The sequence below is a fragment of the Cydia splendana genome, chromosome 9 (assembly GCF_910591565.1).
Source record: "Cydia splendana chromosome 9, ilCydSple1.2, whole genome shotgun sequence".
In the NCBI taxonomy this organism is placed as follows: domain Eukaryota; kingdom Metazoa; phylum Arthropoda; class Insecta; order Lepidoptera; family Tortricidae; genus Cydia; species Cydia splendana.
The window spans coordinates 2,136,809-2,197,756 of NC_085968.1; the positions used below are offsets into that span (position 1 = coordinate 2,136,809).

A 60,948-nucleotide genomic window follows, 5' to 3' on the forward strand; every position below is an offset into this window, starting at 1 on the left:
TGTTGCACCGCCTACAAGTTATCTGCTTTGCCCGAAGGTTGACTGGTAGAGAATGCATTGTAGCATTAAGTCCGCCTTTTGTACGTTTGTATTTTCCTTTGTGCAATAAAGATTAAATAAATAAATAAAATTAAAAAGTTCTTTACTTCGAAATATGTGACGTTCCACGGAAAAGGTACCTGATGAGGGTTTCTAGTTTCAAAGATTTTAAATGTTTTGTAAAAAGGTGAAAAATGCTCAAAATTTTTTATTGTGTGATCTGAAACATTGATGCTGAACGTTTGTTTACCTGTTTTTATTTTTGTTATAAGTTAGTTATAAGCCTAGTAATGTAGTAGTAGTAGTAGTAGTAATCACTTTATTGTACACAACACAGGTTTACAAAAATAAATTACAGTAATGGAAGTACAAAGGCGAACTTATCCCTATAAGGGATCTCTTCCAGCTAACCTTCGATTAGATGAGAGGAAAACTCCAGTAGTGTAATGTCGTCTCAAAGTTTAGTAGAAAAGGTACCTACCTTATGGAGGAGTGATTGAAATTCCCAAAAGATCTAGTCAATACGGTAAAAGAAGTTTGGCAGAGAACTGTCCTTATTTGCATTCTGAAAAACTAATTTGATCATTTTAGTTATGGTCGGGGGGCCTAGCCAATATTAAAACCCTACATCGACCGACATTACAAACACAAGTAGCCTGCTATTTTATCAAACTCACTCTCGTCAAGTCCTTCTTAAGTAGAACAATATTCAATTGGTCCAGTTACTTGCAATAAATCTGCCATTGGTTTGCTGAAAAATGTATTACCCGACGCATTGCTATAGGTAATATCTGAGGTCATCGAACCTCAAAGCCACTTGTCTTCAATGGCAACGTAAATATATTATTGATAAGAAATAGACGATTTATATATACCATCTTAACTCCAAAAAATAAATATACTAACGGACCAAAAAGCTGGCATTTCTAATTGATCTGTTGGGAAAAATGTACTAACCAACCAATCAGCTGGTGTGTCTGGATGGCCTGTTGGGAAAAGCATACTAACGGACCAACCAGCTGGCATTTCTAATTGGTCTGTTGGGAAAAATGTACTAACTGACCACCTGGTTGGTGTGTCTGGTTGGCCTGTCGGGAAAAATATACTAACCAACCAACCAGCTGGCATTTCTAATTGGTCTGTTGGGAAAAATTTACTAACTGACCACCTGGTTGGCAATTTAATTGGCTGATTAGGAAAAAAATACTAACAGAACACCTTGTTTGCGGCTTGGATGAATAGTTAGGAAAAAAAAAGTTTCAACCCTACAGCCAGGGTGCAGGTCAGGATTGCCTATTATTAACCAGCAAACCAGATAACCGGTTGGGAAAAAAAAGTACTAACCGTCCAACTGGGTGGAATGTCCGGTTGACAGGTTGGTAATAGACGAATTATACATAGTGCTGCAGACATTTTGGACTAGTCATTGAGTTTTCACTTCTGTCAGCACTCCCGGAGTGCCCGTTTTTTAGGGTTCCGTACCCAAAGGGTAAAACGGGACCCTATTACTAAGACTTCGCTGTCCGTCCGTCCGTCCGTCCGTTCGTCCGTCCGTCCGTCCGTCCGTCCGTCTGTCACCAGGCTGTATCTCACGAACCGTGATAGCTAGATAGTTGAAATTTTCACAGATGATGTATTTCTGTTGCCGCTATAACAACAAATACTAAAAACAGAATAAAATAAAGATTTAAATGGGGCTCCCATACAACAAACGTGATTTTTGACCAAAGTTAAGCAACGTCGGGAGTGGTCAGTACTTGGATGGGTGACCGTTTTTTTTTTGCTTTTTTTTTGTTTTTTTTTTGCATTATGGTACGGAACCCTTCGTGCGCGAGTCCGACTCGCACTTGCCCGGTTTTTTTTTTAATAGTTTCCTCGGATCCACGTTCTGCCGATACGAGAAGTAATTTAACCGTTTACCGCATACAATGCCATTATGGCGGATATGATAGTAAACTCAATTGAAAGCTATTAAAGCTCAAATCTAAACAGATATTTTTTATTACATGCAGTTAGGGGTTAAGGGGTAATGCGATAAAGTAAAAGTAGGCATGACACAAAATAAGAACTGGCCAAATGCGAGTCGAACTTGCGTCCTAAGGGTTCCGTACTTCACACATTTTTAACAATGTTTTTTTTATTAACCCCTCTGGTGTCACAGATGTGTTGTGATGTATGGGCGACGGTAATTGCTTACCATCAGAAGATTTCTCTGCTCGTTTGCCATGAAAAAGTATTGGGGTTCCGATTTTCATCCTTCGGGTACCTACAGAACCTTAAAAAGTGCACCCGAACGTGACTTGTAAATTTAAATTCTAGACTTCACTGAAAACCAATTGATGTGGAAAATTTAATAATACCGACTTAGCGTTCACGTCGTTTTTAAAGTCGTCGATGTGCTTTTGATTCTATTTAGTAGTTTTATACCAGTGGTGCGTATAAATCTACAATATATACTGCTGGGTAACAATATAAAGGATAAAAAGCTAAAATCATTAAACCTAGTTTTCTTTTGTTTAAAAATTTAACGAACCTTAACAAAAGTAACTTCGTTTCATTTAGTAATGATTCAAATTTCATTGGAGGTAATTAGTTGTAGTATTACGACGGTGAGACGCTAGTGGTTACCTACCTATAAGCGAAAGTTTTTTCTCCCATCACCTAATCAGAAATTTTTCTTCCCTGCTAGGAGGGATCAAAGTGGCACTTTTTTGTTCAACGACATTTCATTGCCAGTATAAAATATTAATATAATTAACTATGAACATCGTATGTACAGCCTGGCAAAAAAGAGTAGAAATTAAAAAGTGGCAACACTGTAGTGTCACCACTAAGATTTTTTTTATTTTCCTCGTAGTTGATGTAAAAAGCAGTATGTGTCACACGGTATCAAAATTATTTCGTCTTGGGCGTTAACACTTGAATCCCTCATTACGCTCAGGATTCTACTTTAGAATCCGTCACTACGTTCGGGATTCTATTGTAAAATCCATCGCTTCATTCAGGATTCAATGTACGCCCTTGACGGAAATATATAATTTTGATCCCTTGTAACACAAACTACTATTTTCATCCCGCTCCCAGACGTGTGAAAATCAGGTGTGAACTAGCGAACTTCATTTACTTAGCTCACGTGATATAGATGTCGCCGGTGAATGGTCGATCTCGACGTCTGATAACTCTCGAGGGCCTCATATCTGTCTGAAGCATTGAAGGTGGATTCAAATTTAACTATTTGTGCACGGTTTGCACGGTTATGATGGTCGTTCTTGTCTACGTGACAGCGTGATAAACATACCTGTGCTATTTCGGGGCACGAACACTAATTGATGTTTTATTAAAGTTTATCGACATATATTTTAAACATAATTTGCTTTTGAACTGCACGGCCGACCATCATATTGGTCGTTCTTGTCTACGCGACAGCATGATAAACATACCTGTGCTATCTCGGGGCACGAACGCTAATTGATGTTTTATTAAAGTTTATCGACATATATTTTAAACATAATTTGCTTTTGAACTGCACCGCCGACCATCATATTGGTCGTTCTTGTCTACGCGACAGCATGATAAATATACCTGTGCTATCTCGGGGCACGAACGCTAATTGATGTTTTATTAAAGTTTATCGACATATATTTTAAACATAATTTGCTTTTGAACTGCACGGCCGACCATCATATTGGTCGTTCTTGTCTACGCGACAGCATGATAAACATACCTGTGCTAACTCGGGGCACGAACAGTCGAACACTAATTGATGTTTTTATTTAAATTTATCGACATATATTTTAAACATAATTTACTTATTGGAAATCCTGTATTACTGTAAACAGGTTCAATATCATGTCTAATATCGAGCCTCTTTAGGTAAAATTTTTTAATGCTTACCACCATGCACTTTAGTGTACGTGCCCCGAGTCAGCACAAGTATAGTGATAAAACGGTGTCCGTCATTTTCTATCCCGCGGTGTTAAAAAGTGACAGTTATTTTATCACCTGCTGGTTTTGATGCGTATCTTCACTTTCACTTCGTTTCGCATGCACCAATAAGCGTGAGTGATCATCAAGGCCGTATCGAAATAAGATCAAAACCGTATCGAGTTGGTCAATCTGAATCGGGTTCCATGCCTGTATTAAATTCGTCTCCGTCTGGTCTGTATGAAAAACAATCTTTCTTTCAAGTTTCAGGCACTTTGCTTTGTTTTTTAGGGTTCTGTATTTATAAGTAGTTTGTAGAACTCCTTATAAAACTTACTGCTGTATTCGAACTTCAAGATATTCACAAGAGACGACACTTACTAGATCCATTCTAGATACGTTATAGTTTAGATATCAACTAGTTCTCTTTTGCAGCGCAATTCGGGCAACCAATGTCACTTTTACGTTAGATAGAGTAAGATATCTATTAGATGTGAATTGGATCTCTAAGTCATATCCTGTGGAAATCGTTCAACAGTATCTCCAGAATCGCGCAAATGTCAAATTTGACAGGTTAGATCTTAAACATATCGTTATCGTATATTGGTGATGCCTAAAAGATGTCTAATAGATGTCTATTTCAAAATCCGAATCGGGCCCTTAGGTACGAGTACTGTGCAGAAATCGCGTCTGGTTGACGTAACTGGTGACCGAAGAGCTGGCGGCTACCTCGCACAACGTATCAGCATTGCGATACAGCGAGGAAATGCCGCCAGCATCATTGGTACAATGCCTCAATGGCCTATTATAGATTTACGCTAGTTATTAATTTTGTTTAGTAGTACCATTGTATATATATTTATGTAAATATTTTTTTTAATTAAATAAAATCCGACAAAAGCTTTGACTTCATTAGTCACAGATGCGAGTTTTTCATTAACTATGAAAACTGTAATTATTCACAAAAAAGTGACATAATTTGTTCATTAATAACTATCATTTCTTCAGAGATCTTGACAAGTTAGCTTAGGGCTTAATCTATCTTGAAATTGATGTTACTTTACAAGAGAAATCAACTTGAAGCTAGCCTTATTACTTAGCCTAGAGTGTCCTTTTACTAGAAGTAATTAATTGTTATTACTAGACACTTCTAATTCTTTTTAGGAAATAAGATTAGACAATTATTGACGATTATTAATCATCTTAAGCAAATTACTTCCCTTTCAAGTGCTTCGAAGCGAAATAAAAGGGGAGGTTAGTGTAAATCGGGTGTAGGAGTACAAGCGAGACATTTTTCTAAGAGGGTTTTGTTTTAATATAATTTTAATTTTTGACAAGCAGAAACGTCTGCGAACGATACTATTAAGCTTAGAATAAATTCAAAAACCGGGCAAGTGCGAGTCGGACTCGCGCACGAAGGGTTCCGTACCATAATGAAAAAAAAAAACGGAAAAAAATGCAAAAAAAAACGGTCACCCATCCAAGTACTGTCCACGCCCGACGTTGCTTAACTTTGGTCAAAAATCACGTTTGTTGTATGGGAGCCCCATTTAAATCTTTATTTTATTCTGTTTTTAGTATTTGTTGTTATAGCGGCAACAGAAATACATCATCTGTGAAAATTTCAACTGTCTAGCTATCACGGTTCGTGAGATACAGCCTGGTGACAGACAGACGGACGGACGGACGGACAGCAAAGTCTTAGTAATAGGGTCCCGTTTTACCTTTTGGGTACGGAACCCTAAAGTAAAGAACCGGAAATCATAGAACTAAACAAATGTCTATTTTAAAACTTAAGCTTAGAATAAATTTAAAAGTGGAAAAATTACTGTCCTGGGTGAGACTTGAACACACGGCCTCTGGATCGATACTCCAGCGCCATCTGAGCCCCCAAGACCTCATCCATAGCCAGCAAATCTTTCCACCATATTATGGGTCAAGGGGTCCAGAGGCCGTTAGTTCAAGTCTTACCCAAGACAGTAATTTTTCCACTTTTAAATTTATTCTAAGCTTAAGTTTTAAAATAGACATTTGTTTAGTTCTTTGATTTAGAACAATCCTTACCCGCTATGTTTATTGTTAGTTCAATACATATATATTTATTTAAATTATTAATTTATGTCTTTCTTTAATTTGCAGGTACATTGACAAGATGTGACATCGTCATGGAGGAGTTGGATTGTCCGGAATGCGTCGCCTTCAATGGCTCGTTCTACAACGGCACGGCTAATGCCACGTTTATCAACAAATTTTACTTCTACCAGGTACGTTCACAAAAAAATCTGCATTTAAATTTTTAACAAGCACAAACGTCTGCGAACGATGCTATTACCAAAGACATATCTAACTTCGTATAAGACGAATAAAGTCTAAGGAAAAAACGTGCCTCGGAATTGAAGCAAAAGTCATTCTCGAATAGATGGCGCACACACCTTTAGCCTATCCTCGGCTAGATGGCGTGACGACACCGTTTCATATTTAACAATTTTAACACATAGATATTAGTGAATGAACATGGATCAAAATGATATAAAAATAATAAAATCATTTATCCATATATATACATTTTTTGATAACTTTATACGTTTTCATTTTGAGTTTTAGTCGTGTGTCGATAGATGGCAGTAAATTTACAGTGACTACAAAATTTACAATGACAGGACCCCTCTATACTATCTATTCTTTTTGCTATTACTATATAACTTGACTATGACTTGGAACTCCAGTTGCCGTTTATAAAGTGTAGTAGTGTAGCAGTAGATGTCGCTAGGGTCTGCTTGACTCATATGGTGGAAAGATTTGCTGGCTATGGATGAGGTCTTGGTGGCTCAGATGGCAGAGCGTTGGAGTATCGATCCAGAGGCCGTGAGTTCAAGTCTCACCCAAGACAGTATTTTTTCCACTTTAAAATTTAAATCTGCATTGGTCAAAACCATTTTGCTGTACCTCTCAAAATATTTTTTTTCTTAGGGCCGGTACAGACGGACTGCAACCCGACTGCAATTTGTATGGGAATTGCACGCCGACTGCAAGCCAGCCGCAACGTCGGCGTGCAGTTCCCATACAAGTTGCAGTCGGATTGCAGACCGTCTGTATCGGTCCTTACGGTAGATGTCACTGTGCCTAAGGCATGTAAACAAAAATAAAGGAATATAGAAAGTTTATCACGCTTCTGGTAAGCGTCGGTAGCTCTGTTGATTAAGAGCAATCGGTCCGGTGTTCCGAAACGCCGTAGGTTCGAGTATATGATTTCTTTTTTCAATTTTTCCTTTAAAAAGTCGTTTGTACCACACACCAAAACTCATCAGTTACACTTGCTTATTTATATTCCTCATACGCCACTGGAAACATGCGAAAGCCTCATTTAAGCACGATTAAGTAGGTACACATCACGCGCGAGTGTCTAAGTCAGGAGAATTATAAATGACATCCAGACAATCCTTTTAGAGTACAGGGTAATGACACCTAATATGAAGCCTAACGATGAATTAAGGGATGAAAATATCGAAATAATTATGTCATGTCACAGTTTACCTACACTTTCGAAGAAATGTAATTTATTAAAGGACGTGTTCTTAAGTGAAAGTGAAAGTCTTTATTCTTCACTTTAGGCATATTATTATAATACGTCAAAAGAGAAGAACTTCGATTTTAAGTCTAAAAATTGCAATATTCCTAAAACGCCCAGTTTACTTAAAAATCTTAAAATATCGTAATAGATTGGTTTATTTTAGTCACGTTCTTCAAACCAAACTAAAAATCCCATTGAACTTTCATGAAAGCGACATTTATCTTTAGGCTTTTCTAGTTTATTCATCCATTTTGTAACTTTCCTGTCAAATCAAAAGATCGCAAGTACCTTCCTCAACCAAAGAACTTTGACCCTTTTTATTTTGGAGTTTAACTTGGAATTGGCCACACGGGTATCGTTATCCTTTATTAGTTTGGGCCTTCATTTACCTATGAAGAGCATTCTATCGGTGTTGCTAAGGTGATATTAAGTGTCGGCCCAGGCCGCGTAGCCAACATGCCAATCGGTTACGCTCCGTAGCGTTTGAAACGCAACTGTCACGGTCATGGAAGAGTGATAGAGAGACACAAAGCGTTTCGTTGTCGAAGCGATAGCGATTGTAACCTTGGCTAGGCCGGCAAAGTTTGTGGCCATCTATTTGGGGGATTCTGTTCTGCCGTGTCATGCGCAAGTAATGTAACTTTACAACATGAGTTTTGAGATATTACAGTTAAAGTTTTAATGATTGAAATGCTATTATCGTCGACGAATCATCGTAATTAATTTTTATCATTCCCTTCCTCCCCCCATCTTCCTTCCATCATTGTCTTTCATTTCCTTGCCCCGCCCCCGCATCCCATCCTCGTCTCCACTGTTAGTCGGGGTGCGGGGGAGGGGCAAGGAAATGAAAGACGTGCGTCTCGCGTAGGTGCACTTATTCGACTGACTTGCATACGGTCGCAGCCGTAACTTAATAAGTACCGTAAAATGGGGTGAGTAGGCGCAAAACTGACATTCAAACCTCGATAATATTTTATTTTTACATATGCAAACTGAATGGCGTATATAATAAGTGTTCCGAACGTTTGTATTTTAGTTTTTATTTTATTTTGGGTAGTTCCATTGCATAACTTTGACGATAAACAGGAAACCCACCTCACCCCGTTGTCCCTCGTATTTGGGGTGAGTTGGGTTTTCATACAAAGGTGATTTTGGAAGATTGTTGGATCGTTTTTTTTTATTATGAGTATTACTATAGCTCCATTTTAAATTGGAATACATTATTTTTGTAGCAGTAGCCTTAAAATCCCATCTCACCCCCCTTTCATCCCTTCTCTCCCCATTCATAACCCAACTCTCCCCGCGAACCCTACTCACCCCATTTTACGGTACATGATTCATCGGCCAGTCATGCGTAACTCCGGTAACTTAACAAACAATGGTGATATTTTGGTAACGGTATGGTCGTGCCATTCATGCATATTATATCATGCATCTCAGATTAAATGAGTTGTGCTTGACACCATCAGCAAAAAAATGAAGTTACATGACTTAGTCAGTATTCTCAGTACCTAATGTTCTCTCAGTACCTAAATAGTTAAGATTTTCAAAGTCTTCTTTTAGTAAGGTCAATGTGGCTAATTCCGCCATAGGACTTATTCCGCCCACGAGCGTATATATTTTAAATAGTAGGAAAAAATTACTTTTGATTGCTGAAACTAAAAGCAATCACTGCTTTGTCGACGAAATTATCAATGTTCGTTGTTTGAGAGAAACACTAGTGGTCGGAATAGTCCCTATGACCAGGCGTGGCTCACTCCGCGATTTCGTCGCTTTGCTACAGGTAGCTAAAAGTACATCCGTTCCACACCAATTTTAATGGCTAGCCATAAGCCACTCGCCACCTAGCGGCCAAACCAGTCCTGATCGTAACAGACGCGTTTTGTTAGGGAGCGAGTCTTCTGTACCTAGTACTATTATTTATTCTGTGCTATGACACAATTAGCCTTACATATACTTTTTTTGTTTCAGACTGCTCAAGTAGCCGTACTCTGGATCCTCCTGGTGGCCATAGTGGCCGGCAACGCCACGGTTGTTCTCGCGCTCCTGCTCACAAAGTCTAGGAAGAGCAGGATGAACTTCTTCATCATGCAGCTGGCTATAGCTGGTAGGTACATGAGTTGATTTTGTTATGCCTGACAGTCTGTGGGAAATGAAATGAGTATGTTATTTGAGTCATACATGTTGCATTCAACCCCTAGTGTGCCGCAATTTTTTTTGAAGTGAAAACTTCTTTAGCGGCGCTGTGGACTTTTTGTGATGGGGAAAAAATGTTAAACTCGCGACAGGTCACGTGACCGTAACATTCGTAAGACGTAAGACGGACATGTGACCTGATCGAAAAACTATTACAATACCATTGAGTTTTCACTTCTGCCGGCACTCCCGGAGTGCAACCCGTTGCTTTTTTTTCAAATAGTTTCCTCGTACGCGGATCCGCGATCCGGCCGGCATACGAGCGCTTAAGTGATAGTCTGCTTTCCAAAATATCTAAAGACATGCATAGTCCATGTTACCTACGTAAATGTCCATGTCGGTTTTATTTCATTTAAGCATGTCGTTTTCAAATGAAAGCGGAACTTCAATTGTATGGAAGCGGCGTTTAGGCTTTTCTTAACGTGAAAATAAAATTATAAAACCGCCCAACTTTCGCCTCATTTCGCACAAAAGCGAGCTGACAAAACACTTTTAGTCCGGTGGCCGGCTGCATGAAACAAACCTCATCAAAAAATAGAATATACCTACCCTGTAGAGGTACCTGACATTTAGTAGCTTCCAACGCACTTGGTCGGCCTAGGCTTAACCTGGCAGATTTTGTACAAATGGCAAAAACGTTGGACAAAAATTCATCAAAAAAAACCTCATCGAAAAATAGAATGAAACTTGTATGGTAGTATACCTGACCTTGAGGACAGTAAAAAAAAAGTGGTCGGCCTCACCTTAGCCTGGCAGTTTTTGCAGTCCGACCAGATTTATTGGGTCACGTGAGAGCTACAATTTACCTCATCGAAAAATAGAATGAAACAAACGGATTATAATAGCTAAAATAAGTCTGTTGACATATGTCTTGGTCGGCCTCACCTTAACCTGGCAGTTTTTGCAGTCCGACCAAATTTATAAAAAAATCATCAAAATTTTTTTTATCGAAAAATCGTATGAAACTTGTATGGTACGATAGCTGCCTTTGAGGACAGTAAAAAAAAAGTGGTCGGCCAAATCCTGTGTTGGCAGGTTCCTGTGTCCGACCAATTTTGTGGTACCACGTGAGAGCTACAATTTACCTCATCGAAAAATAGAATGTAACAAACGGATTATAATACCTAAAATAAACCTGTTGACGTATGGCTTGGTCGGCCTCACCGTAGCCTGGCAGTTTTTGCAGTCCGACCAAATTTGTGGTACCACGTGACAGCTACAATTTACCTCATCGAAAATAGGATGAAAAAAAAACGGATTATAATAGCTAAAATAAACCTGTTGACGTATAGCTTGTTACGGACGGCTTTCATAAATTCAATGTGGCAGTGTGCGGCAGAATCCACTTGCATCAAATTTGATGCAACACATTGTGGCTGGACATTAAGAGATGTAATGTATAAGATCAAATGGTTTGAAGGACACATAACGCCTTTGCGAGTCGAAGAAATAACAATAGATAAGTCGCAGTCTGGGGAAAGTTCGTCAGACTTCGACTCCGAAGATGATTATGATTAACAGTAATTATTAACAATAAAAGGGTTATTCCCACTAGTTACCACCAAGTTCTTATCAGTGGTAACTACTGGGAATTATTTTCCCACCTTTTACCACTGGTAACTACTGGGAAAAAAAAATCCTAGTAGTTACCACTAACTCGGTTTGGTGGTACCTACTGGGAATCCTGTGTTGGCAGGTTCCTGTGTCCGACCAATTTTGTGGTACCACGTGAGAGCTACAATTTTACCTCATCGAAAAATAGAATGAAACAAACGGATTATAATAGCTAAAATAAGCCTGTTGACGTATGTCTTGGTCGGCCTCACCTTAACCTGGCAGTTTTTGCAGTCCGACCAAATTTATACAAAAATCATCAAAAATTTTTTATCGCAAAATCGTATGAAAATTGTATGGTACAATAGCTGCCTTTGAGGACAGTAAAAAAAAAGTGGTCGGCCAAATCCTGTGTTGGCAGGTTCCTGTGTCCGTCCAATTTTGTGGTACCACGTGAGAGCTACAATTTACCTCATCGAAAAATAGAATGAAACAAACGGATTATAATAGCTAAAATAAGCCTGTTGACGTATGTCTTGGTCGGCCTCACCTTAACCTGGCAGTTTTTGCAGTCCGACCAAATTTATACAAAAATCATCAAATTTTTTTATCGCAAAATCGTATGAAAATTGTATGGTACAATAGCTGCCTTTGAGGACAGTAAAAAAAAAGTGGTCGGCCAAATCCTGTGTTGGCAGGTTCCTGTGTCCGTCCAATTTTGTGGTACCACGTGAGAGCTACAATTTACCTCATCGAAAAATAGAATGAAACAAACGGATTATAATAGCTAAATTAAGCCTGTTGACGTATGTCTTGGTCGGCCTCACCTTAGCCAGGCAGTTTTTGCAGTCCGACCACATTTATAAAGAATAATAATTTCTATATTGAAAATATGGTTTCTTCGCAGCTTGAACTTAACTTAATAATGCTAACTGAAAAAAGTCATAAGTAAATGAGTCCATGGAGGTCTTAGAGGGCTTTAAAAAAAAAGAAAACATTCAGTTCAAATTTTATTCATAAATCTATCTAATATCTAAATAACGTTTTCTAACTACTGACGTGGTTTCAGAGTAACACTTACGTTGAGATGATGTCTCACAGATGTCAAAAATAAAAAGGTTTTCATCGATTTTTGACAAGTTTTGAATCGTATATCCTACTTTTCCACTACAGATAGAATGAGGAGGCATAACTGACATTTTATCACGCCAGGTGGCGCCTCCATAGTGGAGTTGCTGTCACTGTCAAATCACATACATTGTTTCCAATAAATTGTAAACATTCTCCTTTTTTAACCGACTTCCAAATCCCAAAGGAGGAGGTTATCAATTCGGTTGTATGTTTTTTTTTTCTCCACAATACTGCAATAGTGTGCGACAAATTGTGGAAATATACCTATAGGATCTCCCTTTTTCCCAAGGACCCGATATGCATAAATCAGTGAGAAAAAGCTTTGAGTACCAAAAACTAAGGCAAATGATAAAGACCGTTTGTGTAGGCTGCATTTTAAGGAAGATAAATATTTTGGAAAGAGTAAATACACAGGTAAGCTAAGTTTTAACGAAGTAGTACATAATTTAGGGCATACTGGCTTGGCCACACATGCTGTATTCCATACGCATCATGACTTTGTGTACATATCTGATGGGCGGGCGTATATGAAACGCCTTCTTGTACATGCAGGTGATCCAGGTATACACCAAAGCTTAGTTTTCAATCGAACACTTGTAATATAAGAGGAAAAACTGCACGTGAGCCTTCCAAAATTTTAATAAACGGTAAAATACACAAGATAACCTCACATATATTAAGTGATTATCTTTGCATCAAATCAGCCTTTTTTCCATCAACTGTAGCATTCCTCCTTCGAAGCTCGGTTTGTAGAAAAGAAATTCCCACCCTTTACCAGTGGTAACTACTGGGAATTTTTATTCCCAGTAGTTACCAGTGGTAGAAGGTGGGAAAATAATTCCCAGTAGTTACCACTGATAAGAACTTGGTGGTAACTAGTGGGAATAACCCTTTTATTGTTAATAATTACTGTTAATCATAATCATCTTCGGAGTCGAAGTCTGACGAACTTTCCCCAGACTGCGACTTATCTATTGTTATTTCTTCGACTCGCAAAGGCGTTATGTGTCCTTCAAACCATTTGATCTTATACATTTCATCTCTTAATGTCCAGCCACAATGTGTTGCATCAAATTTGATGCAAGTGGATTCTGCCGCACACTGCCACATTGAATTTATGAAAGCCGTCCGTAACAAGCCATACGTCAACAGGTTTATTTTAGCTATTATAATCCGTTTTTTTTCATCCTATTTTCGATGAGGTAAATTGTAGCTGTCACGTGGTACCACAAATTTGGTCGGACTGCAAAAACTGCCAGGCTACGGTGAGGCCGACCAAGCCATACGTCAACAGATTTATTTTAGGTATTATCCGTTTGTTACATTCTATTTTTCGATGAGGTAAATTGTAGCTCTCTTGTGGTACCACAAAATTGGTCGGACACAGGAACCTGCCAACACAGGATTTGGCCGACCACTTTTTTTTTACTGTCCTCAAAAGCAGCTATTGTACCATACAATTTTCATACGATTTTGCGATAAAAAAATTTTTGATGATTTTTTTATAAATTTGGTCGGACTGCAAAAACTGCCAGGTTAAGGTGAGGCCGACCAAGACATACGTCAACAGGCTTATTTTAGCTATTATAATCCGTTTGTTTCATTCTATTTTTCGATGAGGTAAATTGTAGCTCTCACGTGGTACCACAAAATTGGACGGACACAGGAACCTGCCAACACAGGATTTGGCCGACCACTTTTTTTTTACTGTCCTCAAAGGCAGCTATCGTACCATACAAGTTTCATACGATTTTTCTATAAAAAATTTTTGATGATTTTTTTATAAATTTTGTCGGACTGCAAAAACTGCCAGGTTAAGGTGAGGCCGACCAAGACATACGTCAACAGGCTTATTTTAGCTATTATAATCCGTTTGTTTCATTCTATTTTTCGATGAGGTAAAATTGTAGCTCTCACGTGGTACCACAAAATTGGTCGGACACAGGAACCTGCCAACACAGGATTTGGCCGACCACTTTTTTTTTACTGTCCTCAAAGGCAGCCATCGTACCATACCAGTTTCATACGATTTTTCGATAAAAAAAAATTGATGATTTTTTTATAAATTTGGTCGGACTGCAAAAACTGCCAGGCTAAGGTGAGGCCGACCAAGACATACGTCAACAGGCTTATTTTAGCTATTATAATCCGTTTGTTTCATTCTATTTTTCGATGAGGTAAATTGTAGCTCTCACGTGACCCAATAAATCTGGTCGGACTGCAAAAACTGCCAGGCTAAGGTGAGGCCGACCAATTTTTTTTTACTGTCCTCAAGGTCAGGTATCCTACCATACAAGTTTCATTCTATTTTTCGATGAGGTTTTTTTTGATGAATTTTTGTCCAACGTTTTTGCCATTTGTACAAAATCTGCCAGGTTAAGCCTAGGCCGACCAAGTGCGTTGGAAGCTACTAAATGTCAGGTACCTCTACAGGGTAGGTATATTCTATTTTTTGATGAGGTTTGTTTCATGCAGCCGGCCACCGGACTATTTGCATCCAAATTGTTAATCCCCTCACGCTCACCGAAACCTCACTCGCGAGAATAAAACTTTGGACAGAAAAACTCTTAAGGTAGCGTTCGGATTATGACTGCTAGCGTTACTGGTTACTGCTGCGGTATTAAGGTAACATTCCATTTCCGACCGCAGCTGCACTACTGCTCCAACACTACTGCAGCGGCCCGAACGCGTCCGTGTTATTGTCAATTTCTATAGTAAAATGAATGAGGACACGATACCGATTACACGTATATTATACGGTGGTAATACGATGTGATACTGTTGCCAATTATGTTAATCACTGATTTAAACTATCACGATTATTAAACATTATCAAACTACACAACGGGACTTAACGAATATCGATAGTCGATAAATCGAATATCGTTAGTGTTGTGTGTCGACAGAGTAACATCCCTAGTGCGCAAAACGTTCAAACTGATAAACAAGACCAAGTGCGGGTAGTTCGAAAAACTCGCGCGGCTAGAAGATGTTGATGTCAACTTGAGCCAGTCTTCTCCGAGACCACGGGGACAACGCCGTCCTCGAAACGTCGGAGGTAAATCTTAAAACTTAAATACGCGATTAAGTCCCGTTGTGTAGTTTGTAATTATGTTAATGTTGAAAATCCGGGTAGCAACCTCGATTGAGTTAGACCAAGATTATTCTGCAGCGATTTTTATAGCGTAGACTATGCAAGTGTTATTTTAAACGTCAAACTAATATGAAATTATGATAAGTATACATTATAAATAACACTTGCACGGGCAAAATCGGTGCAGAGTTATCTTGGTCTAACTCTATTGACTTTTGCGGCAGCAATACAGTTGCGGTCGGTAGTAATGTCACGTCTAGGGTTTGCACGACGGATCCGAAATGTATGGGAATATCCGCGGATCCGGATCCAGGTCCGGATAATTTCATACATTTCGGATCCGGATTGCAAACCCTAGGTCACGCCGCAATACCGCAGCAGTATTGCTACTGACTGCATTACTGCGGGAAACGTCGAATATATTATAAATGTCACGATAAAATTACTGTTTGACGTTTCCTGCAGTAATGCAGTCGGAAGCATTACTGCAGCAGTATTGTAGCGCTACATTATAGTACAGATTGCATTGCAGCAAATGTCAATAACGAGGTTGCTGCCTTTTTGACATTTGCGGCAGTAATGTCGCGCCGCATTGCTGTAGTAGTAATGCTCGTGTAGTCTGAATTCGAATGGTACCTTAACTAACTCAATCGAGAATAACTTTGAACAGGAAAACCTCTTCAGCAGGGATTCTAACAATTAAACTGTGGCTTTTACAAGTTTTTGGTTAACTGCTATGTTTGTGGGTCAGTTTGTTTCTAAGAACAAAAATCTCGAGGTTTTACCAAATTTTGACGTCAAAGATAACATAATAATATCTCTTCTTCTTTGTCGTATCCTCATGGCTGACATGACGAATGTGGACACTTTTCACCAGCGCTCTCCAAGCCGCTCTGTCTTGGGCCCAGTGCATGCTAGCCTGCAATGTGGCGTTTGTCTCTAAACATAATAATATAGACGCATGAAACGTACTAGTTAAGGTCATTGCGACCAAATTTCTCTGCGGGAAATTCCGTACACGAACGTATTTTTAGGGTTCCGTACCCAAAGGGTAAAACGGGACCCTATTACTAAGACTTCGCTGTCCGTCCGTCCGTCCGTCTGTCACCAGGCTGTATCTCACGAACCGTGATAGCTAGACAGTTGAAATTTTCACAGATGATGTATTTCTGTTGCCGCTATAACAACAAATACTAAAAACAGAATAAAATAAAGATTTAAATGGGGCTCCCATACAACAAACGTGATTTTTGACCAAAGTTAAGCAACGTCGGGAGTGGTCAGTATTTGGATGGGTGACCGTTTTTTTTTTTTTGCTTTTTTTTTTTTTTTTGCATTATGGTACGGAACCCGCGAGTCCGACTCGCACTTGCCCGGTTTTTTTTTTACCGCCAAATACTTTTAACTGCTATACCTAAATAAAAGCAATCGCTGCTTTTCAAGAAATTGACTATAGTTCTCTGCTGTTTGAAAAATACGCTCGTGTGAGGAATTTCACGCAGCTAGATTTTTTTTATTTGAAAAAGGTAATCGTTTGACCACAATCTCACCTGATGGTAAGTGACGAGTCTAGGGTGGAACATGCTTACCTAAAAGATGTCTATTCACTCTCGATTTAAAAAGATCCATGTAATAGTGGACTGGGAATAGATTTGAAGGAAGTGAATTCCACTCCTAAGCCGTTCGCATGAGATTTGGCCACACTGACCAACATTTCTATTTATTTGCAGATTTGTGGGTTGGCCTTATTAGCGTGTTGCCGGACCTGGTCCAGAGGATGACCATCTCGTGGCTAGCGGGCTCACTGGCCTGCAAACTGGTCAAATATTTACAGGTGAGATTACATTCTTTTTTATCACACCTGCTCGAAAGTTAAATACATATAGAGTCTGTGCGGAAAGAGAAGAGTCGTGAAATGTGTGGGCTCCTTTACATTTCATGACTCTTCTCTTTCCGCACAGACTCTAAGTCAAATTTGCGTAAAATGTAACATAATCACACGCAGAATTTTCCCCGAAAGCAGACCCAAGTTGGTCTCAAGTTTCATACCAGTTCGTGAAATCAAACAACTGACATTTTATAACGAAATAATTCTTGTGATAACAATTACTAATGAAAATAGAAAATATATAAGGAACAGAAGGATTTCAACGAAATTGAAATACTAAACTAATATAAACACAAAAATATTGAATTTCGCGAAAACCCTACTAAACATACAATACAAAGCTCGAGTTGTTCCAAACATTTGAAAAGTAATTACAGTCGCCATCAGATATATCGGAGCGGCCATGGTGTTCACAATATCTGAACGCGCACTTTATCGCCTTGACAATAGAGGCGTGTTCAGATATTTGTGAGCGCCTTGGCCGCTGCGATATATCTGATGGTGTACCTACAACCTACAGTCGGCAACGTTACTTGTATAATTATACTTTGTTTATTACCATAGGCACTTCGGGTTTTTAGGTTTTATAATAGACAAAACTATGAACTAGTAATATAGGTAATATACAGTGTGGAAAGATAAGTCGGGCTCTGGAGGGAAACTACCTTAAATCCTTAAGCTGGCTCATTTTACTTACTTTTTTTCTTCAATTTTGCTTGTCTAAAAAAATCTTGAGTACTAAATATTAGATTTTATGGATATTTTGTACGACAGACGAGTGTAAGACCTTATGTTCCTTGGAGAAATGTTATCATTAACATTAAATGTATCGACTAGTGTAATAAAATTTGCAAGTGTTTATTTTTTTGAATTTTTAGTCGGTTCGAGTCCCGGGCGAGGCAAGCTAGTTTTAGAAAATCTTTGAATGCAGTTTTGTTTCTTTTTAAAAACAAAGGAATGTCTCCTTTAAGTAAAATGAGCCAGCTTAAGGATTTAAGGTAGTTTTCCTCCAGGGCCCGACTTATCTTTCCACACTGTATACATCAATACATGACATACAGAATACATGGCACCTAACTGACAATACAAGTTATTTGAAGCCTCGAAAGTACAATAGTTTATCTGATATGATTTGCACTAAAGTGTTGTATTTGTTATAATTTTATTATTCACAATGTCATATGTGTATCTTTTACTACCAAGGTGTAACCGATGTACAAGCACCAATTCCTCCCTTAAGCTGGCTTAAGGAAGTGCAAATAGATAATATATAGTTAGGCCTAATATGTAGTTAAAAAATCGGGCAAGTGCGAGTCGGACTCGCGCACGAAGGGTTCCGTACCATATAAAAAAAAAAAAAAATTTTATTCTGTTTTTAGTATTTGTTGTTATAGCGGCAACAGAAATACATCATCTGTGAAAATTTCAACTGTCTAGCTATCACGGTTCGTGAGATACAGCCTGGTGACAGACGGACGGACGGACGGACGGACGGACAGCGAAGTCTTAGTAATAGGGTCCCGTTTTACCCTTTGGGTACGGAACCCTAAAAACCGGCCAAATGCGAAACTTCGGAGCGACGTGCGAATCGGACGCAGTGTGCCATGCCCCTAATGAGGCACGCGGGGAATCACTAGTCTCTGCCCTAATCTGTAATTTATGATACTTAATGTTAGGTTAATCATCATCATCATCATCATTCAGCCTATATACGTCCCACTGCTGGGCACAGGCCTCCTCTCACTCGCAAGAGGGCTTGGGCTATAGTCCCCACGCTGGCCCAATGCGGATTGGGGACTTCACATACACCTTTGAATTTCTTCGCGGATGTATGCAGGTTTCCTCACGATGTTTTCCTTCACCGAAAAGCAAATGGTAAATATCAAATGATATTTCGTACATAAGTTCCGAAAAACTCATTGGTACGAGCCAGGATTTGAACCCGCGACCTCCGGATTGAAAGTCGGATGTCATATTCATATTCATTCATATTCATATTTATTTATAATATCATTAATATTACATGTCAATTTACATATTACTAGGTACAGTATCATATTATATTTATCCACGTACCTAGTACGTGATTTATTCAACATATTATAATATACTATGTATAGGTAGTATATTATATCTTTACATTTAAAAATTCATTATAACTATAAAATGTGTGCCCGAGAAGCCATGCTTTTAGTTTGGTTTTAAAACATTGCAAGGATGGGGCGGAGGTGACCTCTGCAGGTAATTTATTGTATACGGTCGGACCCATCACGTGAGTGACCTTCTCGGACTTCGCCAGTCGTCGCTTCACAGGGAGAAGCATATTTGGGTGCCGCAAACAGCGCGCCGAATCTGAGCGTTTTTTGTATTCGCTTAAATTGACATATGTATAAATTGCTATCTGATAGATTACTATCGACGGCAGAGTTAATATTCCCAGCTCTTTGAAATATGGTCTTACTGAGGTTTCCTGTGCTACCTGGACCACAGATCTTACGGCTCTTTTTTGTAATCGGAACGCGCGCTCCCATTCTGCGGCGCGTCCCCACATTTCAGCACCGTATTGCAACAGGGAGTGGACGGTCGCGTAGTAGCTTGTCCGCACGGTATGCTTCGGCACGACACGGGCCAGGCGGCGCATATCCACTCGGCCACCACCGCTTCGGTTCGGTTAGGTTAATATCGTACATTAATATATGATTTGTTCACAGGGTGTAGTTACATATTCCTCAACCTACGTGCTGGTAGCACTGAGTATAGACAGATGTGATGCCATTACGCATCCCATGAATTTCACGGGGAGCTGTAAGTACCTTATTATTAAAAATAATACCTTATTTATAATCAATCTAGATTTTAAGTTGAAATATTTTTTTTAATTTATTATTCATAAAAAACAACTTATAATTAAAGTCAGTCCAGGAAAAGTCTGCAGCGGATTTGATAGCCCACGCAGTGCAAGTGTTATTTTAAACGTCAAACTTCTATGAAATTATTACGTATAAATGACACTTGCACTGCGTGGGCCTTCGAGCAACACCTGCTTCCGACACATCGGAAGGGAGGGGCCCAAGCGATATCTTACCGTACAAATCTTTCAGCCATTTTTTGCGGGGGGAAAGGTGCACACAGCCGCACCTCTCAGACACTTACATACAAAATCCAATCTGTAATGACGACACAAATACATCGAAAATGACATACGTCAAAGACAAATCTTGCAAACCTCGATCTCTTTTTGTGTACGGAGAGTCACAAGTGTCACAACACGCACACTAACACGTTTTCGTCGAAGTATTTCATTGTATTCTGACAGATGAGAAGTCGGATTTGTCGTTCGACCGATCCGCAATTTATACTGGGCGAGCAAAATCGATAAATCCAACAATTACATGAGACTAAAATATAATAATTGTGTTTAAATGTAATTTAACGTATGATATGTAAAAAAAATATTACATGTGAACTGTGTAATATACACCTTTACCTTCTTTTTGTAAATTTGATGTCTCCGACCTCTTTTTACGACAAAAAACCGAGCAATTAGGCATTTTTTCTGCTGCTGTGTTCACGCGCGCGTCTAGACTCGGTCTAGTGAAAAATCCGAGCGCAACTAGTTTTATTACCCGCGCTAGATCAGTTGATCTTGTACCTATACTCTGTATATTTAGGTATTTAAATAAAAGTAAACAAAATCTACCCTCAAATGGCTCCTTATGCCAGTTGAGGGTAGATGAAAACATTACACAATCAAATAATGTAGGTTAAAGTCAGGTCGTTCAGTGACTGATCCAGGCGGTTTTGTAATTGGTCGGTTAACCAATAAATGTTACAACTACCCGAAAATGTACAAATTGTTTGTTTACTTTTATTTTACTTAAATACAGACAGGCAGAGGGGAAATAGTGTGAATGCCGCCTCCCTTCCGTGTTGTTCGAAGGCGTGGGCTATCAAATCCGCTGCAGACTTTTCTTGGTCCGACTCTAACCAGTTTACAGAAATCCTCGCCAAACTGTGACGTTTAATGGCGGGAGGCGCTCATTGTTTAAGACATATTAAAAGCAAAAACAAAAAACTATGCCTATTGTTCATTTAATATAACAATTGAAATACCACACAATTTTTTTATTATATTTTATGGTTTAACTCACGTATTTTTAGTCGCTTAAGTTTATCGCTTAGTTAGTTAGGTACCCTACTTATGATGAAAGTTGATGGTGTGGTCGAATGACTCACGCTAGACCGGGCTGGGGCCGGCCCGGAGCTTCCGGCGCTTCGTTTTCTATGGAAACCACGTGATCACCGATCAGCCGTCATAGAAAAGGACATGTCGACGCCTCGGTCCGGGCCCGGCCCGGTCTAGCGTGAGCACAGACCACCTCAACTAGTCTGTGAGCGTGATAGTCAAACTTTATACCTACATTAATAAATTTTCTTTACTTTTTGTTTTTGACAGGGAGAAGAGCGCGAGCCCTAATAATAGGAGCCTGGCTGATCAGCTTTCTATTTTGCATTCCAATGCTTATCCTATTCGATGAAGACAAAATACAAGGTAATATATTTTTCACCTCAGCAGCTCGAACAAGGGTACTTTGCTTCTTAAAAACAGTGAGCAAAATGCGATTTTGCTCACTGAGTCATTTTGTCTCACTCAGTGAGCAAAATCGCATTTTGCTCACTGATTGTGTCTCACTCAGTGAGCAAAATGCGATTTTGCTCACTGAGTGAGACAAAATGACATTCAAGTGACCTTTATAGTAATTTCAACATGCGGGGTCTAATACAAGTTCGATATACTTGGGTTCTATTATCTCTGTCCCTCTAGGTATGTTCTCACTGCTTAGGGTGAAAAATTTTGTGTACTACACGAGATCAAAGTTATTTACATCTCGTGCGCTTTTGAATCCCTTACTACGCTCAAGATTCTAAATTAGATTCACTCGCTACGCTCGTGAATCTATTATAGAATCTTTCGCTTGCACGGGACTCAAAATAAGCACTCGAAGAAATATCACACTTTGATCTCTTGTTGTACAAATAACTATATTTCATTGATAAGTATCTATTTATTATAATTCTAAATACCGTGAGTCACTGACAGTGTCAAAACTAACGTACTGCCCGATTCGAACTTTAAGATACGTCAATTAATAGAACGATATGGATTAGATGTGTCAGTGTCAAAAGTGACGTTTTTGTTTGAAGAAGCTTCACATTTGACACTGACATATCCATATCGTTTCTAGATCTATTAATTGACGTATCTTAAAGTTCGAATCGGGCCGATATTACCTACGCTAACGTCTACGTAATTTACTTTCTATACATCTCGCTCGCACTAATATGCGAGTATGAGCGAGATGCATAGAAAGTTACGTTCTCATAACGTTTATGTCAAGTGCCAAACTGGTGGTAGCCACACTGGTTTAAAATATGTAAGTATCATAAACCAATTCTAGTGTTTTTCAACCTTTTTCAAGACCCGTGATCCCCCTTCGTATAAAAAAAATCACGACCCCTAGGCTTAAGGGGCCCACTGATTAACAGTCCGCCGGACGGTATCGGCCTGTCAGTTGTTCGGAACTATCAAAATTTTGTTCTAACTGACAGGCCGATACCATCCGGGAACTGTTAAACAGTGGGCCCCTTTAAGGTTTTCGCAATACGCCAGGAAGTCGCGGCCTACAGATTGAAAACATGGTCATAATATATAAAATTTAACTAATCTTCATAAATTGGCTCCGAAAATGACGACGATGTTTAAAATATAGGAAAAATCGATCTAACTTTTAATATCTTGTGAAAAGTCGTTTATCTGACATTTGGGGCATTATCTATGAAAAAGGACCTTATTGTCGATGGCGCTTACGCCGCACAGGGTCGCGCGGCATTGTATTTATAATGGCGTAAAGGCCGTCGAAAATTAGGTCCCTTTTCATAGATAACGTCACATTTATTAATATAGCAATTTTGCTTAATGAATTAATCATTTTTAATCATATATGATTAAAACCATACTCGCATTCAAGAGCCAGCCTAGCCTGAATATAAAGAAGCCTGAATATGCATATGAGCATTACTTACCATTTAATTAAACCAGAAACTGTCGCGAGCGGAATTCGATTAAAAATAAACTCAAGTTGATTTGATATCGAAACAATTTCACAGAAATTGAAATTGAAATCGATTTGACATTATTATTCGCATCTAGCGCGCATCTACTCGTATACAATTATTTGCAGTATTACGAGTAGGTACATCAAGCGCGCATCTAGAGGTACATAATTATTCGAGGTACACCTAGCGTGCATCAATATAAATCAATATAAAATCTTGGATCGATAGAAAGTGTAAACAAAGCAATGTATATCCTAGAGTTAGATCAAACTCAATCATTATTAATGACAAATTTCTATGAAAATATGTCGTTTATCATGAGTTTAATGACACTCCCACACTGTTCTGCTCAACTCGGTATAAAGTTAGCTTAGACGTACTGTATTACTATTCACATTTACTTTAAATATTTGTTCATTATTCATTAAAAAAACTCATGACCGTACGTAATAATTATGTACCTATGTCAAAACTGGCTATTGTAGTTATGTACAATATTTGCTACATCATTTAATTTTTTTTGGTCCAGTACGAACGAGATGGATTATGATGCAATATCCTATCAAGTTAAAATTGTTAAATTTCGAACGCTGTCCTAGGCTTACTAATTAATCAACTACTCTTCCTGACGATGATAAATGTTACACGATTTTGAATCTCAAGTTCAAGAGCATAAAGAACATTGCAAGTCTAGGTAGGAAGACACCTGATTGTGAAAGTAATAATGGGCTGGTAGATCTGCAATTTTGTTTGGATGATGAATGAGGAGCCGAACCTTTGAGTATCCTTTAAGATTAATGAAGTTTTAAGCTCATAGATTTTCTCTCAAGCAGGCGTGGCTCACTTCGCAATTTCGTCGCGTCGCTACAAGTACATGCGGCCCACACCAATTTTGGTGTCTAGCAGTAGTGGTTGCCGCGCACCGCTACGGAACGCCTGCTCGCGCTTGCGCCTGCTTGCTGTCATATCTGTCGTAATAGACGCGTATTGTTAAAGAGTAAACCTTCTGAACCTAGTACTAATAACAGGGAAACGCACTAGGTCTTGAGTAAACGATTTATTCTTGGACTGTACGACAATGCTGAGACCAACGCTACCGTCCTTTTCGCGGGAATCCATCTTCACCGAGTGGGGCCGATGACATACGCTGTCAGTTAGGGCACGTTCAAAACCCCGCTAATAGTACTATTATTTATTCTGTGTCTCAAATTCAAGGAAGGCTCATAAAAACAATGCCCAATGGTCATATCAAGCTTTTGTAGGCACTAGAATATGGAGTTCTTCATGAGCACAACTACGATTTTTACTAACGTATAGAATCGGCATAGAGAACCATCAGTATTTTGGGCCATGAATTTGTGTATTACGTAGAAAAACCAAAAAATCTTTTTCCCTCAGGCACACTCCAATGCTGGTCCGGCATCAGCAAGCTCCAATGGCGGATATGGATGACCAGCGTCTTCGTCTCCCTCTTCGTGGCGCCAGCCCTCACGATATCCGCTTGCTACGGAGTCATCGTGATAACTATACGACAGAAGAGCAGAAGAGTGCTTGGGAAGAGAGCAAATGCCAGCAGACAAAGTAGGTTACAAACTTTCTTTGATTTTTCCGTTCTTCGCTTGCCACCTTTGGTGATGGACCATCATTGATGGCATTTTCATTTGGCAGAAGAGCAGATGAGTACTCAGCAGGACATAGTAGATCACAAGTTTTCTTTCTTTGCTCCATTTATTTCTTTCATTTCTGCTTTCATTCTTTTGTTTCTTATCTAGCGTGTTTTTGTAGATATTCCGGTGATATGGAGTCATGGTCATCATCAAAATTCAAAGTCAAATATTTTATTGCCATTCATGTGTACATTTGATACTTATTTATTTTATAGCTTAAAGCTAAGTTACAATCTCAACGTGAATGCCAACAAACGGCATGGGTAAATAGATCACAGGATTTTCTCATCATAAAGTGTCAACGAATTTTTATACAGACTAAAAATTTAGGAGAAGTTTTTGTCGATATTAGGTCAATACGGGTAAGTGTGGCTAGCCTTCAAAAATGTTAAGAATGTGAAACTCGCAATAAACACTAATCAAGTAATCAATGTGTAAACAACCTCAATGTAAAGGCCAGCCACACTTAAACCGCAGTCATTCTTACTCGTACCTGTAGATTATCAGAAATTAAGCTCGAATATCTCTAACTTTCCCTCCCCCCTCCTTCCTTTCCCTCTCGCGCATGAGAGGAGGCATGTCCCCAGCAGTAGGACGTATACATAGTACTACGTATAAGCTATTTTTTTTTATCCCTAACTTTCGGGTACAGAACTGACATTTTTCTTCGAGAGTATGACTCAACTCAATTATTTCCAAGAATACATCGTACGTAACTGGACCAAAATGTTTCTCAGGAAATCCGCAATGATTGGAATTACAGCTAATTTACGTTTACCCGCTCAACATCAAAGAATCGTAAAACTTCATGTAACCAATAACAATCTGTGTTCGGATACCAAAGATTGGAGTATGCAGTAAACATTGTAAGATACATAAACAAAAAATGGGAAAACAAGCACGTCATGCAATGAGGAAGAACTTTAAAAATAGTTGGGTGATTGTTTTATTTTAGAAAGCTTTATGGGTCACTCAAGTGAAACATGATATACCGAATGTACCGATGATGATGCAAAATAAATTCAAGCGATTTATAAAAGATGGAATGCCTTTCCTCGATAGCGGAAAAATTCGAGGTTTGTAAAAAATTAAAGGATATAAGACACAAACTAAATCTTCTCTCCATAAATTTTGGAAACAGAATAAACAACTTGTTTTGCTGCTTGTGTATGTCTCGATACAATGGCTTAGCGCAGATACTCTGAAGTTAAACTAATTTTACGATTTAACTTACGTATTTTAGTCAGAATGTGTGACATGTTTAAAAAGCCCACCAAAAAAACTTAAGTCTCCATTTACTAGATCTTTTTTTTTTCTAAATTTATGAGTTTTGGCATCGCCGCGTAGTATAACCTACTATATTTTAAATGCAATACTCTGAAATTCTCTCGTTTTCATCACCTCGCTAGTACAAAAACACCATAGGAATGGTTTGCCATTATTTCTCACAAAACTCCCATGCACTCATAGAAATTTTCCCCACGTCTCACCCACATAAAATCGCAGCTTCCTAATCTTCTCATATTTCACCGAGAACAGCCGTCAGCACGAGTCACGTTTCATTTAATTTTCTCTGATTCCAGTTTTAGTTTTTCTGCCCATCAATTTTGGGACCGTTGACATTACGAGTCGGGTGGGCTTTTAGCGCTGATATTTTCTTTTAATATTGCTTTGTGTTTGGACAGTGTGGTCAAATAATTGATAGAGGTCACTTTGGACTGTCATAATAGCAATTAATATTAAATGGCAACGACTGGAGGATATCAAATTAATTAAAGCTCTCTAATAGCTGTTTACAAAAAATATGTAAAACTGCAACGACAGCAAAATTAATTAGATTCCTATCAACATTTACTTCCTTGAAAAAAAGTACTTAAGTCTCGCATAGTACTCGTACGTCCTTAGAACAACTGTCATAAATTAATTACACAAACGGGTCTACCGCGATATAATATCCCGTTTTTTTTTCTAATCGCGGTAGACCCGTTTGTGTAATTAATATGTGTACAAAACGCGAGAGTTTAATGTGTTAAACTGTCATAAATTGTTACATTAATAATGATTAGTTGATTACTTACTTACCTATTATTGTGACCGCATACATATATTATTATATTTTTAAATAAATATAATGACTAGATAATACGACTTGACAATGTGCGAGGCATATAATTATAATAACTATTAACCTTTTAACCGCCATATAATTTATCATCGAGCGTGCTCCGGTGCTTTCAATCCGGAGGTCGCGGGTTCAAATCCTGGCTCGTACCAATGAGTTTTTCGGAACTTATGTACGAAATATCATTTGATATTTACCATCTGCATACATCCGCGAAGAAATTCAAAAGGTGTATGTGAAGTCCCCAATCCGCATTGGGCCAGCGTGGGTACTATAGCCCAAGCCCTCTTGCGAGTGAGAGGAGGCCTGTACCCAGCAGTGGGATGTATATAGGCTGAATGATGATGATGATGATGATGTGCTCGTGTCGCTGGTGGTGGTACGAAGTTACACGAAGTTTTGTCTTATTTATCAAACCGCGGCGAAATAAGCCCCATTTTGTATGTCTTATATCAGGGTGTACCCTTGTTTTGCCGACAAACTTTTCATCGAATATTATTTCATCGACAACGATTCATCGAAACGTTAGTACTAGTAATATTGTTTGGCGTTATTTTGTTTCATATACTATTTATTTAAATTTTTCTTACTACGTAGAAATACTATTCTACGAATATTACTTGATCGCTAATTCGTTTCAAATTATTTTAATTGGCACAACTACTAAACATTGCAATTAGGCGTCACAAACCCGGTTTCACTGAAATCGAAAAAACCGGAAAAACCGGGTTTACAGCCAATTGCAAAAACCGGGTTTTAACTTTGATAAAACCGGTGTACTTTCGTTTGGGCCAAATACCTTTCGCCAAATTTCACTTCCCAAGAAACTTATCGCAATAGTTTCATTTCCCAAAGGAACCTTTAGCAAAGTTACACTTCGAATATAATTTATTTGGTCAAATTATCATTTGGCAAGATTTTACTTTGTCAAATGTTATTAGGACAAAAACTTATTTAGCAAACGTTTTGGTTGGACTGGAGCAAAGGGGGGGGGCAGATTTTTTTTGACAAAGTGGTGTCACTATGACACTATTTTTAAATGATTGTAATGTGTAGTTCACGTCAAAATAAGCATCTTTGATTGAAAAATATTATCTCAAAAATAAAAAATGGCCGAGTTAGACGCCTCCAAAGATTGATGTTTTAAAGGGAGCTGGGACTTGGAAATTTTTCATCGAGAGTGGTGTCATTATGACATATATTTTAAATGATTGTAACGTATAGAACACGTCAAAATAGGATACTTTTAATTGGAAAACTCTTTTCTAAAATTTAAAATGGCGGAGATAGAGCGTTTAACACAACACTCTTTAAAGGCAGGTCGGTGTAGGTACGACGACGAGCGAAGCGAGGAGGAGTGTTAGGTAGAACTGCGACCTTACAGTGCGCGAGCCGAGCGATCGAAGCGAGTGTGCCGCGGCAGCGGCCGGCGATGCGCCAGAACCGACTTTTTATAATAAAGTCCCAGCTCCCTTTATGCAAGTAAGTTATGCTTAATAATATAATGATGCATTTGACTAAATAATACTTGATAAAATGAAACTTGTCCAAGTAATTTTTTGCTAAACAATAACTTGCCAAAAAAGACTATTGCTAACTGAAAAATTGCGATAAGTTGTTTTGCCAAACATTTTTTGGGAAATGATAATTTGGGAAACATAGTTTGGGATGTGATACTTTGGGAAACGTTTTTGGCCCATTCGTTAGTAAACCGATAAAACCGGCTATTTCGAGTTTTTCGATTTTACAGTTTTATATACATAGTTTAATTATTTTGATGAGCAACAAGCACTTCAGAGTTTACTATTATATTTAGAACAATACAATATATTATAAGTACGCACTAATTGTATAGGTATGTATGTGTTTTGTAAATAAACAGCTATTTTCACTAAACGCTCATTGATGGACACCTCGGTCTTGGAAGTGCTGGGGCACAAACGCCACCGAGAGAAATAGTCATCTTATAGATATTAGGACCTGGGTCCTAATATCTTTTAATTAAATTCCATAAAAAGTAAGACAATGTTGCCACTTTTTACTAGCGCGTCTTGTATTTATGTAAAAATAAGTAAATAAAAGTACTTTTTTAAAGCGTAGGAGTAAAATTACCAATAAATAAATTAACTTAGCGTGTTTATTTATAAAAAGGGATTTACTATTTTACAAACAAATTATTGCAGTGGCAACATTGTCTTACTTTTTTTGGAATCTAATTACGATTTTCAGTTTAGTTTGTCCCATTTCCAAGCTGTCCTCTTGTGTCACAAGGGTCAGGTCATCGGTATAAGCAAACACCCGCGAGACGGTGTTAGGCGGGATAAGACTCAACCATCGGTATTTTCAGACCTATGACAAATAATACCGGGCGGTGTTGAGAATGTGGGAAATCCGCTAGCACGTACTGCTCGGCAGCCACTGGGGTACCGTCTATTGCTTTTGTTGTGAAGATTGGATCCGGGTTGTGGTCACTTCTCCATCGAGCTCCTTTGATCGTTCCTTTGCCTTTGTTAGAAACGGCTAAAAAAGTGTTGTTCCTATATGCCCAGTCCATGATCGCCTCCCCGCTGGCATCAGATTTCCTATATCTCCAGCTGGTATGGTAGCTATTCAAGTCACAAATGTAAAGGGATGGATGTTCCAAGTAAGGAAGGCGTGGAGTAGGCCAGCAGCTACGTGGAGGCTTATATGTTTCAATTATCCTCGTTTCGGCGATTTGAATAATCGTGGTGGCGATGTTGTTGCCGTCGATGTTATTTGAAATCACGTTGACCAGGGCAGTAAGAGAAGACTGGGCGTATGTTGTAGTATGTTAATGCCGCTACTAAATAAAATCTTGGTATATTACCTCGTTTAGCGAGCTGGGCATCATCAGCGGTGTGTGTTTCCAGAAGGAGGACTGTGTCAACACCATTGTCATGAAATTTTTTCCTTAGGCATTCCGTTTTAGAATTGCTTTAAATACTTTATTGATGAAATTTGATGGTCTTGGTAAAAATAAAGTAAATAGGTAATATTAAAGCATTGATCCTAAAAATACTTGCTTATTGTACAAATTAAAACGTAAAATCGAAATCACCGAACCAAACCGGAATTCCGGTTTTACTGTTTCACAAAAACCGAAAAACCGGTTTTCTAAAATACGCACGGTTTTGTGACCCCTAATTGCAATTCATTTGTTCGACGTATTACTTTAATACGTTTTTATATGTTGTACTACACATTTATACATTTTTCTATTGTAAGAATTTTATATTTAGGTTAGGTTAGAACTGCGACCCCACACAGAAACGAACGGCTATCAAAGTCGGTTTAGGTTAGGTTAGAACTGCGACCCCACACAGAAACGAACGGCTTTCAAAGTAGGTTTAGGTTAGGTTAGAACTGCGACCCCACACAGAACCGAACGGTTTTTAAAGTAGGTTTAGGTTAGGTTAGAATTGCGACCCCACACAGAAACGAACGGCTTTCAAAGTAGGTTTAGATTAGGTTAGAACTGCGACCCCACACAGAAACGAACAGCTTTCAAAGTAGGTTTAGGTTAGGTTAAAACTGCGACCCCACACAGAAACGAACGGCTTTTAAAGTAGGTTTAGGTTAGGTTAGAATTGCGACCCCGCACAGAAACGAACGGCTTTCAAAGTAGGTTTAGGTTAGGTTAGAACTGCAACCCACACAGAAACAAACGGCTTTCAAAGTAGGTTTAGGTTAGGTTAGAACTGCGACCCCACACAGAAACGAACGGCTTTTAAAGTAAGTTTAGGTTAGGTTAGAATTGCGACCCCGCACAGAAACGAACGGCTTTCAAAGTAGGTTTAGGTTAGGTTAGAACTGCAACCCACACAGAAACAAACGGCTTTCAAAGTAGGTTTAGGTTAGGTTAGAACTGCGACCCCACACAGAAACGAACGGCTATCAAAGTAGGTTTAGATTAGGTTAGAACTGCGACCCCACACAGAAACGAACGGCTTTTAAAGTAGGTTTATGTTAGGTTAGAATTGCGTCCCCACACAGAAACGAACAGCTTTCAAAGTAGGTTTAGGTTAGGTTAAAACTGCGACCCCACACAGAAACGAACGGCTTTTAAAGTAGGTTTAGGTTAGGTTAGAATTGCGACCCCGCACAGAAACGAACGGCTTTCAAAGTAGGTTTAGGTTAGGTTAGAACTGCAACCCACACAGAAACAAACGGCTTTCAAAGTAGGTTTAGGTTAGGTTAGAACTGCGACCCCACACAGAAACGAACGGCTATCAAAGTAGGTTTAGATTAGGTTAGAACTGCGACCCCACACAGAAACGGACGGCTTTCAAACTAGGTTTAGGTTAGGTTAGAACTGCGACCCCACACAGAAACGAACGGCTTTCAAAGTAGGTTTAGGTTAGGTTAGAACTGCGACCCTACACATAAATGAACGGCTTTCAAAGTAGGTTTAGGTTAGGTTAGAACTGCGACCCTACACATAAATGAACGGCTTTCAAAGTAGGTTTAGGTTAGGTTAGAACTGCGACCCTACACATAAATGGACGGCTTTCAAATTAGGTTTAGGTTAGGTTAGAACTGCGACCCTACACATAAATGAACGGCTTAAATTATTGTTACCAACCTATTTATAATTTACCCAAAATGAAAATGGCAGCCTTGTAAAATTATATCTTCAAAATTAGAGCGCAAACTTAAAATTGCCGCTTTCTCTAAATTATGTATGTCCAGAAAAACAATTTTATATCTTAAACTACCCACATAGCTATAATCGCGCTGAGTGAGCCAACTGACGTGACTGCTTTTAGTTTCGATAACGAAATATTACAAATTGAAATAATTTTACACGTGATAAATTTTATTAAATACAATCCCAAATGAAATAAGAAAACCCGTAAAGAAATACCACGATATAAACTATATGCAAAATAACTCAAGTACCAATTAAAAATTCCCGATTTAAATTTACTAGTATCGATTCTTCGACGCAATAACTTGTCGATGAAATGAAAATACTTGAAACGTTGTCTTCGAAATAACATTCGATGAAATGTCTGTCGGCAATTCAAGGGTAAACCCTTATATCAGTCTACGGCGGTTAAAAGGTTAATACCTATGGTACATCTTTTATATTTTCTAGCTATAGGTACTTACGTTCTAAGTAACTTATTTGAATAATTAACTATACTGATAGAACACGAAACAATCCGCACTCCACTATGCAAACAAATATTAGTTTTCTTCGCAAAGCTGTCACGACTCTGTTTGTTTTCCATTTGTCTGACATTTGAACCCTCTTAGTATGCAAATAACAAATATATACAAACGTATTTACGTTTCATCTGATTTATGCAATGCTCTTTAATTACTTTCGGACGTTAAGAAAACCGTTAAATTTAAAGAATTTGTAGGTAATGACTTTTGTCGTGTACTAATAGATTTTTCTAAATAACATTTATTTTATATTAATTTAAACTTTAAAGATTGTATACATTATTATTAAACGAAATGGAGACTTAAACGCGTTTCTAATATTCAGATAAGTAATTATCTATCACTTTATTGCTAACATCCAAATGTTTTTGCAGTAATTAACAGTGCATGAAAGACCGAAACATTCCTTGCTACTAGGGTTTGCAATCCGGATCCGAAATGTATGAAATTATCCAGATCTGGATCCGGATCCGCGGATCTTCCCATACATTTCGGATCCGTCGTGCAAACCCTACTTGCTACTTAACTGTCACAAGACAAATTCTACCCATATCTCAATGTTTAGGTAATTAATCATTATTGTAAGAGAAATATAAGATTGCGTAACGATGATCTACTAGGTACGAGTATGTAACTATTGTTTCCATGGTTCATTAGATGATTAGATTAGATTAGATTTATTTATTTCACAACATAATATGATTACAGTACAATTACATTGATGTTAATTTATAAGAATCTATATTGTGATCGTCAGAAATAAATTTAAATAATAGCAAGATAATCCAAATAAATTAATTTCATTAATAATATACATAATATGAAAAATTTCACCTGAGAAGGATCGTCAAATAATAACAATAATAAACAAAGACAATGTCAAGAATAGGTATGCGAATATAAATTATACAGTTATGTCAAAAAATTCACTTATTGAATTATAATGGGTTGTCCAATAAAAGTTTCTCAATCGACGCTTGAATGCTGTATCGGATGTTTCCGTCCTTATTTCTGCAGGTAATCGCTCATAATAAGTCGGACCGATAACACGCGGGTTCTTAGCTGCAAGTGCCATGCGACGTGGAACTGTTCGTAATAGACCTGTACGGTTACCATCAGTTTGTCACTGACATAAACGCCGTCGAGAACGTAATTTACTTTCTATACATCCCGTTTGCACTAATATGCGAGTGCGAGCGAGATGTATAGAAAGTAAATTACGTTCTCGACGGCGTTTATGTCAGAGACAAACTGATGGTAACCGTACTATAGTTCTACCAATAGTGTAGTAGTGTAGTGTAGTGTAGTTCTAATGTTTATACCAGATACCTCAACGCGTTTAAACAAAGATAAGTTATTTCTAACGTACATAATAATTTCCAATAAATATAATGAGTAGTGTGTCATTATTTTATCGATGGGTGCCTCGAGCGCATTATGGTCAGTCATTTTATTGAACCCATTGTAACAAACATGCTCTTACTTTTATTATTTATCTGTTTCGAGCATGACATACTCACCATGACATACTTTTCAAACTACCCGCACTTGGTCTTGAATCTTGATTCGCTATTACGCTTGGATTGTCTATTGACCACAAACATCATCATCATCATTGGCCACAGCATCTTTGCAGATAATAGTTGCAGCGACTAAAGAAGGTATTTTGAGGAGGTAGTCTACAGCCTACACCGACTGCGATGACTGTATAGACCAATGGCCGATCGGCATTTCTTGCCGCATCGATCACAGACGTGTCTTGACTCCTGGGGTGGTCCAGCAGCTCTGCGATTATGCCTATCACTACAGTAGAAGATAGTAGTAAAGACATGCCATGTTCTGACACAACAGTGCAAATTTCATACGAACAAGTGCTCCCTTTTTCGCTCCGATGTGTACTTCCTACTTTACGAGCCGTGTCGAGTTAGGGTACGGTCACCAAGCCACTTACGTATGTGGGTCATGCACTGACCGGGTAAAAATCAAAGTTGCTCCTTTTCCCGAAAGTTGGGGATAGGATTCAATTTTGCCTTTGAAGTGTAAATATCGCGCTTAATTATTGGGTTGGGGATGATAGCTAATGGAGTGGACTGTAAATATAATGACTAATGAGATGATGGAAACGCGTTATACTCGTATAATTAAGTATTTTAATAAACGATATTAGAGTCTGGCTAGCCAGAAATTGTTGACAGATATTTCGTTGTTGTATCACCAATTGTCTATGATTTAAAAAAAGCTAAAAGTCAGTTGTCAATTTATGTCATTCATTCAAATTGTTTGCGGTTTATAAGGGGTTTATTTTAAATAATATTCATAATGTCTATACTGAGTGAGGTTCGCAAACTATTATTTAAGCTCGTGAATAATTACGACAATGTGCGAAGTCGACGTGTAGCGTTGTATAACAAAAAACTGCAATGTTTACAACTCCTAAACAAATGTAAACAAATTAGGAGGTTGGTGCTCTATAAATATTTTGATACTTAGCATTTAGCATATTTGGCGTAGTACTTATCTATTTTTTTTGGTGATGGTTTAATATTACGGTATTATCGAGCTAGGACTTATTTACACTACATTTCATTTTTCGCCTTTTTACAATGGTATATGATGAGAAAGTGTTAACATATGTGTTTATCGTTGACTGTACTTTACATAGTGGTAGAAATTATGTGAGCTGACTTTGAGTGCACGTCAACGTATATTTAACTTATATCCTTATGTACCTTACGTGTGCACAGAAAATCAAAAATATTTTCTAGTATCAAAACTATAATTCCTACTACACAAAGTGTGACCAGCCCAAGATTTTTTGAATTTCCCGCCAAACATTTGTGTAATATTTCAGTAGCCAGACTCTAAGTACAAGGATGTATTTGTAACACGGTGACAGGCAGACTCCGTTGACATAATCAATCAAAAGGTAATAAGAAAATAGTATATATTCCAAAGAGGTCGCGCGCCAGCCAGTCGCCAACTGGGGGGTTTTAAAAAAAAATGGTACCATTTACTTTTTTTCGTAATATGTACCTACAACTTTTGGGTTATTTAGACTCAGAATTACGAGTACTTGAGACAAAGAAAAAAAGCGTCCCCGGTTTTTCATAAAAAAATTGTCGTCAGTTTTTTGACGGTCTATACAAAATATACAAAATGTGAAAATGCGTCACAAAACTGAAAATTTTTTGGAACAACAATTTTTTGATTCTGAGTAGAAATAACTTATAAGTTGATGGATACACTTTTAAGTGAAAATGCCTATTTGTGCATATTGAATAATGTGACACGAGAAAATTTTATCGTGTATTGTAAAGCCTTTGAAAACCGTTACGTTTAATGTTTTTTTTTCAGATAGCGATGACTTGGATTCCCGCCGCGCGAGCAGCCGCGGCATCATCCCAAAAGCAAAGATCAAAACTGTCAAAATGACGTTCGTCATCGTGTTCGGTAAGTGGAAAGAGACACTGACAGATAACGTTACATCTGTACTGCCTAGAGATGGGTAGTGAGTAAATACTCACGGGTAAATACCGAGTAAATACTCAGTATTTACTCAATATACCCGTATTTACTCGTTTAGACCCAAATTGGTGGGTATAAACTATTTAGAGAGCTGAAAGGGGCATATAAATTTGAAATATAGGTGTATTTTGTAAGCCGCTACTGGATTAAGTACTCAAAATTGTAAGAAATGTATTTTTAAGAGGGGCACTCCATACATGTAACTAATTGTCACAAAAAAAATATCAGGCTCCAATTTCACCACGGTGACAGGTGCGACAATTGTAAAACATCACTTTTGCTGACGTCACAGGCATCCATGGGCTACGGTTACCGCTTACCATCGGGCGGGCCGTATTCCTGTTTGCCACCATCATTGTTTTATTAAAAAATCTTTATTATATCGGAAAAAAACAGATATTTCTCTTGCTAAGTTTATGACAATTGTCACGAGAAACACTACAATTGTCACGAAATTCCGACATATAACTCATTACCTGTCAAGAATTACCTACAATTCTTCTAAATCTTGACAATTGTCAGAAACTTCGCAAAAGAAATATCTGTTTTTTTCCGATATAATAAAGTTTTTTTAAATAATACAATGATGGTGGCAAACAGGAATACGGCCCACCCGATGGTAAGTGGTAACCGTAGCCCATGGATGCCTGTGACGTCAGCAACAGTGATTTTACAATTGTCGCACCTGTCACCGTGGTGAAATTGGGGCCAGGTATCATCAACATGTTGCACATCATTAAATGGGTCTTTAAAAATAACTGGAATGTTTCCAAGACTTTTTTGGATAAATTTAATATTTTTGGAAAAAAACCGTTTCGAAAGGCCAAAATAATGTTTATCTCTCTATAACTTTCGAACCAAAGCTCAGAAAAAATATGAAAACATGTCGGGAGATTAGCCGTATAATAGAGTACAAAAAACAATATTTTGAACATGATAGGTTGAGCCATTTTTGAGTTTTCTTTAAAAAAAAAACCTTAATAAAAGGTCGTAAGTGCCGCGTGAACACGCACTTTTGCGCGACATGCAGTTATCTAGAACATCGATAGAATTTAAGTACCATATTTTAAAGTAAATACTTTCTTATTTAAAACAAAATTGTTAACTATGCATTATCACAATTTGCCTCTTACTGATAATTATCTTTTTTTTCAGAAATTAAGCGTCCTATATGCTTTTTATTTTATAGATATTGTTAATACACGTTAGCACTCTTCAATGAATAACAATTTAGTTCATAAATCTCACTTTTTTAATATTTTATAAGCAATCGTTTTTACCCACCTAAATGAGTAAATACGGGTATTTATCGGGTGCTTTGAGTAAATACCGAGTAAATACTCAGTATTTACTCACCCCTACCCATCTCTAGTACTGCTGGCCTAGCCAAGGTTACAATCGCTATCGCTTCGACAACGAAAAGCATTATGTCTCTCTATCACTCTTCCATATTAGTGTGACAGTGACAGTTGGTAGCGACCAGTGGTTGGTTTCGATCGCTACGGAGCGTAAGCGATTGGCATCTTGGCTACGCGGCCTGTAGGGCTAAGATGGTCGGATTTTGTCATCTGTCATCATGCCTGTCACGTTCTAACAATTATGTAAGTGCAAAAGTGACGCATGACATGACAAGTGATAAAAATGGGATCATGATATCATGGCTTTTGTCGCATTAAATATAGACACAGCCCTCTGTTGATGTTTCAAACCATTAGTCTACGAGTAGTAACGTGGGAGGCATCTTATACCTTTCTAAAGGCACAGTTAGATGTCAAATAAATGTCACTTTGTTGTGTCCTAGCAAACTCCTTATTTGCCCAACTGTCAGGTTCACTAATGTAAGTTAGACAGTTCTTTTTATGATATAGCGTGTAGGGTGGCAAAACAAGAACGGTAACTTTTTAGTAAGAAAAAAGTAATAATTTAAGGGAAAGACTATTATGTTAGAAAAGCGAGTTTTTGAAAAATTTTGTATATTTTTGGACTCTGGTTGTACCACGTAGAGTGCAAAAATGTACTAATTGTTTTCAAGAACTCTCTTATCTATCTATAAATATTTATCTATGGAAGTAAAATTTAAATTGTCGTTGTAAAATATAGGTAGGTATTCGCCTTAAAACTGTTTGTTTATTTAACATGTTTCACTGATCTGTTTGCGTCAATAAAACATAAAATTTTCCTATATTTCTTAAAATCTCGTCTCTTGCCAACTTTACTGACAAGCTTTTAGCCCGCAGTGAAATGTCTTTCCTTGATTTAAAATTCGCTGACCAAAAACAAGAGCGTGCCAAGGTAAAATTAGTATTTGGTATATATAACTTTCCTATAGAACTACATGGAATAAAATACCATTTAGCCATAGGCAAAGGAGTACTAGTAGAGGCATGAAAATACAAGTACGGATGTAGTGCATAATTGTTTTCCTTCGTATTTTCTCGAAAACATTCGTATTTGTCATGCTTCTTCAGTCAACGTCAGTACTTTTTGTACCGAGACTGACTGAAATAGCAAGAGACGTTCGTAAGTTTCCGTGAAAATACGAAGGAAAATAATTATGCACTACATAAACACAAACTAAAACTATCTATCTAATACTCTTCTTCCTCGCGTTATCCCGGCATTTTGCCACGGCTCATGGGAGCCTGGGCTCCGCTTGACAACTAAACCCATGATTTGACGTAGGCGCTCGTTTTTACAAAAGCGACTGCCATCTGATCTTCCAACCCAGAGGTGAAACTAGGCCTTATTGGGATTAGTCCGGTTTCCTCACGACGTTTTCCTTCACCGAAAAGCGACTGGCAAATATCAAATGATATTATTTCGTACATAAGTTCCGAAAAACTCATTGGTACGAGCCGGGGTTTGAACCCGCGACCTCCGGATTGAAAGTCGCACGCTCTTACCGCTAGGCCACCAGCGCTTCTAAAACTATCTATGTATACTTAAACTATAACTCATGAACAAACCTAAGTATAAGAAGTTTACTAAGTATAACGCGCTTTTCAAGTATACGTCAAATTACCGTCAAATGTTTCTTATTAAAAATATTACCTAGTAATTATATACAAGGTGGGGCCCAAAATACTTTAACCATATATTTCTGAGGCCACAAAAGTAAATAAAACAACGGGTTGCACTCCGGGAGTGCCGGCAGAAGTGAAAACTCAATGACATAGTAACAGTTTTTCGATCAGGTCACGTGTCCGTCTTACGAATTTTCAATCTGTCGAATCTGTCGGTCACGTGACCTGTCGCGAGTTTAACATTTTTTTCCCCATCACAAAAAGTGCATAGTGCCGCTAAAGAAGTTTTCACTTCAAAATGTTATCAGAGTTTTGGTCAAATTGTTCTTAACTCTGAAACTAGACGAAATTCAAAGTTTAATAGGACATTTTTAGTCTTTAAATATGACCAATTGATCAGCAATAAGTATTGCTATGTGTATTTCAAAGTACGCTTTTAAAATCTTTCGGGTTCCTCGTGGGCACGTTGCATAATTGTAGGTTTGGCATGGATAAATTATACGGAATTTAAGACCTGCACGAAGATTAATGACTACAGAGATTTATTACGACCTGTCATAATCGAAGTCAATAATCCGTACGAGGGCTCTTTTATAATAGCATCTGGAGGAATATGATTAATTGAATATCGTAAGGTAAGGTGGGGTAAGACTATCACCGGGGTAAGACTATCGCTTGTATGGAATCCTGAAACTGTTTGTCTTGCTCGAGCAAAATAAACTATGTTAGTCTTACCCCACCTTACCTTACAATATAAAGTTAAACATTTTTTAATGTATACTTAACAATACTTTTAAATTTAACTTTAACGTTTTCTTGTCTACCCACTTTTTACAGGTAGCTTTGTTTTAACCCTTTCATTTCAGCATAAAACATTATCATTTATGTAGTAGACCATTAAAAATTGGTTAATTACCCGTTATGAAAAAATAAAAATATAATTATAATGATGATGATATTGATCATAATGATGGTTGATGATGATGATCGTAAAAATAATATTCTTTTTTTATGCGACAAAGCTGTGAACGTCGCCACCATATGGTAAATATCAAATCAGAAACGTTATACGTAAAGCTACAAGAGCTTTCGCATAAACACGTCCACTAATGTCGTGACATGTTGTTGAACATGATTCTGCACGATAGGACATGTCACATAAAATGTTCTAACACTGACAGATGACAAATATCCTGTTTCAACTGGAAAATGTGAAACATTTGCCACAATAAAGTGATTTGTGAAACGCTTTTGAACAGGAGAGCTCGAAAGACGGATAATATGAATTTGTAACAATCTAAACGATTGAACTGACAAAATATTGTAGGCGTTGTTAATTTGAAATCCTTAAGAGCCAACAGGAGTGGTCATTCCTCCATACAAACGTAGTCCTCGTTTTCCTCCGTGGTTTTTGAAGCTAGAGCAATGATTTTTTCAACACAGATTAATATTGTCAATATCTGTGTCGGACCGTTTTGCTTTTTTTGATATTTTTGTTTTTTAAGGCGCTAGAGCCCTTCAAAAACGGCCAAAATGGCCTAATAGACTATGCCGCAATGAGAGGCGTGGTATTCAAAACTGATATCAATTAGCCAAAAAAGCAAAACGGTCCGACACAGATAATTTCATAATCATTTAGATTTCCAAATTTGGTTACGATTGGTTAAGTTTTGGGGGAGGAAAAAGAGGACTACGAAACCTCGATTTTTGTCATTTTTACGCAGGATTTTTCGCCTCAGCTGCAGTTGTCCCTATCGCACTAATTTTAGGGGCGGAGTCAAGTTTCTAAATACGTACACAGCCAGAAAAGTGATGGGCAATAGTCGACATTTAATGTCGATAATCTAGTGATGTAAGAAGTTATCGATAAACCGTCTTGTGTGAAAATATGTAGATCCTAAGATACAAGGGGTTTTGGGTTGAGAGTAGGGAACACATTTTTGTAGTTATGATATACAATCTATTATGAACTTTTTGATTCTAATATTTCAAATTAGAAATCAAAATCAAAAATATTTTATTGCATGCTTAAAATGGGTTAACAAAATTTTTAGGTACCTACAGGCACGCTTCGTAATTGTCGAGCAATTTAGGGTCCTAGCTGAATTGGTTGTTCCATACTTACTCGTGCTCTATGGAATGTCCAATTTAGCTAGAACCCTAAATGGCTCAACAATCACGGAGCGTGACAGTACAAATGATTCATGTTCTGTATATCCTGCCCTACAATGGCGTTAATATTTGGTTGTCATGTCTATACTTCGTTTTTAAGCATTATTGAAAAAAAAAAAAGTAAATACTAATATTAACCACTAAGTACATAACTATTACAAAAAAAGCTAATAAATAATTATACGATTGCATGCTTAAAAAAGACACGTCACCTTCACTCTAATGCTAAACAAACGAAGAATAAGAACTAACAGCGATAAGACCGCCTGTTGCTACCTTTATCTACATTGTAAATCGGTTTTAGGGTTCCGTACCCAAAGGGTAAAACACGGGACCCTATTACTAAGATTCCGCTGTCCGTCCGTCCGTCTGTATCTCTGTATCTCACGAACCGTGATATCTAGACAGTTGAAATTTTCACAAATGATTTATTTCTGTTGCCGCTATAACAACAAATACTAAAAACAGGATAAAATAAAAATTTTAGTGGGGCCTCCCATACAACAAACGTGATTTTTGACCGAAGTTAAGCAACGTCGGGCGGGGTCAGTACTTGGATGGGTGACCGTTTTTATAAATAATGGTACGGAACCCTTCGTGTGCGAGTCCGACTAGCACTTCGCCGGTTTTTTTTTAATTTGTTTTTATGTTTGTGGTGTAATAAAGAATATTTTAGAGTCAGACCAAGAAAAGTCTACAGCAATTTTGATAGCACACGCAGTGCAAGTGTTATTTATATGTCATAATTTCATAGAAGCGACGTTTGAAATAATACTTGCACTGCGTGTTCTATCAAAATCGCTATAGATTTTTCTTGGCCTAACTCTACTTTAAATTACAAAGTAAGGCCTAAATTATAAAATCCCATCAATGTTTTTTTTTTTGTGTTTATTAAACTTGATATTTTGTCTATAGTATTAGCGGACATGGCCTCAAAATTTAAACCCGCTTAAGAATCGGGCCTTATTTCGTGCATTATATACAATACTACCCATTTTTGTGTAGTCATTATTTATACTATAGAAGCATTGTTTGAGTAGCCAATTATTTAAACAGTATTTTTTTAAAGGGCAACGGTGGCAATATTTTAAGGTCTGGATAATAAGATACAGATCTTAATAAGGATATCAATGTAAGTGAATGTTACCATGACTACCAAACAAACAAATGTGATAGAATTTACCAGCTGGCATTGTAACATTCAGACAGTTACCTATGTACCTAATCTGAAATATGAATAAATTAGTAATATTTTAAACAGGAAAGTAAACCGAATTTTGGCCTTTTGCTGGACACAATCACAATAGTAATTTGTTTTACAAGAGGGCAAAGTTTATCGCCACCGGTTGATGCATTTGCAGCACCAATCATCATCAACTGCATAATCGACGTTTGATATGACTATTGAATCCGAGCTTTTTGATCATGAATCATGATAAAACAAAATTTTAGAAGGTCGCAGAATAGTGGATTTAAAATATTTATTTTCTGTGATCTCAAATATCAGGCACGATCATACAAATTGTACATTTGCTGATCTTGCCTTTGTCATTGAAAGACGTAAGGGTTTACACAGAGAATATATATTTAAGTGTAATATGTGCAAAAAAAAGGAAACGATACACTCTGAAGACCCAAAAAGAAAATGTTAGTAAATACTGCTCCTCCCCATGGTTACTTGGTTCCTTATTCAACCTACCTGAAATTAAACGAGTAGGTTAGTAAATTATATCATTTTACATTATAAAGTTAAATGTTTAGGTATCTCAATCACTTACTCACTGGTGGACATGGACGCAAAATTTTTGCCCATCTACTTATACTATCTTATAAAAAATGAAATTTTGAAAGTTAGCACGCTTAAAGCAGGGACCGTATAACCGGTTTTATTAAATACCTGTATAAAAACTGTCAAACGAATACCGGTTGAAATGTTATACCTATATTCGCATTAGAGGTATTGCTGTCATTCCGTTTTTGTCTTTATCGCTATTTGTACACTAATTGACATAATGAAATACCGGTATTCATTAATACCTCAATAATAACAGGTATTCAGTATACCGGTAATGGTTTTCGTATTTAATACCGGTATTCATTGCACTTGATCAAAGAGTAACCAAAAACTTTGCGACAAGAGGTTAAAGTTGTTGTTAAGTCCTCATGCCAAAGACATATGTAACTTACTATCTATTCTTTTTGCCACGAGCGTAGCAAGTGGTTCGAAATCTGTAAAATTCAGCGTTGCGACCGTTTCAAGGCACGAGGTTAATGAATGAATTAATGAAAATAATTAATCCCAGAAAACATTTCCATATGAAATATGAGCGCCGCGCCGCCAAAATTTTCGCGCCGCCGCCACCGCCAAAATTCTGCGCTATCGGTGTGGCATCGGCGTGACCTTGTTAGATACTAGAGTCTGTCTAAGCTAACTTTGCACCGATTTGAACAGAACAAAGTGAGGGAGTGTTATTATAATATAAACGTCATATTTTCATAGAACTTTGACATTAACGATGATATTTACACACGTTGTCGTTGCAAATGCTATGCAGATTAGTTTGATCGGGAATTTATTGCTTTTATATAACGTGCTAACAAATTAGGTACCGATATTTTAAGAGATGGTACTTTATATAAAAACAATTAACTTTAAATAGAAATCAAGAAAACTTTTCATATCATATTTTTGTTTTATTTACCGAACAAAAATATAAATTAAAATTATATCTAAAAATAATCATTACGTGCATTTAACCACATAAAGAAAAAAATACATAGAGTGCTCACTCAGAAAAGTCTAATGCTCAACAACTTTCAGCGAATATTAAACAAGGATTAACTGGAACTTTATTTTCAACTCCTTCTGCTTTAATATAGTAGTAGTAGCAGTAAAACACTTTATTGTACAAAAATCAAAACAAAACAGGAAAAATAACATTCGTCATTAGTATAAAGGCGAACTTATGCCTTTAAGGGATCTCTTCCAGTTAACTTTTGAGCAATATTAGTTGTAAATAGTTGTTCAATACAATTTTTGAGACATTTTTGAAATTAATATTCTTTTTAGGGTTCCGTATTTCGTACCAATATCAAGTTGATATCAACTGCAAAAAAGTTTCTTGAAGGGGTTTTTATAGGCTTTTAATATCGTACATTTAAGTCACATTCACTCATTGATTCATTCATACTATTTTTGCGATTAGTAGGTGGTCTGTGCGAGCAGTGTGTGTAATCATTCACCTCTCCTGGCGATACGTACATATAATAACTATTATATTTGACTATAGCTACCCGCACTGACTTCGCACGGATTACACAAAACCTTAACAAATTGTACACCTAAACTAAAGCTTCCTCAAAAATCTTTCTATTGATAGCTGAAATCCGCATGAAAATCAGTTGAGTAGGTTTTGATTCGAGTTCATCGTGAACATACATTCATATAGTTACAGACAGACGCGGCGGGGGACTTTGTTTTATAAAGTGTAGTGAATTAGTGATAGATTCAATTAACAGTAACCTCACAATATAAAGAGATGTTCATTATGCTGCTTATCTACAGTTAATGCCATGAAAAACTTTTTTCCTACCATAATTCAATAAATTAAATGAAATTAAATTAAATGAATTAAGGTTTGAATTCTCTTCGCATAAACCAAGTTTTTAAGGCTACGCCGCCGATTCGCCGCCACCGCCAAAAAAAAAATAGGTATGTCAAATATGTTTGATGTTGCCAGTCGGTGTAAATAAAAAGATACGCCGCATAATGAAAAGACGTCTAGTATTTTGGACGTTGCCTAGTTAGTATACAGTACTTTATATGCATAAGGTTTTTTTTGTCAAATTCATGTTTTTTTTAAATAAATATAGAATAATTGCATTTTTAATTACAAATACACTTACTGATAATGTCAACTTATGTTATGAACTAAAGTTAAACCTATTATTTTTATATTTTTCCAAAAGCTTTATAGCTCGTAGGTGGTAAAATTTTACCAGTAATTGGCGTCATTTTATTAACATTAAATCAAACTTAGCGGGGTATCGTAGGATGCAGCAACATCTGAGCAATGGTATACAGCAATGCATGCAATTTTATCAATATTTTCGTAAGAAATTTCTCAAATGAAATCGGGTCTGTCTCTTGATGTCTTGATGAACGCACAGGAAAAAAAAACCGTAATAATATTTTTTTATCTATTTGGTTCATTACGTTGCAATACGACAAGTAATGACTTTTTAAAAGGTTTTGAAACACCTAAAATCCCTCTGTTTAATTCATATTCATATTCATAAAAACTACCAGAAAACGTGATAATTTTACTCTTCGCATACTTGGCACTAGTGCCCTGTAATCGACAACGGTTAAAACACTGGACATTATACTTTGTAAATGTGTTTTACCCATAGGTACATGGTACATACAACACATTTTTATGTAAATCGTACTGCCACATAATAAATAGTTAGTATGGTGTTGGTGCGACATAAAATAGTAGAAATTAAATTATATGACCAAAAAATTTCCGTAAGTACGTAATTATTGCCATGTTTAAGTAAGTATTTTACGTCAAAAATGTGAGAGTTACGTAGGAAGTGGCGCCTATTTCAACTATTTCTTATCGGACCTACCTATTACATATTTTAACGCTGCATAATACTGTCTTATAACAAATATTCGGCGCGCATTTTAATCTACCGGCGGCGGCGGCGGCGCGCGGACTCCTTATGGCGGCGGCGCGCACGTCTAATCGGCGCTCATATATTTGAGATTATAAACTACATACGTAATAAAATACAATTAAATCAACAAAAAAAAAACAATTAAATGAATCAAATGAACGCTATTAAATATTTATCATTCAAAATCATCACCTAACAGCTAATTTTACCAGCCAACATGAAAACGGGCATTCTAAGATCCGGATCTTAAGTATTTACAACTTTACAAGCGGGCCGGACAACGTCCTTGACGAGTAGCGAAGGAACGAATCGTGGTACTACTACAACCGGTATTGGCACTTACTTATTACCGGTAATAGCTTTAGGAGTAAACTATCAAATAGTGGTATTTGTTGTCAATTGGCTAAACCGATAACACTATTGAATACCGGTATTCGAATACCTCTATTCGGAGCTTAAGTGATATAAATACCCAAATTCAAATTACACCGGTTATACCTCAATAATAACCTGTAGTCAGAATACCGGTAACGGTCCCTGGCTTAAAGTTCGTTTTTTTTGCATTAAGGTAACAGATTTTGACATGTCTTATTAAAAATTACCATTGAAAAATAAGTCATAGCAAATATGTTAGAATTATAAATCATATTAATCATATTAATGAGCAAGAGCACCCTAAACCGGCGAGCGTGTATGAGGAATGTTATGAATGTGAAGGAAGTGAAAGTGGTATGTCAGGATCGTAGCAAGTGGAAATCCGTGGTCTCTGCCTACCCCTCCGGGAAATAGGCGTGATTGTATGTATGTATGTATGTATGTATTAATCATATACTTTTTTATATTCTTTTGCTTTCATAAGTAATATAAACTAATTTTTGAAAGCGTTTTTCAATAATTATTAATAAAAAGACACGTCATGATTGTTTACCTTCTTTCTAATGCTAAAAAATAACGAACTATATTTGGTACAGAACCTTGATTTGATAGGTACATCGGATATTCTGGGCCCCTGAGTTTGTTACGTAAAGGACAAAATGGTGACATGTGGTTAGAGCTGATACTGTTAAACTAGTGGTTCTGTGCGCTAAGTATAAAAAATAAGCTTCAGCGAACTCATTAAGCCTAGAAAAAACCCTACACCCTACTGCCACTTAAGTCAGTCTTGAGTCTTTGAATCAATTTCCGTAGTAGTACTACTACTACTAAGGTACTAGGATATATAAGGCCTATAGTAGGTATAATAAGGCCTACCTGAAAAATAATGTTCTTACAACAGTGTAACCGTGTTAGTTATTTGAGTAACATATATGTAAAGTGATACAATTAAAAGCTAACAGCAAACCAGTACATAAATTATATCTTATGTACTTCTTATGAATTACACTCTTATAAAGGTTTCGGCTAATTACGCTTAATTACTTGAATAAAGGTAGATGAATTGCGTGCGGTCCAATAGGTAACCACAACTCACGGAGTCCAAAACAATAAGCTGATCAGCAAAGTCAAGTAAACAAAGGCAAGTCACAGTAGTAGAAAGATTATCGAGTTCCGTAAACGTAAGCCGGGTCAAAAAATTCAATCGCAACACAGTAAGTAATAAGTGAACGCCTCGTGGCAGTAACGCACGAAAAATAACATTGCAAATTGTCGGCAATGAGGCGCGCGCGGGTGCAAGCGTACGCATCTGTGTGCGTGCATTACACACACAAATACAGTCTCTCACGCCCCGTCAGAGCGACCGGTATATTCAGCTTGAAATCTCAAAATTGACTTTTAGCTCAGCTCCCGTTTCGTTTTAAGAGGTTCATTTAATTTTAAATTTCCCACGTTTTGTTCTTTTTTTGTGATTTGTAGGTATAGATTTTTCCTGATCGTTTAAAACGGGCTTTTGAGTCCCTGGGTAACGTACTTGCCATGGTATAAATAAAATTAATATTATGGGTGTAACATATACCTACAATTCAAACTATATAGTTCAACAGAAAGCTCAATAAGTGTTACATTTAACATTCTGTACTAGAGCACAATATTATTATGTACGAGTATAAAAGAGAAATAAATGGGACTAAGCTGGACATACATATGTATATACACAATTACACATACACATATACATATATATACATATGTATGTGTACTACAGAAAATTTTCATATGGAAAGGTGCGGTCAAAATTGCCAGTGCCTGTCAGTTGCACGACTAGCGGACCAAAAGTATATTGACACTTTACTGCATACGGAGCCATACTTATATGGCGGATGTGATATTCAACATTGACAGCTATTAAAGTTCAAATTTAAACATAGGTATACTTTTCATTACATGCAGTAAAAGGAAAAGAGCGAGAACACATGAATGGGCTCTTTGAATAATAGATGGAATTTTAAATAGTAAAGCCAACTTTAGTAGAAGAGGAAGGTATTTTTTCTGCTATTGGATACTAAATAGGCTTATAAGAAATACCGTTCCAATATATCTTGAGTTGATATGGGACGTCTGTACCTAGACGTCCCATAACGGAGTCGTTGACCGAACTTTGAATGGAAGTCCCATAAAACTTTATCGGATGGGCCATAAACACTGTTTAGATAAAAGGTTAGACGCGTTAAAACGTCGGGAGTTTTTGGAAATCTGTCAGTTTTGCATAAATAATAAAAGGGTTTTTTGGCGAGGTTTTAGAAAATTTTATTAAGAAATTTATTATAAAATCACGCAGTTTACAAAATTTAAAGCCAAGCAAAACCTGAAACTGTCCCATTGGATATATACTGAACAAGTGTGTGTTGGACAGTTGTTCCCTTAACAACTGTAGCATTAGATATTTCTAAAACCAACAATTTGACTCACAATATTTCTGATACTTATCCCAAAATATCGTCTATCTGGGGGCACGGCAGTACCCCGCCAAGTCGAGCGCGAAGCAAACGCTGCCGTACCATCCTTTACTGGAACCATTTCGCCGCATTATCAAGTCCCTATTTGATTTCTATTACTTCAAGTTTATTTTTTACGAGACATTTATTTTATCATTTTTATAAAAAACAAAAATACGTCGCAATATATTTTTAGGTTTTATCCCCAAATAGCCAATTATGTCTTCTCAAAAACTTTTTTAGTTTGAGTTAAGGTTATGCGCTCCTGTAAACATTTAAAAATGAACGGACTAAAAGGATTATCATCGTACTGTATACCTACTTATACAAATCACTAACTATTGTCATGTCCACTGAAAAAACGCCGGTTTTCCCGAACCTTTTTTACTCATCTAGCATAACATTAAATTCACCATTTCTATTTGTCATGATTATAGGGGACTACCGTACAAATTATAGTTAGTACGCACTAATGACATATAATAAATCTAGTGACCGAAAAACTAAATGGGTGACTTGTCGTCCAGGTAATTTATGGCATCCCATTTAGTATTCTAGCTGCTGAGTTAGTATTTTTGTTACTCGAAATAGGTTGGTTAGCATCACCGGAGTCATTTATAGTGTTAGAAATTTATGGCGAACATTTATGAGACATTATAATGTCGAGGGTCAATTTATTATGATTTTTATGGTTTTGGGAGGTGACTCATGGAAATATTGCCATAAAATATTATGTTCTAAAATCTAAGAACTTAATGCGTTTATACACAGATTTAATTAAATAAAAGTCCTAACAAGTCAATTTTGAGACCTGGCGGCTTAGCACGGTCGCGTTTTTATCCCTTGTCACCATGTCTGTCACGTTCTAACAAGTATGTAAGTGCGAAAGGGACGCGCATAGTGATAGTCGATAAAAATGGAACCGTGCTGAGCCCGCTGAACTTTTAATACAAGTGAGGTCAAACTTGAACATCCTTAACCGAAAACCTCATTAGGTACATAATATCCAGACGAATTTGCCAAGGGCTCAAAATGTATTTAATGACAATAAATTGTTTAAACTTTTGACAGTTATTGTGCCAAACTTGGCAACCTTCATAGTTTCTAATGCTTCACCTTTTGTGCCTCATAGAACTCGCCCTATATTTCATTTTAATGTGTGGCGGGATATAATGAATGAATGAATACCTTATGAATATATTACCTTAAAACTAGCATACATAATCATAAAAATATATTTTAAAATTAAACACTACAAATCACATTACACAATGCTCAAGTAAAATGTCAAGTATATCTATAATTATAATGTATGATTATGGCATCACAATCAACGATAACTGAGCAATGAAATCAAAGAAAATATCAAAAAATATGCAGTAACATTACAGAAGAATGGTTTTTTTACCCATTCGAACAAAATATTTATTGTCTAGTTACGAATATTATAAATTAAGTGATTCAAAAGATTTTTTCAAAGTAAGAAACGTCAAATGCTACCTAAATGCCACGAGTCAACGATGTTTATTATAAAAAAAATTAAATTGGAACAGAATCGCATTTTTTGTTTCATTCGATTTCATAACAAAGGAAATTCAACCATATGTCCTTCATTATTGACTTCAAATTCCAATGCCATTTTTTGCCTGTGCCTTAGGAGGATATACCTGCTCACGAATAATGCAAGTTAAAAAAGCTTGTAAATACAAAACTCTGAAAACTAATCACAAAATTCTCTTCTTAGTGTTCGTGCTCTGCTGGTCCCCATACATGATCTTCGACCTACTCCAAGTATACGACTACGTGCCCGACACGCAGGCCAACGTGGCTATCGCGTCCCTCATCCAGAGCCTCGCGCCGCTCAACTCCGCGGCCAACCCCGTCATCTACTTCATATTCTCCAACAGGATATTCCTCAGTTTAAGGTAAGTTCTCTCTTTTATTTTAGCGTTTATCATCTTTACCTCAAAAACCAAGGTCTGTTTTCCGATTTTCCTCGGTATCCTCTTTTGTAAAACATGTATAATACATGTATATGGGTCAATTTTTGAAGAGGGTGTTTTTTCGACATTTGTATGGCAATTTTTTATATTACAAAAATCTGATTTATAATCATCGTTTTAGAAAGGGCTCTTAACAACAAAAAATATACTGTACGAGGCACCTCTGTACTTTTTATAGTTAGCTAGATATGAACGTTTAAAGATCGACATTTGTATGGCACTATTTAGCCATTTGTAAGGCGCTTTTGACATGTATAAGGCATTTTTCGACATTGTATGGCAGTATCAACATATATATGCCACTATTTATTATTCTTGTTGCATTTATAAGACCCTGACGACATTTGTATGGCACCTTCTCGACATCTGTATGACACTGTGTCGACATTTGTATGCCACAATCGACATTTTTACGGTCAAAATAGCCGTATAAATGTCGCCATACAAATGTCGCGACATGTCGCCAATAATATTTTTTACCGATATTTCCTACACAATACAACCGATTCACTTATTTATTTTACTATATATTTTAACACTATATTTGCAACTATTATAATAAAATAAACATTTTTATTTCACCTATGTACCAACGTATTAAGCGTCCATACAAATGTCATTGTAGTCGTACCAAAATATATCGAAAGAGATTCTTACCTGTTATTAAATAAATTAAACTGTTTCCGCGTCTAAATTCGATGTCCATCGATGCCCAACTAACCACACCATTGCGTCGTAAATTTAATCTAACCGTTATTCAATAGACAAAGAAGATTATAGGGGGTATATTTAAGTCATAACAAAACAGGTGCCGCGCGGGACAGCGATAAAAGGGCTTCCCTGGTTTTATTAAATAACGCATTAATTTATTAATATGATTAAATCTATTTTCTAGAAAATGCTCTTTATAAAAATACAAAGTTGTTTATAATACGTTGCCTACATCCAAAGTTATGATTTTTTTTATTGCGCTATGCCGCCACTGGGACACGCGAAAAACGGCAAATTTCGCCGTTTTTGGAACTTCAAATGCGATTTTGTCAGAAACAAATAATATTTTAGGTACAGTTGTGCATGATTTTTAAAGCTTATAATACATTAAATAAAAATATATACATACCCAGTCTTTTAGTCTTATGGACTTCGAGTTTTAGCCGTGGGACAGCAAAAAATGCCTATTTCAAAATTGACCCATATCATGCCTTGCAATCATACCTCCAATTCTATCATCTATCTTAATTAATATCTAAATAGATAGATGGGTTTATAGATATTTGGGGACAATATTTCACAGATCAACCTAGCCCAAAAACTAAGCAAAGCTATGGGTACTAGGCGACGATATACATAATCTATAATTATTCATACTTATATTTTAGCTTAATTATTATGTTTCGGTGTTCATCTTTATTTTCTCTATCCTCAATATCATCATTCATATCAGCAGTATCATCTAGATTATAATTATGTATGTTCTAAATACCATGACATTCCTTGATTAAGCCCATCTTTAGAGAATGTGAGCTAAGGAAAGCATGCGTAAATTTGTATTGTATCTCCATATTGGTCTTTATATTTTGTATCTTTATTATTTACCATTATTGCTGTTGTCATTATTTTATGAAAATGATTGTTTATTTTATTGTGTATTATATTATAATTGTATTTGCTTACATTAAAGTATGTTTGCAAATAAAGTGTTTGATTGAACAGCAGCAAGATCGTCATTATTATAATTCTATTCCCGTCATCGGTTTTATTTTCTGCCAGTTAAGGTGAGTTATAAATCATTCATCCTTTTCAAGGTCAGCGAAGTATTATTGTACTTCGCTGTCATCCGTCATCTTATAATCCATCTTATTCCTATCATCCATTCTAATTATATCTCTTATCTTTATATATTTATATTTATTATTTTATATATTTTTTACCGTCATCTATAGCATAATCAAAGAAGTATCAGCAATATCATCACCATCTACATCAAAATGTCTAAAAGAAAGTTATTTAGCTATGTACAGGGGTATTCGGAAGTAATTTTCACAAACGCTTTCAAAATTACCTAACGATACCTACCGTTTAAACCAAACAAACGCATATTTAGGGAATATATCGATATTTTTACAATAAGATTTGTATCCCTAGACACCAAATACAACCAATAGGATTTGCACAATATACAACCAACTATTTCGCGAGTAACTTTCAGAAATAATACGAATAGAATCCACCACTAGGCGTCAAACATCCATCATTGACTAGTGACGCTTTTACCTACTTTCTCTTCAAGGGCAGTAGGTATTTAGCTTGATATTCATTACTTTTATATTTTTTTCTTCTATTTTTCCTATTGCAGTGATAAGGCTGATAAGTCATTAGTATGTGTCTTCCACACGCTTTCATCCAATTTAATTGCTGAAAACACAAAGAGAGCGAAAACAAATTTCAGTTTATAAAGTCTTATGACAAAAACTTTTGCAGCTGAAGTGGAGAGAGTATATGGAGTGGTTTTATTTTTGGTCATAATGGCGACGATACCAAAGATAAAATTCTGCTTTTTTTGACGAATTAACATTTAGTCCTATTGTCAAAGTTGTTCCAGTGAAGCGTGCGAGTGCTGTGCTTCCAGGCATACTACCAAATATACTGATTTGATTTATTTCAATACCTAACTTACCAATACACTTTTTCCATCGTATTTCCTTGGAAGCGTTCGTATTTGTCATGCTACTTCATTCAACCTCAGTACTTTTTGTACCGAGACTGACTGAAATAGTTCACACACGTTCGTTCGATTCCGTGAAAATACGATGGAAAAGAATTATGCACTACTTACATCCGTACTAGTATGGTTAGACGTAACAAAATTATGCTATTAGTATATAGATAGTTCCATAACTGAACACTTGACACGCCGACATGCTTAATTTCCCTAGTTCCAGCCACTCTTTGACTAATTACCTCTAGCAATTATTCATAATTGATGATAATTAATTTAAGAATATTCCTGGAACTCACAGATGAATTATTAATTCCAGATTTAAACCTCTGAACTTAGTCTTTCCGCCTTTCCCGTGAAGTTGCTAAACATTTTGTTTTGAAACTTAATTAATTATCACTTTAGATTTATCAACTTAAAAACAAAATATTAACAAAGCTGATTTTTTATTCCTATCCTCTCTCTCTCACTATTAAAATGATAGGAATGTTGTTTACTAAACAAGTCCATTTACAAACAAACTTTTGAATAGATTCAGAGCTACAAAGATGCTTCGACAGAATTTGTAATTCCAGTCTTTCAAGTCCATTTACAAACAAACTTTTGAATAGATTCAGAGTTACAAAGATCCTTCGACAGAATTTGTAATTACGCTCCAATAAATACTTCCAATAGCTCCATCATTTTACGGACAGGAAGCATGGTGAATTGGAACTCATTTAAGGGGCTACCCCACACCAATGACCTTCGATCTGAATCCCTTAGTTTTCTAATGTTTTCTGTAGCTTATTATATTAACAGCAACGGCTTTAAGCAATATAGTATCCCATATTTACTTCAAAGTTCATTGTCTTCGAGATATTTGGCATCAAAGTTGAACAATTTTAGGCTAAAAAACTGGTTTTCTGGCCATAACTTGTGTTAATTAGTTTAAAATTAAAACTAGACACGTTTTTCGAGACGTCAAAGACGAACCCAAAGATGTAGATTGCGTACATGTAAGATCCTTCACAGCAAACTAAGTAGATACGAAAAAAGTGTTTTTTTTAGACAATGTTTATAAAATTCATAATAAAATAAGTATTCATTTCTTTCAAAATCCGGTAGACAAAACCGGAGATAAAAGATTGAAGAACCGATATCCGTTTGTCTTATAATTCTATCTGTAGTGCAAAAAAAGGAGATACGATTCAAAACTTGTCAAAAATCGATGAAAACCTCGGATAGCCCCTTAATAATATACCTTCTAGCTGATGTTTATAGTAAAGTTTAACGGATATAATCATGATTCTAATATCATACGAACTAGAATCCAACAAAATATCGTTATATTTATGGTTTCTAGCGCAAGTATGCACCTATTACGAATGTTATTCCGTAGGATTTTTAAGAAAATAATTATTTTGTCTAGGACGTTTAATAAGCATCTGATACTATTTATGGTCAAACAAATCTTGTCAGTAGAAAAAGACGCGAAATTCAAATTTTCTATGAGACGATATCCCTTCGCGCCTACATTTTTCAAATTTGCCGCCTTTTTCCACTGACAAGATTTGCTTGACCAAGTATACTTATTACTACATATTTGTCTCTTGCCAAAAAAAATGTGTACATTTGTAGATTTATTAGCTTTTTACTTGAATTTTTTTTTCGCTTTTTACTGATTTTAGGCAAACATATTGTTACGTTGAGTCTCTGAAATAAAAATATTTTTTCCTATTTACCTACCTACTTTTTTGGTAAAATATTTGCAACCGTATCTTTACTGGACTTGAAAGCAGTATTTGACATAAATGAGACGAGATGATTAATTACTGGGCCCAAATAGATGAAGCACAGTAGCAGCTCATTTAAGATATAATTTGGGTCACGGGCACAGCGATAAAACCTATATGTAATAGAGCATGAATAAATAGGTAAGTATTCATCTTTCTTAGGGCTACTTGCACTATTCACTAACCCGGGGTAAAGCGATTAAACCTGGAGTTACCATGGTTACCAGTACAATTTGACAATGGGTTAACGGTTTAACTGGCTAACCCCGGGTTAGTGGGATGGCGCAAGTGGCGCTTAATTAATTAACCTAAATTCATGCCAAAAGGCGTTTTTTGCCCATAGACATCCATTTACCTGTCATAGTTGTGTGTTTATTGTAATCAATTGCTTTTTTAAATAAGGCACAAAGTGATATAAAAGTATCTTATCAGAAATATGTAAATACTTGAACTCACGACCGCAAAACCGTACCACCGTAAAATTAGCTTAATATGATAGGTATAATTATTTAATAAGTTTGATAAAATTTTTGCATTTGCTTTAAATGATATATTTTTAACAATGTTGAAAAAAATAACGTTAAAATTTTTGTAATAAGCATTACTTTAGAAAAATATTTATTTACATGTAGGTCTACTTTCAAAAATATTTTCGCATTTATAATATTCCTGAAACCTTATATTTCGGCAGAGAATCGGTAAACATGCATCATTCTTTGTAACTTTATTATTTATTGTCTTGTAACTTTACATTGTCATAAACGTAAAATTAATGAAATGAAATTCATACTCCTTTGAAGAGTTTCTTAACATTTCAATACTCCTTGTTAAGGGGCTCAAAGTCCCTAAGAAGGTACTTTTATGATTGAAGGTTGTTTTGTTTTTACTTTTGAAAAACTTTATCAAAGGAGCATTCTGATTCATCTGAATGCTTTGTTGACTTTTTATGTAGAAAAAAGCAAACGTTATTAAGACTAGTAATTTGTACTAAGCTTAAAATAATTTTGCGGTACATTCGGTCAATGCAGCTATTGGAAAAAAATACATTAAGATTTTACACCATTAATGAACTTATCACATTTTTTATGGCTAAACAGAAAAGCCGACCGTCATATATCTTTCTGAATATATTTATTATACCGACCGTCATATATTTTATGTTTCTCTACCAGTCAACCTAGGGTCAAACAAAAAAAAACACTTAAATATTATAATAATCCACTATGTTATTAATGTTCCTTCAAGCTCATATACACGCCAGTATTGTAGTAAAGAGATAACTGAGAGCTGGTTTACGATCCATGAAGTGCATAGCTAAAGTGCAGTTTAGTGCCCTAGGGACCGCAATTAGTGCGAGACAGTGCTTTTAGTGGAAATGTCCACTTTTCCATCGCCATTTTTAACAGTTGTTTACTTATGTAGATACAGATTTGGGTTAAAAATTGACTTTTTTGGTAACGAAAGTGAAGATCACTACGAGTATGTCTTCAATTTTGATTCCCACGTAAGTAAGTAAGTAGAAACTTACCTGTTATTAAATTTACCGGCGAAAAAACCGGACTGGACTAATTGTTTCGCCCCTACCTCTAGGTTGAAAGGTGAGATGGCAGTTGCATTCATAACAGGTTAAGAACAAACAAAATTGGTTAAAAAAACGTCTATAATTTCGGTACCTACTTTTATTTATTTACCAATCCTTTTTTCTGTAAAAGAATATTACAACATAATTTCAACATTCCTCAACATATTTTTTTTTAATAAATATTCAAACAAGCTCAAAATTATTTATTGTTTAGGCTTTAAGGTTAGATGACACTTTCTTCCCAAAAAACTAATCCTGGCATGTACCCCAGCTTTCCTGAGGATGCGGATGCACTGGTCGAGTACCAGTAAATGGTTTAGCCACTCCCTTGGTTGATATTTTTGGTACATTTACGAAAAGCAAGGGAGGGAGTGAATGAGTAGTAGGAGAGGACTAAAAGAAATGTTTTTCCAGGAACATCCCCCCCTACAAATGGTTGTGGTGCTGGGTGCGCGCGAGCGACAGTCCCGTCGGCAACGAGTCACGCGCGCACACGGAGCTGCTGACGTCATCACACAGGCGGACAAGACGCGACCTTACTGTCAGGGTACGTGTAAAGATTGATAGGTGAGCTGCCGCTCGGCGGGCGCTGATATAATATATTCCTAACGCTCGATATAAGCAGCGTCACAGCAACATTACCGAGTTTTGGCCGAAGGGTGTCAAGTTCCGGCGGTTCCGCGGCCGGCTCCCTGACACTGCGGGGTTGCGTAATGCATCGCAGCCATAATGTGATATGTAGTGTTTAGTTTTTTTAAAGTTTAGTTTTAAAATTTATTTATATATATATATGTATGCTAGTTTTAAGGTATTTATGTATGGGCCATTAGTTGCCTGAAATAAAGATTTTCATTTTTCATTTTCATTTTCATTTTCATTACGATGTCACTTCGTCGGTGAGAATATGTCAACCCTCGAGTAGCGCTACCTCTATAGTCTCCTAAGGTAGTCCAATAGACACTACTTTCTGTCAGGATATCGTGAGCTATTATAGTAGTGTGTGTTAAGAGTTGCTGGCAGATGTTGACGTCATCGCATCGAGGGGCATGGTATGACTTTCAGCGAGGTATGTATGCTATACCAGCGTGTTTCGAGCGTTGTCATACGTGATGACAATCGGCGATAGAACGTTCGAGAAATGGCGTGGGGATAGGTATTCCTTGCACCAGTACAAAAGCGAATGAAAGACATTCTACTGGCAAATCGTTTTGCCAGACTATGCACAATCGGCGAACGAGGCGTGATTTCACCTTCAGAGTTCAACGTTTTTGACGTGATATAGCTTGCTAAAGCGGCCGTAAATGAGTATCAATGTCAGTATGTAGATTGTTTTTCATAAAGTAATAAACATTAGTGACGTTGTTAATAAGTACATATATGTTTGTTTTTATTAAGTCAAATAACTAGGAGTATTTCCACCGAGAAATTACGTAGGTGCTTAATTCTGTGTTTCAGCGAATTTTAAAATGAATTTATAATATTTATTTCATAAGTACTTTATCAAATAGTAACTACTACACAGTTATATTTATTCAATTATTCCTATATTGTTAATACCTATTAAAGGTCCAATAATAGTACTTTATAAAATGCATATCGTGAAATTTTGATAAAACTTTTAAAGAGTAATAAATTCACCGTTTGAAACAAACTCAAAGCGAGAGTATATGATATCAACTCTACATGTCAGTCTTTTTGTTCATCATACGCCCAACTGAACTAGCGTTTGTGCTTTAAAGTAACAAAAACTGCAAAAGCATGCTTGGATACACAACGTGACAAGAAGCTGAGTGAGGACCTTTTGGCACAAATGTTTTATGTTCTAAATGAATTTTAGTTTTATGTTATTTTTTGTGCTAATTTCTTATTCTTATTCATGCATCACAAAAAGTTCGTAAGTTGGCGTCAGAGCGTCGCGGATACGCGCCATTATTTTACATACGGAACATAAATCGTTGTAAATGCTACTCACTGACAAAGTTCATTCATCCTCTGTCTGCTAAGTACAGTCGCCATCAGATATATCGGAGCGGCCAAGGTGCTCACAAATATCGGAACACGCCTCTATTGTCAGGGCGTTAGAGCGCGTGTTCAGATATTGTGAACACCTTGGCCGCTCCGATATATCTAATGGCGACTGTACGTATTTACTAAATAAGTCAAGGAATTGGCATGCTATAAGGTGGTGGTACTGGTGCTCGACGCGGTCCCAGTACATATCATCTTGAAACTTAAGTCATTGTCAATAGAGGTGACATCTATTGGGCATTAGCATGTCGAGCACTAGTACCACCACCTTATATAGCACCATTTTGTACTATGATTGAAAAATGAAAAATATTTATTGCATTAATAAATGTTACATAATAATGTAAAAGGTTGGGACTTCCTATAAGGTATATTATACCTGTATCAGGAAGCCCCGCTCCTCTGTAGCAACAAGTTGTAGGTTTAAGAAAAATAACAAACAGAAAGAAAACTTAAGCTAATACAATTTTATCTACATTTGTGTGTGTGTGTGTCTAGATATAGATTAGATTAAATTAGATTAGATATATTTATTTCTTAAAGAAAAAGACACAGTATTTTACACAAAAGGATAAAACAAAGGCATTCACTAAAAGATCGGCAACTTAACATTTACATTAAAAACAGAAAAAGAAAAAATAAAAGAATATAAAATACTTAAATAAATAAAATAATTAATAATAATTTATACGAATGTGTATGAGATCGTGTAAGTGCAGGTGATGATGTACTTTTCAGAACTTCTTATACATGATTAGTCAGATTTATCAGATTTTAATTTTCTTTCTATAGGCAAAACAAAAAAGTTTTATTTTATGTTATGTTTTAAGAAATAGTAAGTAGCTACATTGTCTCCGAAATATGGAAAGAATGGCATTTTTCTAACGAGGTACCTATATTATTATGGCAAAATGCGACCCTTTACGAGCATGTTTGAGAATGGTATTCGTTTATTCCTAGTACAAAGGCTGTCCGTTACGGTTGAGTACGGCAATGCAGTGAGCGTGAAGAGTAAAATGAGTGTGTCACTTGACTTATTTACTACTAAACTAGATCAATAAAAATCGACGAGAATTAGTGGCTAATTAAGAAAATGAATATTTTTACTACTTTAGATTTTTGGCTACAATTTGGTGCCGTGACCAGGATTGAATTTATAAATATAAAAAAAAGTATTTTTTGTAATGATTTCTTTATTGAGGTTTGCAATAAAGAGTATTTGTTTTGTATTGTATTTTTACTACATCAAGTAGCTTTTTTGGCTACTATGGTGTGTATTTCAGTGTACCTAAGTGGTTAAAGTCTGTGCGGAAAGAGAAGAGTCGTAGAATGTATTGGATCCCATACATTTCACGCACCTTCTCTTTCCGCACAGACTCTAGTCAAGTTTAGTACAAGTTTTAGTTGTATTGAAGACTCACCAATTGATAAAAGCCATAATTATATCATATTATTACACCTTATTCATAAAACTTTACGGTTAAATTATGTTTTCTCCCTTACAAATACATAAGTCAAATGACAGATAAAAACAAACGATTCATAGCTAAATTCAGGCCAGTATAGCGTTTATGAACACCTAATGAACCTAACTTTTTTACCCCAGAAAATTAACCAGCTACCTTCTCTCCAGGTAAAGGAAGAAAGCCTAAAGTTCCCCAAGCACCGTCTGAACCAGTGCAGCACCAACTCCCGCAAAGTGCGGCTCCATCTTCCGGAGCATCAGAACAACAACTGCCACCCGCAACGGATCAGAGAGGACACCTTCTTATAGACTAAGTTCGTATTACCATTGTAAGTAGTAAGGTTGAAAACTGATAAGATGCAGATGTCTGTTCCTCAACTCATATCCAGAAGATCGAGTGAACTGACGATAATAGTTTAGTTTCTACTGTGGATTGGGGTAATTTTATCAATCTTATAAATTCAATTGTTTATTTATCCTAAAAAAAATGTGTGTGCGCAAAAACAATATGAATAGTTTTCGGTTGGGTTTCTTAGTTAAAATATTACCTACTTTCATACAATTTTTCTAATTTTTATTTATTTATTTATTTAAGAAACAA

At 36.7% G+C, this 60,948-nt stretch overlaps 1 protein-coding gene across 1 annotated transcript; it reads left to right on the forward strand.

The window, feature by feature from the left end:
* Positions 1-6,102: 6,102 nt before the first annotated feature.
* LOC134793407 (cardioacceleratory peptide receptor-like) lies at positions 6,103-60,710 on the forward strand. The gene is made up of 10 exons (XM_063764982.1): positions 6,103-6,227; positions 9,506-9,641; positions 17,240-17,343; positions 20,109-20,202; positions 21,854-21,949; positions 24,913-25,095; positions 35,851-35,946; positions 50,520-50,700; positions 57,269-57,401; positions 60,516-60,710. The coding sequence occupies exons 1-10, from the start codon at positions 6,129-6,131 to the stop codon at positions 60,654-60,656; spliced, it is 1,263 nt and encodes a 420-aa protein (XP_063621052.1). The 5' UTR covers positions 6,103-6,128; the 3' UTR covers positions 60,657-60,710.
* The last annotated feature ends 238 nt before the right edge of the window (positions 60,711-60,948 follow it).

Bases quoted from the DNA above. Each gene is read 5' to 3' on its own strand.
- LOC134793407 (XM_063764982.1), top strand. From the start codon at position 6,129: ATGGAGGAGTTGGATTGTCCGGAATGCGTCGCCTTCAATGGCTCGTTC. The intron at 50,701-57,268 runs GTAAGTTCTCTC...ATGTTTTTCCAG, and splicing joins AGGATATTCCTCAGTTTAAG to GAACATCCCCCCCTACAAAT. The intron at 57,402-60,515 runs GTACGTGTAAAG...CCTTCTCTCCAG, and splicing joins GACGCGACCTTACTGTCAGG to GTAAAGGAAGAAAGCCTAAA.